The sequence below is a fragment of the Marmota marmota genome, unplaced genomic scaffold (assembly GCF_001458135.2).
Source record: "Marmota marmota marmota unplaced genomic scaffold, marMar, whole genome shotgun sequence".
Taxonomy (NCBI): Eukaryota; Metazoa; Chordata; class Mammalia; order Rodentia; family Sciuridae; genus Marmota; species Marmota marmota.
The window spans coordinates 5,159,420-5,229,233 of record NW_026000016.1 but is presented as its reverse complement, the minus strand read 5'-3'; the positions used below and the strand labels follow the sequence as shown (position 1 = coordinate 5,229,233).

General features: G+C 38.0%; 1 long non-coding RNA gene across 2 annotated transcripts; it reads left to right on the top strand.

Moving 5' to 3' along the window:
- The first annotated feature begins 9,201 nt into the window (after positions 1-9,201).
- LOC125618430 lies at positions 9,202-40,930 on the top strand. Of its 2 annotated transcripts, XR_007349691.1 has the most exons (4): positions 9,202-9,375; positions 11,837-11,951; positions 37,419-37,511; positions 39,555-40,930. It is a non-coding gene; the product is annotated as an uncharacterized LOC125618430 (long non-coding RNA). The 2 variants fall into 2 exon arrangements; XR_007349692.1 differs by lacking the exons at positions 37,419-37,511; positions 39,555-40,930 and adding an exon at positions 33,875-33,935.
- The last annotated feature ends 28,884 nt before the right edge of the window (positions 40,931-69,814 follow it).

Here is a 69,814-nt window from a genome sequence, read left to right as displayed (position 1 = left end):
ACCCCCGGTTCTGCTGCCTCTGGATAGCCCTCCCTCCATCAGATTTCCTGGTAGATTTTCACTCCTTTCTTTGTACTGTACTCAGTCTTGGAATTCAGGGACTAAATCAGAAAATCTGTTGAGACCATGTATATAAAACAACGGGGTCTCTTTTCACCATAAGTGAATTGTTATTTCATTTAACATCAGTTCTAGTTCTGATACTTCTGGAAAAAAAAAATGAGGCTCAAGTCAAGATTTTTTTTTGAAGAACCAGTAACTTATTACAAAATGATTGCCAAGATCATTTTTATTATTGTCTATATTAACTTCAATTTGACATTTTACCACAGTCACTTAAAAAGTGAGAGTGAGTTAGTCAGCTTTTTATTATTATGACAAAATACCTGAGATATATAATTTATAAGAAGGAAATGTTTATTTTGGTATATGGTGTCTGGAGTAGTTGGCTCCATTGATTTTTAGGCCTGCATTGAGCAACATATCATGGTGGGAACATAAGGTGGAAGAAATAGCTCACTTCTTGGCAGTGGGGAGGGAAAGAGAAACCGAGAGGAGGGTCCTGGACTCCAATAACCCATTCAAGGACACACCCCCAATGACCTAACTTCCTTCTATTAGACCCCACCTCCTGAAGCTTCTGCAACCTTCCAGTAGTTTCATAAGCTGGCACACAAGCCTTCAGCACATATGCCTTTGGGGAGCTAAACTTATGCAAATATATCAAAGAGTAACAAATCATTAAGTTATTAATCTTCACAGTGGCCAAGAGCCAGCTGGCCTAACTGCCCATGACCATGCACTATGGCCCACTGGTACCCCATCCTTCCTACAGTTGTGTACCTCCTCTCCCGTTCCCAGTATTGTCGAATCATTCACTTGCCTTTTCTCATCTTGCTTGTCACATTGAAGTAACTCTAGTTAGGGATCATCATTCTGTACAAAATTTATTGTAAAACTGGATGATAGTAAGGAAGTCCCATTCCACTTCAGTCTATGTTTCAGAAAATGGAGCAGAAAAGATTCCAAATTATGAAATACTTAAAATGAATAAAGCCCCCTGCTCCCCACCCCAGTTCTCCAATTAAACACATAAATAATCCAAGTGAGTATTATCAGGCAGTTTTAGTATCTGTTCTCTCACAGCAGTACTGAATCTAGGGAGAGCTGCATAATGCATTTACATAATTGCACAAATTAGAAATACCTTAAAATGCAAGGGTTCTTGCTGATTTTTCTCTGCCCTTTCATTTGCTGGTTACAAAATTATAAGCCCTCTCACACAGCTAGGAAGAGCCTCCTCTCCCTGGGCCTTGTCCAGTGAACAAGAGCCCTCCTCCTGTCTGGAAATAGCTATCAGGAGGTACCTGAACTGAAGGCCTTTCCAGGGAAAACAAGAGACCCCAGGAGAGGCCCTCAACTAGACCTTTGGTTCCGTGCACTCCCCCAGCCCAGGTGGCTTCAAGGGAGTAGACACAGGTGGTCCCCCCTTGCTCTGTGTATCTCTCCACACCTCCACCCTCAACTCCAGAGCCTGTAAAGTGAAGGCCAGAGATTAGGTGGAATCTTGGGCAATGTATTTATATTAGGTATCTTATCTTTCCCTAACTTTGTTTTAAATTGTCCTTTAAAAAGTTCTGAAAGGTTAACTGCTGCTGAAATGATTTGCAGAAAGTACCTTCTGCACTTTGAAAACAGTTAATTTTTGAAAGCTTTCCTTCAGGGTTAACTAATTGAAATTCTTTGTTTTAGTTTAAGGAAGAGTTTGTTTCTTCTTTTAGAATCATTTGTTTCTTCTTTTAGAATCACTGGTTTAGTGAAAAGACAACTAGAATAAGAGCCTGCAGACTTGGTGTTAGTTGCTGCCCTCCCGCTGACCCATTGTGTCTTCCTTCAAGTCTTGGCTCCCTAACTTGTTTTCCCATTTGTCAAATTGTAAAAATATAGTGTCTGCCCCAAAGCCATTATTAATGTTATTTTAGTATTTCAGGTAATTGCTGTTATAATCAAATAAGACAACTTTTTATTAATTATAAAAGAACTTTCTACTAATACAAAGATAGAAAGTATTCGTAGTTAAATTCAGCTGGCACTGAATTTAAGTGCCAGCTCTGGCCTATTCTAAGTGGTTGAATGCAGGTCAGTTCATCAGTATAATACAATTTTTATTTTAATTTTTAAAATGAAGGTATCAATAATATTTGCCTCACCATCCTCAGGTTGATGTTGTCAAGATCAGTTGGGACAGCTTAAGTACAAGTTCTTTGTGAAACTGCAGTGGTAGCAAATCACATACCAATCCTCACTAGGAGGCTGGAATTCTCCGAAGTGAACAATGTGTTCTTTAATGGCCTCATCCCATTTTCCAGTGAGCCTCAATTGAGGCTCAGAGAAGTGAAGCCACTCACTGATTCAGTGGAGTCAACATTTGATCACTATCTACAGAGCCATAGGCTGCTTGCTGTTTGATGCTATTTTCTCAGAGATGGGGGTTCTTCTGATGGACCTGTAATATTTCATTTAGCAAGAGATATTAAATAATTCCTCAAAAGGTCATGAGAAGAAGGGAGAGGGATTCCTTAAGTTTGATTCTGCCTCCTTGCAAATTAGATCCACTGCTTAAGTAGAATTGCTAATTCATTCTTATCAGATATGAGAATATGGTTCTGAATAAATTCTAAGTTGAGATATTTGGGAAATGAGTTCATCATTTTCACCATTCCTACATTAGGGTAGTAAAGGAAATCTGCTTTCTGTGGCTTTTGGTCAGTTGTAAAAAGAGGAGGAGAGCAAAGGGAAACAAATATATTATGCAAAGAGCTCTGGTAAAAGTTTTTGTCAAAGATGGCTGAATTTCCAAGTTGAACATAGGCTTTTATTACTTTTGTTTGTATTTACTCATTAATTTATTCTTTTGGGGTTTAACCTGTTCTCTTTCCTGTTATTACATGATAACTTTTAGAAGAGAAATTGGTCACTCCTCCTCCTGTTCTCATTGCACTTCCTCTGTCTGATAGCTTTTGTGGACAAGCAGTGGGTGGTTTTCTATTCAGAACAGACCTGATGATTCAACATAGAGAAAAATAAAGACCAGAAACTGGTAAGTTGGTGGTAAGAATGAAAATGATTTAAGAAAGAAGAGCAATGGTTCAATCCGTGGGTTCAATCCCCTGTACCCAAACAACAACAACAACAACAGAAAGGAAGAAGAGTTTTTATTCAGTAGAATTATATCTGGGGGTTGATCAGCCAACCAACCATTTATTGAATACTATCAGCAAAAAGTTCTTGGTTGGAGTTTCCTTCCTAGTGTAAAAATTATCTTGGATTGTGAGCAGGAAAAGGCTGAAGTGATATAAATTACTCCTTGGGGTCAGATAAAGACAAATGACAGTTAGGGGAGAATAGTGGAAACCTCTTGCACCAAAGAGATGTTTAGTTAAATTGTTTCAGACACTGGAAAATGGTGGTGGCCAGAGGTAGGAAATCAGTAAGATATCTTCCTACGGATGATAACTAACATCCTGTATTTATTATATCGGCTTAAGATTAATCTAACTTGAAGGTAGTTAATATCCTGACTTACAGTCACATCCTGTTATGCTTCGGATCTAACATGTCCCCAAAGGCTCATGTGTTGAATGAAGACTTAGTCTCTAATGCAGAAATGTTCAGAGGTGGGGCTTTTGGAAAGTGATTGGATTGTGATGACTCTGCTCTCATCATTGGATAAATCTATTGATAATTTCAGAGTTGAATGGGCCCAGATGGAGGAAGTAAGTTACTGGGCCATGCCTTTGAAGGTTGTATCTTGTCCCTGGCCCCTTTCTCTCTTAGCTCCATGCCCTTCTGCCATGATGCTCTGCCTCACCACAGACCCAAAGTGATGGAGGCAGTCAACCATGGACCGAAACCATGTGCCAAAATTAAATCTTTCCTTCTCTAAGTTGATTTTCTCAGGCATTTTGTCAGAATGATGGAAAACTGACTAATGCAATGCTTTCATGAAGAAAGTCAGACCAGAATAGATCACAGCTGTTATGGAACTTCTTTGAAAAAACCATACTTAGGGTGGGGTTTGGGCAAATGGGATGGTGGTTACAGGTGTGACAGCCACACAATGGTGCTACAAATATACTATTGAAGGCAGACAGCTCTGTTGCTTCCAGTCTTGGACCAATGAATGGGCCTTCTTTCAGCGGGTGTGCCTCTGACTTCCAAGAAGTGTTCTCACCTTACAATTAATATTAAACAATAGCTCTGTTCTGCTGTTCCTTGATAAGTCTGATTTTGGGAGAAAAGTGAAGAAATGCCAAACAATCTTCGGATTTGAGATCTTCCTTCTAATATTCTGCAGCTGCCTCTCAAGAATTGGGTTGTTTGTAGCAGAGAAAATACACCATCAGCTTGGATGCCAGACAGGGAGTTTCCCTTAGTCTTGGTTTAGGTCTGGTAGTTGGTTATGGCTTCATCCCATCTCAATTTATCAAGACAGTAAGGATTTTTCTCACAGCAAATGAAGGGAGTAGAATTTTCAGATTTAGCATTATTTATTAATGTATTTATTTATTGTTTACAGATATTTCTAGCTAGCAGTTTTCTTCTCACTTGATTTAACTTCAGCCTTGGGTGGGCATGATGACTGCTTTCTGAAGTTATGATCAGTCCCTCCTTAGGGTCCCACGATGAGGTATCTCCTGTGATCCCATGATGATATGTTCCCTTTAGTCTCATGAGCAGATTTCATCTGAGCTCCCCTTCTATAGCCCCTGACCCCATCATCTGGCAATCTCAAAAGCTTCCTCAAGTACTATATTCAAGCACTTCTTCCCAGCAAGCATCAGAATTAGAGGGGAACTGAAAGTGGGTTTTTTGGGGGGGATGTGTTATAATATATTCATATGTGCACACAATAAAACAGTATAATTTGAACAATTTTACTCCCCAGTACCTTCCCTTTCCCTCCCCTCCCACCCTGATCCCTTTCTTCTATTCTACTTGTCTCCCTTCTAATTTATTTTTATTAATTTGTTCTAATTAGTTATAGATGACAGTAGAATGCATTTTGACACATTGTACATAAATGGAGCACAACTTCTCATTCCTCTGGCTGTACATGATGTAGAGTCACACCAGTAGTGTGATCATACATATATAGAGAGTAATAATGTGTCTCATTCTACTGTCCTTCACTTCCCTCTGCACAATCCAAAGTTCCTTCCCTCCCCATCTGTCCCACTATGAATCAGCATCCACTCATCAGAGAAAACTTTTGGTTTCTTGGGATTGGCTTATTTCACTTAGTATGATGTTCTCTAATTCCATCCATTTACCTGCAAATGCCATGATTTCATTTTTCTTTAAGGCCAAGTAATATTCCATTGTGTATATGTATCACATTTTCTTTACCCATTCATCTGTTGAAGGACATCTAGGTGGGTTCCGTAGTTTAGCTATTGTGAGTTAGTCTGCTATAAACATTGATGTGGTTGTATCACTGTAGTATGCTGATTTTAAGTCCTTTGGGTATAAACTGAGGTGTGGGATAGCTGGGTCAAATGGTGGTTCTATTCCAAGTTTTCTGAGAAATATCCATACTGCTTTCCAAAGTGGTTGCACTAATTTGCAGTCCAACCCCAGAAATGTATGCATATACCTTTTTCCCCACATCCTTAACACTTATTATTGCTTGTATTCCTGATAATTGCTGTTCTAACTGGAGTGAGATGAAATCTTAGAGTAGTTTTGATTTGCATTTCTCTAATTGTTAGAGATGATGAACATTTTTCCATATGTTTGTTGATTGATTATATTTCTTCTTCTGTGAGTGTTTGTTCAATTCATTAGCCCATTTATTAATTGGGTTTTTTTTTTTGGTGTTGTTTTTTGAATTTTTTATATATCCTAGAGGTTACTGCTCTATCTGAGGTGTGTGTGGTAAAGATTTTTTTTTCCCATTCTGTAGGCTCTCTCTTCATGTTATTGATTGTTTCCTTTGCTGAGAAGAAACTTTTCAGTTTGAATCCATCCTGTTTATTGATTCTTGATTTTACTTCTTGTGCTTTAGGAGTCTTGTTAAGGAAGCCAGGTCCTAAACTGACATGATGAAGATTTGGGCCTACTTTTTATTCTATTAGGCACAGGGTCTCTGTTCTAGTGTCTAGATCTTTGATTCACTTTGCATTGATTTTTTGTGCAGGGTGAGAAATAGAGGTTTGATTTCATTTTGCTACATATGGATTTCCAGTTTTTCTAGCACAATTTGTTGAAGAGGCTATCTTTTCTCCAATGTATTTTCTTGTTGCCTTTATCCAGCATAAGTGTATTTGTGAAGGTTTGTCTCTGTGTCTTCTATTCTGTACCATTGGTCTACATGTCTATTTTGGTGCCAATACCATGCCATTTTTGTTACTATTGCTCTATAATTTATTTTAAGGTCTGGTATTGTGATGCCTCCTGCTTCACTAATCTTACTAAGGGTTGCTTTAGCTATTCTTGGTCTCTTATTTTTCAAAATGAATTTCATGATTGCTTTTTTTTTATTTCTATGAAGAATGACATTAGGATTTTAATAGGAATTGCATTAAATCTGTATAATAGTTTTGGTATTGTGGCCATTTTGACAATATTAAATCTGTTTACCCAAGAGCATGTGAGATTTTTCCATCTTCTAAGGTCTTCTTCAATTTCTTTCTTTAGTGTTCTGTATTTTTCATTGTAGAGATTTTTCACTTCTTTTGTTAGGTTGATTCCCAAGTATTTTTTTTGAAGCTATTGTAAATTGGGTAGTTTTCCTAATTGCTTTTGCAGTGGATTCATCACTTATGTATTGAAATGCATTTGATTTATGGATTTTGATTTTATGTATCCTGCTAGTTTGCTGAATTCATTTATTAGTTATAGAAGTTTTCTGGTAGAGTTTTTTTTTTTTTGGATCTTCTAAGTATAGAATCATATTGTAGGCAAATAGTGATAGTTTGAGTTCTTGTTTCCTATTTGTATCCCTTTAATTTTTTTCATCTGTCTGATTGCTCTGGCTAGAGTTTCAAGGACTATATTGAATAGAAGTGGTGAGAGAGGGCATCCCTGTCTTGTTCCAGTTTTTAGAGGGAATGCTTTCAATTTTTCTCCATTTAAAATGATATTGGCCTTGGACTTAGCGTAGAAGCTTTTACAATGTTGAGATGTTTTCCTACTATTCCTAGTTTTTCTAGTGCTTTGAACATGAAGTGGTGTTGTATTTTGTATTCTTATCTTTAAGTCTATTGTTGTGTTGAATTTTTCCATAGATGTTGAATAAAAGCAGTGAAGGAGGGCATCCTTGTCTTGTTCCAGTTTGTGGAGGTAAGGCTTTCAATTTTTCTCCATTTAGATTGGCCTTGGGTTTAGCATAGATAGCTTTTACAATGTTGAAGTATGTTCCTAGTATCCCTGGTTTTTCTAGTGTTTTGAACATGAAGAGGTGCTGTATTTTGTCAAATGCTTTTTCTGCAGGTATCGAAATAATCATATAATTCTTGTCTTTAAGTCTGTTGATGTGATGTATTACGTTTATTGATTTACGTATGTTGAACCAACCTTGCATCCATGTGAAAGTAGTTTTTCATCAGAATAAAAGTTGCTTTAACTGAAGGGAAGAAGCCAAAAAGGGACTAAAGCTCTTTGAAGGGCTCTTGGATTTCCCAGCTCTAGGATAGCTTACTTGGAGAAATAAATGCTGACAGCCACTGTCTCCATTTAAATATTGATTCAGAAAAGCAACCAATTTCAATTCTCACCCTTTCCATCCCTTCTTCTTTCTTCTTCTTCCCTCCACCTCTTTTTACCTATTCCATTTATTAAATGCATTTGATGCTCTCAGGGTGTCAGAGATGAGTACAATCATTTTTCTAATTTGTTCTCTGAAAAGCAGAGAACGTGCATTGTCATCAGTGCTTTTCTTCGCAAAACAAAAACTAATCACATATAATCCTGACATGTGTGTGTGTGTGGATTCATTTGTGTATTTCATTTTTTGAGCACACACAGTTGTCACTACATATCTATATTGGCTTTCTGTGGTTTCAGTTACCTGCATCAACCACAGTCTAAAAATATGTAGTATGATGAGATGAAAGAGAGAGAGAGCCAGAGAGGGTAAGAGAGAGCACATGCATTCACTTAACTTTGATCACAGTATATTATTATCATTGTTCTATTTTGTTATCATTTATCATTGTTGACCTTTTACCGTACCTAATTTATACAATAGAACTTTATCATAGGCATGTAGGAAAACAGTGTATGTAAGGTTTAGGTCGTTACTGGGCTTCTTGGAATGTATCCCCCCTTATCCATGGGGCACATATACTTTGTTCCAATCCTAGTGTTTCCATTTCAAAAGAATGAAAGAAATTATAACTAACAGCTATGGAATATTTCTATCGGTAGGCCCTATACTAGGGTTTAATATGCGAAATGTATTCACTAAATCAAAGTGATTTGATGATAGACTCCAGCCCTGCTCTGTGCTTACTCTTTGTAGTAGTGGTTTGCAAACGTTAGCCACATCAAAATTTCCTGGAGAGCATTTTAAAACATCCATTTCTAGGTCCAACTTCTCTTATGCATAAGCCTAAGAATTTGCATTTCGAACACCTTCTCAGATGATGATAATTCGCCCCACTTTGAGAACCACTGCTCTGGGCTACCCTGTCTTTCTAGCAGCTCTTCCCTCCGGTCTGGTTGCTTTAGGAAAGGTGAAATGTACTTTGCATGGGGCTCAAATTCATGCTGCCTGTGAGTGAAAGAGCCGGCTTTCCCAGGTGGGTCTTTGCAGGGCAGCCTTCTCCCATGTTGCATTGCAGCCGTGAAGTTGCTTTGCTATTCCTTCCTTGCTTCCCAAGAAAACAGTCTGGGAAGAAAACTCTTTTCAAATCGAGGTGCTGGTTGTATTTAGTGACTGAAGAAGATAAAAAATGTGTCCCAGTGTGCTGGTAATGGAAGTATTGCAAACAATGTAGACAGCTCAATAATCCCTGAATTCACTTCTGCCCAACCTATGAGGGTAGAGTTATTTGTTCTAGAACACCATCCTGAAGCTTGAAAACAGATAGCAAAAACAGCAGCTGTCCAGAGACTGTTTATTTATTTAATCCCTCATGTAAACACAGTGAAGACGATGAGAGATTGTCACTTGGCCTGTCAACATGACTGTGCTCAGCAGGGGCCTTGTCCTCATCTGAGCCCTCTGGCCTGTTTCCCATGTCTGCAAACAGTGGCAGAGCGGAAACAGAAGGGAAACAGGGGTGAGGAAATGGTGTTGAGTTGCAAAACATGGACAGAACAATTGGCATTTCAATTCCCAGGACAAGCAGGATCCACCGGATTGTGGAGGTACAAACTCTGGAGGGGGTGGTTCTGTTCTCTGGCACCAAAGGTATGCACTTTTTTGCAGCCTTGGATTCGTCCTGCCTCTGAGGAAGCTATTTACAGTTTTGCACAGTGGGATAGTTTTATGAGCCAACCCTCTCATTTTTATGAGGGTTCCCGGGGTAAAGCAGTTATACAATCTTACACCAGCACACCGACTTCAGTGAAGTACAAACAATATAAAGTAGGCCATCCAGACCCATAAAGCAGGCAATGCCAAGCAGTCGTGATTTAAGTTCAGTTCAGGGGTGACCTGGCTTATTACGATAAGATAGAGGAATGAATACAGCCTACGCAGGGAGAGTGAGCGAGTGGGAAATAAATAATTCATTGGGCTCTTTCCAGAAGCTGTAAGTTGAAGGAACAGAAATCTTGTTATGAGAAAAGGGACCAAAAATTCAATTGCTAAGATGTTCTCTCAAATTACTTCTCAGATTTGTTGGTTGAAGGAAATGACACCACCTTCAGCCAAATATTTGGTCAGCAATCCATCATCAATACAACAAGGCTTTCAGATCTTAACATGGCTTTCTGTGACAAACCAACTTTTCCCCAGTGAACCTGTTGAGAACAAGGTCTCTGGGTGTGCTTGTATTTACAAATGAGTTTACTAAACTTGGGCTTCCTAAGAAGACAGGGTTAATTATGAACTAAACTACAGATCTCAAATTTATCAGCAGGCTAAGTAGCTGGTGACTGCCCCAATCTGAGTCAGCTTCAAGGAAATGAAAACGGGACTTATTTACATTTAGAGTGATGCCCTGCTTCTTAATCACCTCAAAGCATTTAAAAATTAACTTCACTCCCAGCAGTTCAAGAGGCATAATGAACCCAGGGATGGCATTTTCTACTCTTTTTTTTTTTCTTCTTCTTGAGCTGCCTAGTCATTATTTCAGCCTGTGTTCTTTGCCTGTGCCTTTTTTGCTAAATCTTGGAAAGTTTCTTCTTGATTCAGTTCTGCTAAATAATCTGCAGTTTATTTAGAAAGCTTCCTGGTAAAGCACTTAGAATGGCTAATGGTCACCAAGATAGCTTAGTATGTATGCATGATAGGACACTGAAATAATTTTGGCAAACTTTCTTTGATATGAAGGCTTTAGGTAAAGTGATTAGTTAACACAGGGTTATTCTGGGTTGTTGTAGTTGGGATCATCAACATTCCCAAAGATCTAATGCTTTGAAGGTTTAATCTCTTGCCTTTGACACTATTGGGAGGTGATGAAACCTTTAGGAGGTGGGGCCTAGTGGGAGGAAGTTAGGTCGCAGGGGCTGTGCCCCTGCAGGGGATAGCGGGACCCTGGCCCCTTCCTCTTTCTCTCTTTCTTGGCTTTCCAGCTGCCATGAAGTGAACAGGCCTCCTCTAACACATGCTTCTGTTGTACTGTGCTGCCACAGGCCCAAAGCATCAGTGACCATGGGCTGAGAACTCTAAAACCATGAGCCAAAATAAACCTGTTTCCTTATTAAGTTAATTATCTCGGATATTTTATTGCAGTGATGGAAAGCTGACTTACACATGAGTGTAAGCTGACTTACACATGAGTTACACATGTTGGACAAGAGGGGTGACCCTAGACCTCAGGTTATTACTTCTTACATAACTATGGAATCACCTTAAGGTGAATGAATACTAGTAATGATTAGATTAGGTTTATACTAGAAATTTCTGGGCAGCCAATAAAAATGATGCATGTATAAATGGCACTTTCAGTTACATTTCTGTTTGGCAGAGTCTGCAATTTAAGTTAAAATTCTTATTATTTGGATCTGTGCTCTCTAATCATTTCAGAGTTTTTAAATTTAGCAGAGGATAGTCAAATTTGTTGGCTGGATATGAATGATAGTAATATCTTCCTTGCCTCACTCAAAAATATTGTTGTAAAGATTTATACTATTTTTGGTCAACTTAAAGGAGCTATACCAACATAAGATTTCTGGACTTTTAGTTATTTAAGATTTTAATAACAAATATTTTAATATGCATAATTTTAGTTTTAAATTCAAAGTATGTTAAATACCATAACTTTAAAATCATTATTTTTTCTCTTTATGCAAAAAGCTACCATGTAAATATTTTATTTCAAAGAAAATTGTTTTCTTTAGAAAGGATTAATGAAAATAATGGGCCTAGTTAAGGAATTATCAAGAGTAATTTTTTGGCTATAGAGGGATGAATGAAATATTTGCAATTAAAAGATTTGAGAGGTTTGTATTCAGAACCGTTATGGTATGAATTTTGTGTAGAAGGGAGTCCTGCCTCCTTGCTAAATCATAGCATCTGAGAGGCTAATGGTTGATTCTCAGGGTTTCAACTTTGTAGAAGCATGTTTACCTGCTATGGCAAAAGGTGTGACTCTTGGGTTCTAAGAACTCATTCTTGAAACATGGGCAAAAACCAGTGACTGGCTCTTTATTTTTATTGCAGGAAGAACATGCTGTGCTTTACAATTCATTTTGTGCCGAGTCTGCTGGAGGAAGATTGGCGGCTACACCTCTTGGGCTTTCCCATAACAAGACGTTCATCTCTTGAGGCTATCCTGGTGAGCCAAGCCTCACATAAATCCATTCTAATTAAATATGCTACTCTCTAGGGGGACATGCCTTCATTATAGGGACTTATTTCAGGGAAATATAGATATGTGCATATCTATATTTTAGTGATAGACACTAGTACCTGTTTGCAAGCAAGTGCATATACCATCCCCCCTTCACCACTCTCATCTTACAACTTGCTATCTAGAGACTCATACAAAACAAATCCCTTGGGATTGAACGTACTTTCAAATATGTGAAGCTAAACCTTTCGTAGACACAGGCATCTTTCCATTATAAGTACAGTGAGAAGCTTTCCACAACTTGAAATTTCAGGGTGCCATTTCTAATCCAAGCACCTGGCTCAATTAGGATTTAATGAGTGCTTTCTGATGATGAAGTTAATGAGTACTTATAGCCACAACCAAAATGCTTTACATATTTTTTAAAAAATATAGGCCAGAGAGGAAAAGCACATATAAGTGGTCAAAAATTATCTTCCTCATGCTTGTTTTTAAAATGAAAATTTATGATTATCTGAAGTTGGGTGTCAAATCTTACCAAAAAGTTAGGCTCAAACTCCAAATTGATTCATTAATCAGAGTATGCTAATGAAATAGAGGAACTATTTCTAGAAGATCCTAGAAACCACATTTTCATTGCCTATTCCTCCTGTCTTTCTGTACGAGGCTTCATCATGTGCAACAAATGGCAAGAATATTCAGGTCAGGGTTGTTTCCTTTTCACTTCCACTACACTGTAAGTAAAAAAGAGCAAAATATTGTTACTATACTTTTAGAAACCAATGTCACCCTCTAATTCAAGGATTTTGTTGGGATACATTCTAGCTATCTAGTAAGACAGAGATAGGAATCAAGTGTACACATTTTTAAAAACTCTACATCATACTTTTGATATTGAGAACAATTTACTTTAAAATTTGTCTTTTTAAGTCTTTATGCTTTTAAATAAATATGAATTATATTGGAAGAATTTATACTCAGCTGAGAAAAATTGATTTTATCTACATGACACCCAAGATGATTTTAACAAGTTGTCCACCTAAGAGAATATGAACCTGCAGTTATAGTATTTTTCTGTTTTTTGTGAAAGTTATAGTTGATTTATTTGCCTTGCCCTGATGATTTTCCTGCTCTTATATATTCAGATGATGTGTAAATTCTCTGAATTTTTTTCTGGAGATGGTACCTGGAAACTGTGGTTAAGTTGGACTTTACTCAGTGTTCTCATGTTGAGGTTTGCTTGGGCTCACTCATTAAGGGAATTTCCTTTTGATCAATTTGACAGATACTTCTGGGTCCTTGACAATAAGGATGCACAAAGTCTACTTGAAATTGGGCCAATGATCTTTTAGTTTCACATGTATCTTTACTTTGCTTCTCTTTTTTAAAAAACTTGTTCTTTGGCAATAATATGATTCTCCCTCAATTAAAACAGTATCTTACAATAATTTCTTTTTCTAAATAAGTAAGAAATGTCAAGACTCAAATAATCAGTGTGAAATGAGTTGGTGAATTAAGGGAATGAAGTTTTTACCAATACCTCATGGGAGTGTTAAATTTCTTTTAATTTTTTGATGGTGTATTAAAAACATTATACTATACCCTAACATTATAGTGGCCTTCTGCTCTATTTTTTTTTATGATATATAGTGTATTAAAGTCTGTCTTCAAAATCCACATTTGGGGCTGAGGATGTAGCTTCATGTTAGAGCACTTGCCTAGTATGCATGAGACCCTCAGCAACACAGACACACACATGCACACACAAAAACCACACCTCACATTTTTAATTTTTAGAGGGCATTTTTATGCCTCTGCTAAAATACTTGACCTAACACATTTACGTTGCATATTCTAAGATAAAGACTGCCATATTGTTAATGGTCAGGCATGGGTATGAGCATAATTGTGTTTTGAAAAACAATGATGATAATACTGAATATCATGAAGATTTGTTCAGAGGAAATATGGGAACAAGTTAATGATGGAGTCTTGTCCACAGCACACATATCCTTTATTGACCAGAGCAGGGACAGTGCAGGGCTCTGGTACTGATTCTAAGTTCAGGGGCCTCCGTGGTCCCTCTTTGACTAAGGGATGAAGTCTCTCCATGAGCATAAGTGTAGAAGCATCGTTAGATACTCTTTGGTTTCAGAAGGGACACATTTGTGTTGAAGCTTCAGCTGGATTTTTGGAAATGTTATAAAAAAAATTATTAAACAAAATTCCAACCCACAAACTGCAAGCCATACCCTGCCAGGTTAGGCAGATTAGGAACACTTTTTTAATTCAGTTGGAGGTTGAAAATTACCTTAGTGAAGCTTAGCAAAGAAGAAAATAATTTAAAACAGAAAAATGGTCCTTACCTTTGAGAATCCTTGGAGTCCAATGAGGAGGTGAAACAGCTTTGATTGAAGAGCATGGCCACATGATGTCAGTAAATAAAAATATATTTAATGAGAACCAAATAATTATAATGATTTTTTTTTCATGTAAAAAAAAAGAGACTGACTTCCCATTTTAGCAGAAGAAGTTTGTGTTCTACAATCACTGTGGTTCTGAAAGGAAGTTAGTTGAGTTTGGATCTGGAAGCCAGGCAGACTGGATACTAATCTGATCCTCACTTCTTGCTAGCTGGGTGTATTTTGGGAAATTTCTAGACTTTCTAAATCTTAGGAGTTAAAAAATATCTGTTAAACAATAGCCTAAAAACAAGACTCTTTTTCATAGGTTGTTGTACCTATTACAAACTAAAGCTGAGCATAGAGGATGCACACATTTGCTACCTCTCTGAGATTAACTGGAGGTGCCAGTTCTAGGCAGAGACCATCAGAGCCTCAAAGAGAATCAAGCAAACTGTCAGGCAATGAGTATTCATACCAGGTGCAAAAGGGAGGACTTCCGGGAGAACTGGGGGAAGCAGCCTTCAGGAAGCAACTGCCTCTCCTTGCAAGGACTTTATGCAGAGCATTTCCAGTCTCAGCTCAGCTGAGTGCACAGAAGAGGGGTTGTCAAAGCAAAAAAAAAAAAAAAAAAAAAAAAAAAAAAAAAATGCTGCCAGGCCCCAGAGCCCTCTATAGTCCAGGAAGTGGATAGGAATTGGTTCGGTTAAGATAACCAAAGGTGAGATACCAAAGAGAAGCCGCTGTCCCTAGGCCCATTGTGCCTCTCCTCCTGAATCCTCACTCCTCGTGTTCTACTAAGATGTTTGACCATGCGGGTAGAGAATATCACTGAGTTCTAGGATGGAACAACTTGAGAATCCTGAGTCAATGGTCTGGGTGGGACAAACCTAGGACTTAGGACAGAATTCCCACAAGCTTTTGCCATGGGCTAACCTCGGTGTGTACACGAATCCTTTCCTGAGCTCAAGTTGTGACTTTGGGTGTGGGCGCGACCCTTGCAGGGAAAGGCTTCAGGCAGCCTTCATCCCTGTGGTGTAGGTCATGGAGCACCTGCCAGCTCCTCCCAATCCTTGACTTGATTTTGCATTCCCCTGTCCTACACTGATCTTGAAACTCTGCTTATCTAAAACTTTCGTCTTGTGAGATCTTACCTGACATATACTCTTCTGTCTTCCACCTCCTTGATTTTAGATTTATTTAATAATTGTAAACAATACTTAGTTTAAAAAGCAGCATAGCTGAAAGTACTAATGTTACCCAATTGCCAGTAAAGGAGAAAAATGATAGAAAGCAGCATTGGCTTACTTTTGAATGTAGGGACGCAGACATACAAAAAGCCTGCTCTAACAAAAACGATGTGATCAAGATTTCCCTCGGGGGTGTAGAGTGCTCTCAAACCTGCCCTCGTCCCTGATTAAATAATAGGATGGGGGTAACAGATTGAAGGGAAACAGAGGCTGTGAGTTAGAATTGTGGATGACAAGCAAGGCTGCCTGAAGCAGGACCAGGATGCTGTTTCAGGGGGATGTTACAAATAGAGTGATAGCCTTATTTCAGGGAAAAAAAAATCCTTAAAGTTCACCCCAGAATAGTCTCCCTCCAAGAAGCAGCTGTCTGTGGGAGGCATCAGGATGCTGCACAGCGAAGACATCTGGCCCAGTTTTGCCATGGTCTAACCTCAGTGTGAGTCGTGCATCTTCTCCTACTGTTTGTTTCTTCTCTTGCTCACTCTGCTTAAATGATAAATCAACTTGGCAGGAACATTATGTTTCTATTCATTTGCTAGAGCGCCTGGCTCAACAGAGCATAGTTGATACATGCTAAACGATAACACTTGTGACAATAAGGCAAAGACTGGGAACCAGGGGTGGCATTTGGAAAACCAGTGGGAAGTAGGAATCTGAAAATATATACAAGCTTGGGCAAATCACTCACCTTTGCCATTAAGTGGTTCCCAAAATATACTGTATCCCATGACATATTTGAATGGGGGCATTATTCATAAGTCGTAAAGTATGTGCAAATTGTAGCGAAATCAAGCTGTGAGGACAGGAAATAGCATTCAGAGAAGCCTGGCAGTGTGGCAGCCAATGAGCAGCCTGATAGTGTGACAGATCCCAGAGGCAGCTCTGAAGCTGCCAGCATAATTATCCCTGGACCTCATCACCTTCATCACCTTGGCACCTGGGCCATGACTGCAGGTGGAGGATGGAAAGGGATCATACTGGATATTGTCATTTCAGAACTGCCTCTTGTCCTTTGTTTATTCTTTTCCTGGGATAAGGGATGGTGGGTTTTGTCAACCAAATCACAAGATAGGAAAATGTTGATTTTTAAAAGAGATCATTTTGATTATACTGTGAAAGCAGATTTACTGCCATTAAAAAATAATCAGTAATTTAAAAATGGTTGCTTGTATCCTCTAACAATACAATTTGGGTCCTTTGCCCTTGGGAATTTAAAAGCAACACATGGAGAACAACTGGTCCCCAACAAGTTGTAGTGAATGTGTCTAAAGGCCTGGTATGCATTCTCTTCAGGCTTCTCAGGACAGCACTCACCAGAAATGGCACACAGTGCTTTAGAAACTTTGGGATTGCTTGGCCATAAAACAGGAAAAAACAGGAGGGCTAACAAAGTGCCTGTGGTAGAGCCCAAACCCCTGGAATCCTACATATGTTACAAAGATCCCCCTTTCATCCTGCCTTCCTCAAAGAACTCCAGATTCCACAGTCTAGAGGGTCCCTTGTCAGGTACAAAGACTTGGAGGAATTTTGAGGAACTAAAAGGTAACTACAGTGACTGGTAGGTGAAAGGCTTTCTGGTTTATGGGGTAGATGAAGGTTTGCCTCCTCAAGACCTGCTGGGAGGGCTGCATGGTGGGGGTCCCAGAAGGATTGAAACATAGGGTCTTCCCTGGGGTGGGATGCCCCACCTGGTACCTGACTTCAGACCCTATGAACCCAGCTCTGACCTGGTTTCTTGGGCTGCCAATCATATCCATGAACAGAGGAACCACCGAATCACAAGTGACCTTCCAAAACCTGTGGAACTTGGGTTCTTTGACCTCTTACTCATAGCTGCCACGTTTTAGCTCAGCTTGCGGAAGATAATAATAGTCCCTTACATTTGAAGAGAGAGCATTTTAGAATTTTCAAAATCCCCTTACACAAGTTTTTTGATCTTTATGGCCAACTTGTATGGTAGCTATTATGTCTGTTTTAAAGATAAAGATACCAAGATAGGGAGAAGAGAGAGAACTTTGTGCATTTGATGTGGGCCAGTTGTGACTTGAAACTAGCCTGGCAACTGGCAGCCAGGATTGCTGCCTGAAAGGCCCTGGAAGCTGAGAGGCCTGTGTAATGCCCCTTGATGGCCAGGGCTTGGCTTTGCACTCAGGCTGTTCTGTGAGAGTCTCAACTCCACTACCGATTACCTGTTTGACTAGAACCAGTGTGTTCAGCCCTGTGCCTCATCCTCTTTATCTATAAAATGGGTCTAGTGCTCATTAACTGGTAATCACCTAACACATGCTGGTTAGTGCAAGTCAGTGTTTATAATAATAGACACTGCATTTTGGTGCTTATTGTGTAACTGGCACTGTGCTATGCACTTAATGGGCATTAATTCATTTAATCATCACAATAACCCTGAGAGGGGGTATGCTTATTCCCATTTTAGAGAGAAGAAGCGAAGGCACAGAGATAAAATAATTTCTTAGAAGTAGAAAGTCTAGAGGTCATCCTGTCAGCCACGTATCAGACTTCCTTTCAAAACAGAGCTTGGGTCCTTGTAAGTAGTCAAAAATGTTGGCCGCCACTGAGGATGTTATAAGCATGGGTGGTATGATGTCAGGGCCCCACCATTCAGATACCTCTCCTGAGAATTCCCTGTTGTTGGAAGACCATGGTCAGGACTTCAATTTGAATGAAGAATACTTTCAGCCCCTATTAAAAGGCAAAGACACCCTCTGATTTTATCAAAACTTCATTTGATTCTAAATCATTATGACAGTGATTTTGGGGGGTATTTCTAAGGTAAATTTGCTAGAGGAGAGAGATCTTGAGTCTGCAGCTTGGGGAATTAATGAGGGACATTGCTTCTGTGTAGATGTGGCAGAAAGAGGTAGAAAGTATGTAAAATAGGAATATGAGGACACATCTCTCTTATAAATTTTCCCAGTTGCTAACATTTTGATATCCCAGGACCTCAGTAGAGTTCATTTTCTGAGCACCCTTTTCATGAATTGTTTTAGTCTTGCTATGTGTTGGGAATTGCAAACTGATAGAGCTCCTTTGACAGATAAAGAATTCAAAGTATGGAGAGGTCACAGGACTTGACAGGACTGATCTAACACTAGCACCCTAGAATCCTGCCTCCCTGTATGAATACAATTTATTTTCCTCTTCTCTGATAAAATTTAAGAGGAGATATTAGACATGACCTTTGCAATGTACTTTAAGATCTCACTGTTGATTTTCTCCCTTGACCTTGGCTTAGGAATGAGGGTCAGGAGTTCTTCTTTGCTAGTTTTGACACCAACATGGAGCCTTTCCGGTGGAGGGCTTGTCATTCAACGTGTAGTTTCCAATCTCTTCTCCTGCAACCCAGGTTTAATGATGCTTCCCCGCCTTCTAGGTATGTAGTGAGGGTTAATTAGATAATGTTTGTGCAGGGCTTTGAAGATGAAAGCACCATATAATTGTTATTACATATCATCTCTTCCAGAAACCAGGAATGCTTCTACTTCAGGGAACACCTGAACATGTCTGCACTTGTATCGTTCACTTCAGTATAGAACCTGTCAGGCATCGGTGAACTAGTGATACTCTGTAGATCCCTGAGGATCAAATAGTCAAAATAAACAGCAAGCACTAAGAATTTCTTGGATCAGCAGAAAGCAACTGTCAGTGGGCCTGGTGATGGAAGGAGTCGACTTATTCCTTGAATTGAGAACAGCCAGGAAATCCTCCCAATAACTGAATCCCCAGCACAAGACAATATGGGTCATTAAGAGAATGTCATGGCACCATAGACTAGAAAGGGCTGCAACGGATGAGAGTGACAAAAAAGGATATTTTGGAAGAACTGAGGTGAGGGGCATGTCATAGTGGAAGAGGGAAGTTGAGTGAAAGACCTAACTATGACAGTTATTTTTAAGGGTCTTCTGATGGGCCTCTCTTCCTCTGGCGGGATTCCAGTACATTGATCTATGTTTCTCCCACTGTACTTTTCATAATCGCAAATCTGTGGCTTGTGAACCTTTAGGACCCTCCTCTTGCCTAGAAAATGAAGTCTAGCTTTTTTAAAACCTTACAATGCCCTTGAAGACCCTCAATTATATGCCTCTTGTTGATTTTTCTACTCTTTTTACATTTTTTTCCTGCATGGGAACTCTCCCCCAAAGGAACTCATATAACCCCATCCCACTTAGACTAAAGAGATCCTCCCTCTCCAGCACATTTTACTCACACCAATCTTTGGCAGTTAGCCCAGTTTCTGTTTTTTTTTTTTTTTTTCCTGATTCAGGTCCTAAGAAATTGCTTCCTTTAAATCACTTCTGTTGGCTATTCATTTACTTTTAGCACTTATCTGATTTTTTTTTATATTAGCATGTGTCTATTTAAATGAATATTTGCTATTTGGACAGCACAATCATGGAGACCAGGGCATTGCTGCCTACATTATCATAGAGCACTGGGTCAGCAAGGGGAAGGGTGTCTCTAATACCCATCCCAGCACCTGACATCTATGAGGCACTCATTCCAGTTGTCTGTTGCTGTGTGACAAATCACACCAACTCAATGATGTACAGTAACAACAATTATTTATTATTATTGTTATTGCAATTATTGTCTCACTTGGTTCTGGGGATTGACTTAGCTCAGCTAGGTGGCTCATGGTTGACATCTCTTGTGATTACAGTCACATGGTATCTAAGCTGCATTCATTTCAAACCTCTTCATTCACATGTCTTTGGCCTGGCTGGGAAGATTCAAACAACTGAAAGGGCAGAGATTCCTTATGCATGTATCTTTATCTCTATTTGGTTTCTCTATGTGGTCTCTCCAAAATGTCAGTTTCTGAGTAGGTGAACTTCTTAGATGGTGCCTCAAGGCTTCAAAGTCATATGTCCCAAGAGAACTCTGAAAAATAGTATGCCTTCTCTAATACTTCCTGAGTGTTGGGTATCCTCATTTCTACTGTATTGAGTTCATTCACAATATTATATGCCAGGCCCCATTTTAAGGGATGGAAACTAACCTAGGTGATGTGGAAAGTGTCAATGAATTAGTGGACAATGTTGAAACCATTTTTGAGATTCTTTGCTCCTCTTGTCTTATATAAATGAATGTGTTGCTTTTTACTCCGTATATGCTGGTTGGCTGATTGATTGAATGGATAGATGAGTGAACAGTCATTCTTTACTATTTTCAGTATGAGAGAAATACAATATAACAGTGGACTGAAACTTTCTTACTTCAGCATTCCAAAGCTACTTGTTTGTTTTTGAACATGTTCACAACTTCCCCATACTGGGGACACATGTATTTCTTTTGTCCTCATAAAACCAATTATGTTATTGACTTGAATTAATGGATGTGGACTTCATTTCTTGAGATTTCCTTCATTTCCTTCTGTGGTTGCTCCAGACATCTAATTGCATGAGCTTTGGTGTGCTCTTACTGCCAACGAAAAAGAAAGTATAATGGTCTAGTGTCCCTGGTACCTCTGATTTCTTATTCTTCTCATATTCATGTACCACTTTGCTGGGGCAGGCTAAACAAAGTTCAGAAACTTTATTAAAATTTCTAAATTGCTCTGAGATCCCTTTAAAGGTAAAGAAGTCAATAAAAGAATGACAAGTTTGATCTTGAGATGATACAAAGTCCTCTCCGATTGCATGTCACCTTCAATCTTCCGTGTCTCTTGCTTATACTGGTGTCCTTAACAAATCTCTTTGCTTCAGACATTATCCTTGATGACCAAGTAAAAGCTTCCTGAGCTTTCTAGGACCTTAAAACTATGAATTTTCTGTTTTGACAGCTAAGGTAGGAGTCAGTAGAACATGAGAATTTCCACTGATTCTTCCTGACTCCAAACTCAAGCTAGCCTTCCAGCTGTGTGATGGAAGGAACAGAGGATAGCTCTCTGGCATTCTTCATTGATCCAGTAGTATTTCTTATTTTACCTATTCTGTGCCAGGAGATATCATACCTGGAAGTTTTCATATAGAATAAAACACTGCTTAGAGTCAATTTTGTGGAAGGAGAGGTGGTTTTTAGCCCCCAAAGTGGTAGAGATTGATGGCTGGAATGCGTTACTCTAGGAGGAGGAAATGCCATGGCTGATTTTATCAGAATGTGATAGGACCTAAATTCATGTGAAGAGTGGTGCCTGAGAAAAGGAGCAAAGGGTATTGTTAATTTTTGTGTCTAGAATGTTCCCCAAAGGCTCAAGACTTGGTCCCCAGCTAGCAGTGGTGTTGTGAGGTGACAGAAACTTCAGGAGGTTGGGCCTAGTAGGAGGAAGTAGGTCATTGGGGGTGTGCCTTGGAAGGGTTTATGGAGACAAATCATTCCTGTAAACTTTCTTTCATGTAAAGTGTTTAAAATGACCATCTACCAAAGGGTTATTATGGGTTGCTGTAGTTTAGAGCTTGAATTGGATCTTTGAGGGAAAAAGCCCATGTATTGAAGGCGTGGTCCCCAGTCTGTGGTGGTGGAAACTTTAGGAAGTGGGTCCTCTTGGGAAGTGGTTAGGTCATTGAAGGTGTACCCTCATAGGGGACATTGGGGCCCTGGCTCCTTTCAATCTCTCTCACTTGCTTCCTGGCTGCCACAATATGAGCAGCTTTGCCCTACTAAGCTCTCTTTGCCATGATGTTCAACCTCGCCACAGGCCCAGAGTGGCAGGGCAATTTGACCATGGACTGAAACCTCTGAAACTGTGAGCTCAAATATATCTTTTCTCCATTTAAATTGCTTATCTCAGGCATTTTTTTTCACAGTGATGGAAAACTGACTAACAGGAATGGGAAGATAAAGACAGTAAATGAGACCAAGAAAGAGGCTGCAATCAGCCTCTGCAAGGTCTTTGATACACACTCAAGGCTTTGTTCTCTGTTCCTTAGGAAACAGGAAACCAAGTCAGATGGGAGGAATTTTAACAGGGAAATTATATAGATCACATTTGGGATTGAGAATTGTAATAGCAGCATGGAAGGACGGGAGATATCTGAAAGAGAAAACAGTGAAAGGTACCATTCAGAGGGCAGGTTAGTGGTCCACTAAAGACAGCAAGGCCTGAATCATGGCTGTAGCACTAAGAGACAGAAAACAGAAGAGATTGGGAAGGCTGCCTTGATGGCCCTGGGGGTCGGGTGTGGAGATGGGAAGGAGAAGATGGAGTTGAGAATAAATTTGCAGGATTTGGGTGGCTGCTGATGTCACTGGCATATCTAGACACAAGGGGAAAGGACCAGGACTAAGGGGGGAAATGAAGAGCTCAGGCTGCAGTAGATGAGTTCTCAGCACCTCCAGGACACACATCTTGCTGAGGTGGACTGTGCAGTTATTTACTTCCTGGTTTTCCCATCAATTAGTCCCAGTAAAGGAGTTTTGCTGCCTATTATCCCCTTCTGCTTGTTTCACCTGTTTTTAGCCTTGGCTGCTCAACTTTGAGGCCAGACTATCTTTGAGGCCCACACCTGTGAGGTGATACATTGCAGGCTCCACCCCTCCTCAGATCTGCAGAGTCAGAATCTGCATTTTAATTAACTCCAGGGTGATTTGAGTTCACCTTAAAGATTGAGAAACACCTCCTCAGAACTCTCTGGTTTCTTTCCTCCTCCACTTCCTTCGTTGCCCACATTTTAGTAGCTTGATTGAAATTTTGAGTGCAAAATAATATTCTGACACTCAGTTGAAGGTACTCAGTCCCAACAAAGCATTCTGAGTGGATATATGAATGCACTATTAAAATGGACCTGAGTTCCCTGGGGCCAACCCATCTACCATGGTCCTGGATGATTCAGGGAGGGGGGAAGGTCTGTGAAGGCAATGTGCTTAACAATCATTTCTTCTGATAAATGACACCCAAGGAGCAAGCCCTGGGGGCAGGAGACACTGCTCATTCTTAAGGAATCTTTTGCCCACTAGACCTATTTACTCCTAAGTGAATTTCTGTCTGTTCATCCAGATATAACTCGGGCAAAAGCTGCTACAAAGAATGCCCATCATTTATTGAATGCCTTGTGGCTTACAGAATGCCTTGCCTTTATTTTTATCTTCAACAGTGTGGGCTGAAACCTGCTAGGTTTGGTTGCTAGACAATATTATTCTTTATTCAGTTTGGTTTTTTGAGATTCTTTGCTCTTCTTGTCTTATATAAATGAATGTGTTGCTTTTTACTAAGGAGTTACTTCTTTTCACAGCATTGACCTGCAGACCAATGGGGTAAGAACAATTATTGTGACTTCTTAGGTAGGGGATCACTGGCTGCACTATGTTAGGTGGAGTTAAGACTATTAAATGTCATCCCTGAGGGCTACCTGGGAATGAATGCATTATAAGGTCTCCCTTCCTCCAGTACAGCTGAGAGTCAAACTGTTTGTTCTCATTCCAAATACCCACAAATATCTGGCTCTGATATTCTTTATATGCCAGTCACATTTTGGCTTGATTATTTTTATTCTGTAACATAGCTAGGAAGAAACTTTTAACTGGAATCCTAGCCACTTCTTTTACACAAAAAGTCAATAATATGGCAATTTCTCCCTTGGTTAAAAGGTTTGGATATAATAAATGATTTTACTGGTCTTCTTTCATCTTACCAAATATTTTATCCTGTATCCTTGCAAGGAGCAAAAATCTGGAGTTTATGTTATTTTTGGAAAAATTTAAAAATATATAATGACAAATTTTGGGTGCAAGTTATGTTATGCTTTTTAATAACATGCTTTTCTTTGGAAGAAGTTGGGTTGCCTAAAAAATTAAACAACATAATTCTAATTTGCTCAGTATAACTCAATTCAAATTACATTTCAAACCACTTCTCCTTTTATGACATGTCTAGCTATTAGAATTTCATGATTGCTTCTTAAAGCAATGGCTTAGGATCATTAGGCAAACAACATTAAAAAATAGTTTAAAACTTGAAAAAGACTAAAAAAAATTTAACTGATCATTGCCACACCACAGAAAAATGAACACACTCACACACCTACACACACACACATACACACACACATACACACACACACATACACACACAGGCACAAGCACTGTAACTCTCACTCCCACTATCATGCACAAAGTTTAATTTCATGACTGGCAAATGAGCTGTGTAGTGATTTAGCATACAGTCCTACTTCTTACATCTGTTTGGACCTAGCTCATTTCCCTGGTGCTTAAGCTGTTAGCTTGCATGCAAATGCCTCCTTCTCCAGGCACGGAGGCCTGTGCTGCTTTGGGCCTAAATTGATTGCTGAAGTTACAGGACTGAAATGCCTCAGGTAAAAAATTCAGTCAAAAGAAAAACATTAAGTCGACAGCTATGTAAAGCATGCTGCCTGACAGCCAGGGATGCTCGGGGGATGGAGGAGCTACTGCAAATAAGGTCAGTGGAATTAACACTCAATTACCCCTTGACTATGAAAGGGCTATCAGAGGGGCTTGCCACTTATCCCAAATACACTTCTGACTTCAGTGAATTTTAGGTTAACCCCTTTCTTTACTTTCACTGTCTATAAATTAAAAATAGGTGATTTACTTTTTCTATCCTCACTCCAACTCAGAAATGTTCTCTTTATTATTTATAACTGCTTTGGCATTTAAGTGTAGAAAATTGTATTAATATGACCAATGCTCCTCCTTGGTTCGTGCCACATTAAAGGAATAATTCTAGTCTCAGATCCTTTTATTTCCCTTCCCCTTGTCTTCCAACCTCATTACCAATAGTCTGGCTCCCCATAGGGTGTTTATTCCCATCTGCTTGGTGAGCATCTACCTCCTACATATGAATGTCTATGAAAAATAGACAATGTTGTTTTTCTATATGTTCTGAACTTGATCTCAACATTATTGTTAACTGTACAAGGTTCAACTGCTTATTTATGTTTTCCTCAACAATTTTTTTTTACTGTTTTTCATTGTCCTTGGTAATTTATTATCTTTTGACCCTTGTATAATAAACTATTATATGCATAAATCACACTTAAAATATTTTCCTCTTTGCTATTATAACATCTTTATATATGTTTGTATTTATTCAGAAACTCCTGTTATAGATCATGTACTTAAATGATTATATTATATATTGCTGGATTGCTCAGTAATGTGGCTGTACAAATATTTGCAAAGTCACCTGCACTTGTGAGAATTTGTATTTCCCCACATGCTTGCCAATCGTGGCTAGTATTTTAATTCATATATTTTTATTTTTATCAGTGTAGCTATAAATTAATGTCTCTAATTTGGAAGCCTCTGATTACCCATCAATGAGGACACACATCTGTCCACATCAACTACTCAGATTCTACTTCAGCTATTGAAACATTCATACCCTTTGTCCAGTGTTTTATTGGGTTGCCTCTCTCTCATTTGTACTGATCTGTAAGAGTTTTAAATTATTATGGGTATTAAATCTTTCTTGGTTATATACATTGGAACTATCTTCTCTCCATCTGTCACTTGTCTTTTAGCATTGTCTGCAGTATGTTTGGTGGAGCAGGAATCTTTGATGTTAGTGTAATCAGACCCTTCCTTTTCTCCCTTTACTGGTATTGTTTTTTTCTGACATATTTAAAAAATCCTACCTGACACAGAGTCATCAAGCAACTCTCCCCCTCCCCCAGCCAACCCCAATATCGTATTTTACACTTATTTTAAATTTATTTTTATTTATTTTTGTTTATAGGGTGAGGTAGGAATATAACTAGAACTTCTCATTATGATGAGCAAATTTTCCCAACACCATTAATTAAGTGATCCATTTATTTTTCTCTGCTTATTTGTGATGTTGCTTCTTGCCGCAGTCTGGCTGGGCACAAAATCACGAGCCACTCAAGCAGGAACAAAGTTTATTTTTTGAAACTGCCACCAATGTCCGGTACCGCCCGGGCAGATTTTTTCCACCCACGAGGCCTCCTCCCGGACCGCAGAGAGAGCTCCTCCCCCGGAACTCCCTCCTACTGTACTTCCCCAACCAATGGGAACTCTCCAGGAGTCCCGTAGCCAGCCTAGGTGAACAGCAGGAGTCCAATATCCATATGAATGCAAATCTTAACATAATCATATCATCTCAATGGCTAGCTGGCGTCACCTTTGGAACAAAAATGCCATGCATCATATACTTGGCTCTTAGCAGCTTCTATTATACTTCACTTTTTATGTGAATTTGGATTTGCTATTAGACTCTCCATTTTGTTTCATTGCTCATTGGTCTGTAACTGGACCAGAAATGTGATATTTTAACCAGTATGACATTAGCCATATCTTAATATGTGACTCTTGTTTTTCACAATCTATTTGGGATTTTAACTGGAACTATAATGGTTTAATATAATCCTGGATAGCTTTTTGGCTTCTCTTCACATGGAGAATTCTGTCTTCAAATAGCATTTAAACTTAGCAAAGTTAATTTTTAAAAAATTTCTAAAAAATTAATGAATTTTTGTGCTAGATCAAGTTTTCAAATTCTTGTATACTTTGGATGAAGGTTTTGAGCAGCTTCCTTCTTGAGTCCTCATTCATTCATATATGAACTTTCCTACTTCAAAAGCAACAATTGAGCATCTGTTGTATATAAAATGTAATACTAAGTGCTGTCAATAAACATTTTCAAGTTTTAAATGAACCATCACTCACATGTTTTAGATGAAGCATCTATACCCCTTTGTCCTTTGTAGACTTTATTGCTTGAAAAATGAGGCCTTGAGGAATCCATACTTTATATTAAAAAGGTCCTTTGTGTTGTTCAGGAAATAATGCTAACACTATGTATCAGTTTTTTTGTTGCTGTGACCAAGATACCTGTCAATAACAACCTAGAAGAGGAAAAGTGTTATTTTGGCTTACTGTTTCAGAGGTCTCAGCTCATGATCAGCTGACTCCATTGGTCTGGGCCTGAGGTAAAGCCAAACATCAGGGAAGAAGGCGTGGCAGAGGAAAGCTGCTTAGCTCATTCATGGAAGCAGGAAGCAGGAAGAGCAGGCAGCCAGGGGGACCAGATAGAATTCTGAAGTGTATGCCCTCAGTTACCTACTTCCTCTAGCTACATCCTACCCACCTATAATTATCACTTGGTATTCCATTCAAATTATTAACCTATCAGATGGATTATCCACTGATTAAATATTACCCTGTAATTGTTTGACTTCTTACATTAACCCAGGAGCTTTTGGGACATACCTTGTGACCAAACCATAACACACTATCACAGGTTAATGTCAGATTTGGATAATGCTGGAAACATTTTCTGGACAACTGGTCTTTAGTCTCCATTCTGCCACCAAACAGTGGGTCAGTTAAATGCTCTGAACCTCCATCCTTCACTTATAAAATAAAGATGTTAGGGATAGGTGGTTTCCATAGTCCCTTTCTGCTCTGAAATGATGTTATGGTTCTTGACCAGGTATGGTGTGGAAGATCTTTGATTATATATGCAAGGGCCCTGTGGGTGTTGATAGCAAAGTGACCGACCAGCATTGAATAAGTTAATTTCCTGAGGGAGGGAGATACCTAGCAGAACTTTAAAGGAGAGGAGGAATGTGGGTTATTGAAGGAATATAAGGCAGGGGTTACGCTGAAAATCGGTGAGAGTTCAGAGTGTGGTTGTTGGTAAATCTTAAAAGAATTAATAACACCACTATTATTAATAATATCATTATTTGCAATAGCAATGATATTAATAACAAGTACTATTTGCCTACTTATACAATATAAAGCAAATCATATATTATCCATTTAATATTAAGAATCCCATCCTTACACATATTAAGTATTCTTAGTTTTATTTTGCACATGAGTAAACTGACGCACAGAAATTCAAATAGCCTACTAACTTGTCATTGTGGGGCCACATGTCTTCTGACTCTAAAAGATTGATTGGTAGTTTTCACCTCACCACAGTGCATAGAACAGAGTGTTGATTTGATGAGCTAAGCATAACTGAAAGGGCCTATGGCTATTTCTATATCCAGGGACTGAGAATGAACCATCTTAAACCTTGTGGGTTTCTTTGGCTTTCTTAAGCAACCAGTGCTCTGACAGAAGCCCCATTGATTAAGTAGGAATTACCTCTGCCCTTGATTTAAAAAAAAAAAAAAATCCAATTTGATACCTGTTTTTCAGAGAGATCCTGCCATCCCCAGGGCTTTTCAGACTCCTGTCTGACCTCTCCAGATCAGATAGTTAGTGTGAAGTGCAGCAGAGGGAAAACAAGCCCTGGATTCTTTTCTTCATATTTGTGTTCCTGAACTTCGCAGCTTCCTGATTTCATAGCATAGAAGAGTTCAATTAGTCAGCATATAATTGACACATTTTAGAGTTGAATGGCCAACGATGGGCTCCTATTCTTAAAATAGCATTTAAAAAATAGACAGGGATGACCTCTGATCCTACAAAGTCTATCTCAGCGTCTGGAAAGCCCTCATTGTTAGGCAGGGCCTCTCTGGGAGCTGGAGGTCACACACCTTGTAGCCTTTATGCTGGGGCTTAGGGCTTGTCTCCTGATGTACTGAGGATGATTTTGATAGCGCTTTCCTAGACCTAGCAGGGATTCTGTCTGTATTCATCAGAACTTGAGATGCCTTGAGTATAGTTTTGATTTATTTTAAAGATTTCATTTTCTCTTCTCTTAATTCAAGCTCTTTTCTTTTTTTTAAACACATTTTCAATATCTTAACAAATAATTTCCCAAGGAAGGGAAAGTAAAAAATAAGAAAGGTTCCATAATTTTCAGCTTTAAATTCCCCCAAATTTGTTAAATTGATTATAATCACTATTTTACTTATTTTTATGATGTCAGAATCCCACAGATATCTAAAGAGAGAGAAAATTGTGTGACTTTTGATTTCTGATATGATTTATTATACAGCAAAAGTGCAATTATATGATTTGGTTACATGAAAAGCTAGACTTTTTTGTAATATGATAGGGTTTTGAAGTTATTGATGCCCATCAGCAGAAATTTTGATATATTGTTATTGGAATACATTAGGTGACCAGGATTGAGAGCCATTGATGCCTGGACCATTCCCAACCTAAAGATGCTCATTTTTTTTTTTTTTAGGAGCCAGTTTTGAGATGTAGCCAGGTTTAAGCAGGGCATTTTTGATTATTAACAAATTAATATGACTCCAGCTGATTTCAGTGACAAAGAATTCCCTGCAACTTTAGAGTCTGAGACAGAAAAATCACTTGAACCCAGACCTCACGGCGAATATAGTCTGACCCTGTCTCAAAAACAACAACAATAACAATAACCTCCCCCAAGCCCCCAAACATATTTGACTTATAAAATATGACTCGTATTTTATGTTTTAATTAGTGGAACAGTTTTAGATTTACAGAAATATTGAGCAGCTAGTATACAGAATTCTCATGTAACCAGCTCTGCGTAGTCTCTTTTATTAACATTTTATAGTAATATGATAGATTCATTAGAATTAATGAACCAATATTGATACATTACTATTAACTAAAAATCATAGTTTACTTAGATTTCCTGAGTTTTCTGTTTCAGAGTCCCATCCAGGATACCATGTTACCTTTAGGCATCACGTCTCTCTCCACTCCTCTTGGCTGTGACAGTTATTCAGATTTCCCTTGTGTTTGATAATCTTGACAGTTTTGAGGAATGCTGGCCAGGTACATTGCAGGATGCCCCCTATTGGGTTTTGTCTGATGTTCTGTCTTATGGTTAGACTGGGAATAGGGAGTTGGTGAAAGAAGAACAGAGGTAAACTATCATTTTAACCACATGATATCAAGAGGACTTGATATCAATTGTAGGTATTGACCTTGATCCCTTGGTGGAAGTAGCCTTCCTCAGTTTCTCTTGTTAGAGTTTATTCTGCCCCTTTCCCCTTTCTGACCTATATTCTGTGGAAGGAGGTCATGAGGGAAGATTGAAGAAGTGGAGAGTTAAGTTCCTCCATCTTTAGGAAAAAGTATTTATTTAGGAATTTTATACATATAAGACTTGTCTTTATTTCTCTATTTATTAAAATATTGCTATTTATTTATATTAACATTGACTTAAAGATATTTATTTTATACTTTGAATTATAACTCAATGCTACTTTATTTATTTTGTTGTTCAATTTTTTTTTAACTCTGACCATAGGAAATTCTCTGAGTTGGCTTCTATCCCTTTGATATACCCCTATTATTATGGGACTTTTTTTCTAAAAAATATTGAAATTATGTCTAACTTAGGCTGGTCTGCTAACACATTGTTTGGGATAACTGAAAATTTTTATTAACTTGGATTAACACATCCTCATCACATTTTAGAGAAGAATTATCTTAAATTTATTGAAATATGAATTCTAATACTTGTTTGTGAATGACATGACCTCAAACATGTTCAACAGTGAAAATAAGTTTAGCTGAGGTCAGTTTTATGAAAGGCTACTATATTATTTATTTTCAGCTTCTTCATCCATACAAATAATGCACATTATTGTCCTACCTTTCTCCCTCCCCCAACTATGACAATTTAACCATGATACCAAATAAAAGGGAATGACATGAAATTATGAGATGTTTGTGCTAAAAAGCCCACAATTTGTGGTACTATTTTTGACATTCAACCCTATACTTTAATAAAAAGAGAAATCATGTTAGTGTAACATGTTAGTGCTCAATGTTTGATCATAGCTCTGAAATTTATGCTGAGAACTTGAAGAAAACATACAAACAAGCTAAGAGGGTAAATTGGTTTCCAAGGATAAATATAAAAGAGAATTTTCTTCTTTCCATTTTTATTATTTTTCAAATTTAAAAAGAAGTGAGACTAAAATATTTATATGAGAATAAAATATCCTCTTTTACTTTTAAAAACGTACATGGGAGTAATGTTGGCCCTCCTGATGTCCTGGCAACGCCTATCTCACTCTGCCTTCAGTAACCACATAGAACTCCACAGGGCTGGGGAACTGATGATTAACTTCAATTTTCTCAGTATAATGTTGCATTTTCAAGTGGAATATTTCAAATGAATTATTGACTAACTGGTCGAATGTAGAAAGAAAACTCATGTTTTAGCTGGGAGTCCATGCCCTTTGCTATTCCCAGACCCATATCTAGAGTTTATGCCAGATGCTGTCATTGACCCCCTTTGACCTTGAACAAATAATTTAATCTCTGAGCCTTTGTTTCCACACTTTGAAAAATTAAAAGGTTGAACTTAATAGGTCTTGAAAATCATTCCCATATTTAACATGATGTAGATTTTTTTTAACATCATTACTAAATTTCATGACTATTATAAGACAATTTGGGGTGAATATTTTTTTTCTTTATCTTTGACATCCTTTCCTGTGTGTGTGTGTGTGTGTGTGTGTGTGTGTGTGAGAGAGAGAGAGAGAGAGAGAGAGATTGGGGATTGAACCCAGGGCCTCAAACATGCTAGGCAAGTGTTCAACCACTGAGTTACGTACCTAGTCCCCTTTTTCTAAATTTTTTATGAAATATTTCTCACGATTAATTTGTCCCTCGCCAAACAATATACAATTTTAGGCTTTGATTAAAGGTAAAACCACATATTTACTTTTACTTTTTTAAATTATGGACTTGCTCACTTGTCCATTTTTAGAGAATAAATGCCTCTTGTTAAGACAAAGAAATGGTCTTTTGTCTTCCTTAGATAGAAGTTTTTAAAAGATTTTTGCTTCGAGGACCTACTGTTGCCATTAAAGACTCAAGAGAGGCAACTCATGAGATATATGTGATTCAGAAAATGGCAAGCTTCTAGTGAGTTGAAGTGAGATGATAACTACTTGATAAGCTATTATTTTATACCAAGAAAACCTGAAGGACTTTATCATTTAGCAATTAATAATAAAAAATGACTTGACAGATGAGAACTTAAAGCTATTATCTAATCTTCTTGTGATGAGGAAATTGAAGATGCAATTTTCTCATATATAACATTGTAGAATTGTTGTAAGATCATAGAGTTGGTTAATAGTGGAATTCCTGCAATCTAGCTACTTCTAGTGGAAATTATACCACAAAATCTAATAACCAGTTTATAATGGACCCTGAGTAGGGATTACATGTCATTGTTATCACTATGTCCCCATTGCTTAGGATATTATTTAGCCATGCTATAAAGATATCAAGTAAGAATTTGTTAGATGATTGGCCCTGAACAATGACCCATAGATCATTCTGAATGTCTAGGATTTAGCAAATTCATCTTCGTAACACAGCATCCAATGTTCATTCTGTTAGTATTATGGACCATCCAATACACGTCAAACATTGTGCTAACTTCTAGATCTAAAGATAGGAACAAAAGTGACACTGTCTCAGCTTTTGTGGAATTTGGAGACTCATTGGGGAGACAGAAGAATCACAAAAAATACAGGTGGAATTACAAATGAGATAAATGCTATGAAGTAGAGGAATATCTCTGAGGACCCATATAGAGGGATATGATTGGTCATTGAGGCCAGTGAAAGCTTCTCTGAGGAGGGGGCCTCTGCCCTTAAATATCAGTGTGGAGGAAGCACAGACTAGGTGAAGAGAGGAAGGTGCTTATTTTTCTCTTGTTTCTGCTAGGAATGAAGATAGCATTGAAGGGTTTTGGGAATGTGTGCATGCACACAAGTGACATGACCAAAACTGATTTTAAAAAGAATCTACAGAATCCTTTCTCATCTAGTAGGGTGAGTAGTTTTGGGAAAATTATAGAGTGGATTAGATCTGCAAAGGTGGTGAAGTAGACATTCAAACATGGATAATCGAGTTAGAGGTATTTGGGAGGTCCAGGTATAGATGAGAGTTAGGTAGTGGATGACAGAAGAAGGTATTGAGGATTCCTCCTTATTTCTGGCTTGACTCAAAAGATAAATTATGATGCTTTTTCTTATCCAAGGCCAAAAACCTGGGTAGGGATCAGAGTGAGGAGGTACACATTGAAGACCATAAAAATGATGCATTTAAGATTTTCTTGAAAAGTTACTTAGCTTGCTCTAAAATATTTTAGAGTTGACCTTAAGGTATTTTGAGACATTTTGCAGAGCTACACATAAATTCCTTATATTTGCACCAAGGCCATTGAGTACAATTGCAGTGTGAGACATGTGGGAGACAAGAGAATACCCTCTTTATTTTAGAGTTGAGAAAACCAAGGTCCTCAGGGACCTCAGTGAATTAGTGAGAGAATTGAAAGCAGAACCCCAATCTATTTCCTCTCAGTACAGGATCTTTTCACTGCCTCAACTACCTTTTTTTTTTTTTAATTTTTTTTAATATTTATTTTTTTCAGTTATTGGCTGACACAACATCTTTCTTTGTATGTGGTGCTGAGGATCGAACCCGGGCCGCACGCATGCCAGGCGAGCGCGCTACCACTTGAGCCACATCTCCAGCCCCCTCAACTACCTTTTAATCTCCTGGTTCCTTGTCACTGAATAAAATCTAAATTTTTACCATTAAGTATTTGGGTTGAGTTCAGGTTTGGGAAAATCCTATGAAAAAAGAGAGAAAAAAAGAATCTTACACTGTTCATTTTTATTGAACATACTTAAGCCTCCCTGGGGTATCTGGAAGTGGATGAGAATCTTTTTAGGCCAATATATCAGCTCTGTCTGGGGCCACAAGACTTTAATTGGAATCTAGTATTTTATCTTGTATTTCATATCCATACTCCAGAAATGTATCATGTCAGCATGTGGTCTCTCGGCAGAGACTCTGTAAAATATTACTTAACCATGGAGGAGTACCTAGAAATGTTCTATTTTGCTAGCATTGTGAAAATACATCTACATTCTAGAATTAAAAAAAAATTCTTATGGCATTTCTATTGTTTACTTAGTAAAATCAGTCTGCTTAAAAAGACATACTTATTTTTTCTCTTTGGCCCTGTGTGAATTGGCAGAGTAGGGACAAATAGAGAGGTCAGGCAGTTATCTGGGTAATTCAGAGGAAAATGTATTTTATTTACTCAAAGTTGAAACATTTCATATTTACCAAAAAATGAATATGAAAACATTTTTTTTCATTAGTAGTATATATTAAACCCAAAAAAATCTTTTATAATATGGTTGATCTAATTACTTTAAAATGGATTGACCCAATTCAATTATTCACATAATGGAATTTTTAAAAAAAAATCACTCAGATAGAAGATTTCATTATGTTTGTGCTTTAGCCAAAAGGAGAAGGTCCAGTATAATAGTTACAGATTTCATTTGAAATATGTGGAACTATAATTGTTCCTTGAGGATTCTCAATCTGAGCCAAGGTCAGGCAGGGGCAGTGTGCACATGTTCTACAGGGTCAATTGCACTGTAGGCTGAACAAGTTGTTGTCTAGTGAGGTGAACTGAGGGGTATGGGGGTGTCCCAGACCTCAAATATCGTCCTCATTTTCAGTCTCCATGATGGCACTATTTGTGTGTTGTTTCTTTGTGTGTTGATCTTTAAATAGAAGCTAGTGGATTGAAATTGCCTGCCTTTATCAGAAAAAAAGGAAGGCAGCATCTATACTAAAGAATAGCAAGAACTAATGATTGCTGTGTGGGTTCCATAGGTGGTAATGGGTGTTAATACCCTGGTAAGGCAGCAAAATATAAATTTTCACCTGGATAAAGACAGGCAAAATCAAAGTATTCTTCCTACTGCCATATACCACTTAACAATTCTAGTATCAGATGTATGGGAATGGTTTCCCCACATACCAACTAAGCAGTTCTTTAGCAGACACCAGCTAGGTATCCTAAAATTCAATTCTGATACTATCTACCTGGAGATAGTGTCAGATACCATGGGATAAAAGTTCAGTTCCACAAAACTGCCCCCACTTCAGATGCCAGTCATAGGAGTGGACTTCCAAAACTTTTGATCATGGACATAAATTAGAGGTGCCTGTGACTCCCTCCTCAGGTTTGATTAACTTGTCAAAGCAGCTCACAGAACTCAGGGAAACACTCATGTTTAGTATTTGGCTGATTAAGGGATTATTCTGAAGGATATCAATGAATAGCCTGAAAAAGAAATATTTAAGATGAGATCTGGAAGGGAATTCAGCACAGGTGGTTTTGTCCCTGTGGAGTTGGGGCGTGCCACTTTTCCAGCACATGACTGTGTTCACCAGTCCAGAACCTCCCAAACCCAGTCCTTTGGGGTTTTTAATGGCAGCTTCATTGTGTAGGTATGCTTGATTAAATCACTGGTCCTTATGATCACCTCAAACCTCAACACTTCTCATTTCTTTGGAAGTGGGGTGGGGGTGGAATTGAAAGTCCTAACCCTCTAATTGTGCTTTGGTCTTTCATCTAGTGACCACTCCCATCACCAAGTTATCTAGAAGCTGACATCCACCAGTCAGATCATTTCATTACCATGCCAAAGATAGTCATCTCTCTGGAGAATTTGAGGATTTTAGCTATGTGCCAGGAAGCATAGGTCAAATATCAAATATTACAACAAAAAAATTCTCCTAGCACACCTATATATAAGGGGTTTAGGAGCTCTGGTGTCAGGAACAGGGGATTAGAGATCAAATACAAATTGCTTATTATACCATAAGATCATATCCTGCCTCATAGGTTTTCCTAGCATGGGTAAACTAACCCTACAACTTTAATGCTTGAATTTGTGCATCCATATTGGTATGATATTACAATCATGGAAAAATGCTTATTTTTTACTGGGGGATTTGAAAATACTTGGTAAATACGTTTGTTATTGCAGGTTCCAAGGAAAGCTGGGGGAGATTGTCAATTCCATTATGATTACAGGGTCCTAAAACTTTTTCAATCATTCTCAACCTTTTTTCTTATCTCATCACTTTCAGAATACCTCACTTTATGTCATAGTTACAATGAACACACAGATTTTTAACATCAAAATGGGACATATTGTTTAATAATTGGTCTCATAAGAGAACAGTATATTTGAAATACCTTAGAACAAAATGTGTTTAGATGTGAGGAACAGAATAGTCAACTCAAATGATTTAACAATAAGGAAAAGTTATTACTTCTCATAAGAAGGTTGCAGAGCAGGTCCAAAAGAATTAGTTTAGCAACTCAATAGCACTATCAATGGCCAAATTTCCCTCATCTTTCCTGTCTGCTACCCTCAATATGGTGTCTTTTTTTCTCAGATTTGCTACTTCATAGTTGTAAATGGCAGCTTCCAGTGACCTGTCCTCATATAACGTTGTCCAAGGGCTAAAGGAAAAAGAAAGATAGCACATTGCTTTTCATGTCCAATTTTAAAAGAGATGAAATATCCCGGAAGAACTGCCAGTAGTCTTCTGTCTCATGGGCCAGAATTGCAAGTTATGCCTTTTTTTGACCTGTCATTGGCTTATTGAAGACCTATCTTCTCTGAAGTACTCAGAGAAGTACTGAGCTAAACTGGGGTTCTAGAGTGAAGAGTAAGTGGAGCAAAGATTGTTTGGTGGGCAACCAAGGGTTGCCTGCATGTTCTTCCAGGCCTGATGGACTTGAGAATTTCACATTCTGGTTAAGTTTTCATGTGATGCATAAATGCCAAGAGTTACCACTTTGCTGTATAAGCCAATTAGGGACAGAATAAGGAATCAGAGAGGGGACCTGGTGGCTGTTTATGAAGTCCAGTCTCAGTTTCCTTAGGTCTCATTTTCTTTCTTTTTTTTCTTTTTTTTTTTTTTTTACAAAATGAGGGTCTGGGTACATGAGCTTTGACATTTCTTCCTGGACTTTCTTGAGTCTTCCTTCTAATTTCAATTGTGCAATTGATTAAAACAAAACAAAACAAAAAACTCTCATAGAGGGACCTCCTTCTGGATCAACATGATGCTGGTGGCCTGTTTTCATCTAGGTGCTGCTATACGTGATGGAGCTCATTTTACAGAACCAAGTTTTATGGCTCATTCTTCCATACTGCATTAGTTTCACAAGTTGACCTTCTTTGGTGAGTCTGAAGTGATTAATATTGAAGGCCTGATAGTGATTTGTGAGATGTGCATGAAAATCTTTTTGAATTTAGTTTCATAAAGGGAAGACTTATAGGGCAAAAAGTTATGCTCACTCTGGCTAATAGGTTAAAGAATTCAAGTAACTCTGGAATATGTGCGTTTGAAAGATCAGAACACAAACTATTATGAAATAATAAGTGGATTTGGAGTTTTAGGAGATAAATGGATTGAATTCTTAATATTTAAATGGAATCAAGATATAAATATGTGAAAATTTCATATTCTTTCATCAGTTTTTTTTTCCTGAGAAAAATAAGTGTAAAAAGTAGAAATAGGAAAAAGAGAAAAGAACCCTGCTGTACCCATAAAGGAAATGTGCAACAAGTAGTTACAGAAATGCCTATAAAATTTTTAAACTTTGCAGGGTAATGGCTCAAATTCCCAGACACATTACTTAATAATGATTATTTTGGATAGAGTCAGGTTTTTCTTGTCACCATTTGCTTCTTTCCAGGGCATCTGGGGGAAATGTTTTAAATGGCATCTTTTACTTCCTAAAAATACTAAACAGATTTTTGTATCCCTTTTAGGTTTTGATAGTAAGCAAATACATATCCTTACATTGCGTCTGCCATTGGACTAGTGTTACATCTCTACATGGAAGTGTCTTTAAAAATAAGTATTTGACAAAATCTATTTACTAAGTATTTGAGCCTTTAGTAAGATGTAGTGCAAACATTTAATTACATACTCCAAATTTTCAGCTTTCTCTGGGAGCTTGACATTGTAAAAAGTGTCAATATCTATATGAAATATTAGATTGTAACAATGGAAGTGATTCTTAGCATAAGTCTAGTCCTGCATGAACCAGTCACTTAATGAGTGAATAACAGGCTTTGATGAGGCTTATCCAAAGAAAGATAAGCCTCATCAAAGTTTTCCTGAATATGTGGCACTTTAATTGTTTAAGTCTAATCATTAGACTGTTGGCTCAAGTTTGGAAGAAAATGTGCAACCGCTTTGAACCACTAAATTCTAGGTAAAAGAGGACATGACTGTTATTCTGTGGACAAGGATCCTGCTCTATGTGTGAAGGTTGCTATGGCTGCAAGCCCTTTTGCCACTCTAAGATTTTAGATGGACTCTCATAATCACCCAGATATTTTTGCATAAGAGTTATATAGCAAAAACCAAAACCATATCAAAATTATGACTAGAACACACAATGAGCAAACATTGCCTTTATGTGTTGTCAATATCATAGTGATTTTGTTATTATAGTGCTAGGGAGTGGGATTCCAAGTTTTGTAACATTCATTCATTCTAAACCAACAAATGGACAATGCTTTTTTAAATTTCTTATTCAATAAGTAACAGATGAATTTCTACTAGGCAAAAATCAAGAACTGACCAAGATGCTCTTATTATTAGGAATAAAAATATGACTTTTGTTCAAAAACCCTTTATTAATCTTTTCTAGGACATTTTATAACTTGCTAAATCACAGAGTTGAAAAGTAAAAGACAATCAAATAATGTCTTTGTTTATATAAGACATTATTTTCCTTGAAATAATTGTTTTGATGTCACGAGCAACAAGATAGAAAAGAAAAACTAATATTTTAGAGTCTATTACAAATCAGCCACTTTCAAATGCATTCTCTAGGGTATATAATGTTATCCTTATTGTAAAAATGAGGAAGGTTAAGCTCAGTGTGGTTTGCCTAAATTCTCACCATTAACAAGTAGCGGTCTTGGGATTTGAACCCTCACTTGCCAAACTCTAAAGCCTAACTCTTTTGACATGCTCTGTAGACAAAGCAGGGCCTGAGTTCAACCCTGGTACTGTAAAAGGCCAAAAAAAGAAAGAGAAAAGAAAAAATCCGGGAGGTGGGGGAAGGCTGAGAAATGCCTCCTTTATCGCCTGTGCTCTGAAAGAAATTCAACTATAAGCTACTGTGTAGCACTTTTCTTCCAGGAATCTCAAGTTACAGATGAACAATCTGGTGTGATTGTTACTATCTCATGCTTATTAAACAGAGTCGCACAGACTTCGGGCCAGTCAAGAGAGGAACAATGCAGAGCCCAAGCACATGACCACAGAACATTAAAGACATTCCCAGAAGCAAGTTGAAAGGAAGATCATGCAGCATCCCTACTTCTCAGCAGTAGAGGTACAATTTCTAGCTCTGAGAGTCGCCCCTTTCAGGCTTTTCTGAAGTTGTGTTTTCTTCCAAAATATGAAAAATTATATAATGCAGTGAGAAGTAGTTTAATCTTTCTTTATGGACTGTGAAAGTTTCTTTTCAAAGCATGATGGGGTCTGACAGGGCAATGCCCCAGCTGTCTCATTTTAGCGCATGAGAAAGTGTAGAGAAATAACAAAGACAACGTGTTTTTAATGTGTAGATTAAGCCACAAAGTGTGATAAGGCTAATGTGAGATGTGTGAATCCGTCTTCTTTGTGTTTGTATGGATTGGATGCATTGTGAATAAATTTACCAATCTCACACTTGTAATTCTTCATCCTTGAACATTTCAGCCATCTTCTCTAGCTATTACTGTGTGTTTTTGTGTATGAGTGTATGTGTGTGTATGTGTATATGTAGTAGGTATATATATTTATTGTGTACATGTGACTTTTGTAGTAAAAGTATCAAATGATAAATTATTAATTATTTCTTTAATACAAGTTATTAGCAAAATATGGCAACTCTTATAAAATATGAATTAGAGGATCATTTGAAGACAACATGGTGAAGATATTTTTGCTGAACAATGTTCATTGGAATCTATTTTTCCAAGATTTATATGAATGGTGAAGGTATTTTTTAAGATCTTAAATTCTTCACAGAAAAATAAAAGTCACATTGAGATTGGCTCAGAGGCAATAAACCATTTTTAGCATGTCCTATCTCTGACATACAGGTTAAATAAAGCAATAACTTGAAGTTATCTAAAACTTCAAACTTTAAAAAATGACCTTGTTATATAGGTACTCTAAAACTATTTAGACTAAAATTTGATAAATTTTTGAGTAATTAGCTTTAGATATACTATGTAAGAAATTTTTATACCACAGTTGTCTAATAGTTTAGGTGTACATTTTGTTCCAATTTTACAGATAATAGAGTTGATAAAATGAAATCTAAATGATGCTGCTTGTTTGGGCTACTAAAAATCTGAGTACCTGATTAAAAACCTCAATTGGTACCATAGTTATGTTTTATTATTAATTTTGTTCATATTTTCTTACCTGTATTATTTCTTAAACTACTGTGTGTGTCTCTGTAAATCACTAAAGTTCATTGATTTTTTTTATCTTTTTAAAATTTTCTTTTAGAGGAGAAAAGCTTAATTAATGATTAAATGATCTACAGGTTGAGTATCCCTAATCCAAAAGTCCAAAACCTGTAATGCACCAAAATTAAAATTCTTGAATATGATGTCAAAAAGAAAGTTTCACATCTGACTTCATGTAATGGGTCAAAGTCAAACTGCAGCCCAGGAAAAATATTATATAAACTTATTTTCAGTCCATGCATATAAGTTACATATGAAACAGAAAATTTAGTTTTGTGTTTAGACTTGGGTCATATCCTCGAAACATCTTGTTGTATGCATGCACATATTAAAAAAAAATTCCAAGTCTGAAAACTTCTGGTCCAAAGTATTTCAGATAAGGGATTCTCTACCTGTATAATGCCTAGCTATAGTATTATTGCTAATCAGAGTGAGTACTAGAACCCAAGTTATCTTGCTTACCTTCTTAGAGGACTAGATTCTCAATAATCACCAAAGTATCAATTGGAATTACTACTTTTAAAAACTACAACTCCACTCTCAAACAATTCAATGACTGGTTGGTGAGAAAAAGAAAAATTAAAACAGAAAATAAGCATAGTAATAGACCAAGAAACCATTCAGATAACAACAAGAGCTAAGAGGAAAGCATCCCAGGCTCATTTTCTTTCCTTCCCTCTCCTGTCAAGTCCCTTGAAGTTTGTAGCCTTGAAGTTGAACCAGACCTGACTTAAATGGAGTTAAAGGAGAGAAGGCAAGTCTGGCCAGGCAAGTCTCCAAATCATAGGGAGTTTCTTTTAAATGGGGTGATTTGGTTAACAAGTGGCACTTTTCTAGACATCAAAAGGCAGACACACGGAAGTAAATGCCAAGTGGACCTCACCAACCTCCTTGAACATGTTTTGTAAACAACACACAATTGTGATGCCTTCTGCTGTAGACACCAGCTATGTCAGGAAGCAACTTAGCTAAGGCAGCTGTACCCTCAGAATGTGTGAAGATTGAAATAGTGAGATGGATTCCGAGAGCCACACCATGGATCCAGTGTCACCGTTTGCTGCCACTTTTCTGTAATTTGCACATACGTGTTTCTGCAACTCTACCTATAGTAGACAAAATTATTTTCAGTTTATTGACATTCTCCAAAGTTATAAAACAGAAATGATTTAAAGAGTGACTTCCACCCAGGTGTTTATTGATTGTGAAATACAGAAATAAGCCAATGAATGAAAAATCATGAAGCAAATGAAATTATACCTGATGTAAGAATGTTGTACAATTGTTGCTTGAGAGAGAGAATCCTAATTTGGTTAGGGGCACTACTGACCCTTTTAACACGGAAGTGCTGTATAAAGACCTTTAGGGATGTAGAAAGTCGGAAAGCTATGACCTTTTCTGTTATTTTTTGCTAGAGTTAATCAACATGATATGGAAAAAATTATAATACTGAGAATATTGGCAAATAATCATGAGCTCTGCACCTCAAACTCAGACAAAGCAAAACTTACTTAATAATCAGAGGAAATTCAGAGCAGGAAACATACAGGAAAGGTTGAATGGTGTTGCCTGAAAAGCGGTAGAAAGAAAAAGAAGTGTGTGTCATTAAACAGTAGCATCTGAATGGAGCATTCAAGAGAAGAATGACAAGAGGGTGTTATGAGAAGAACATTTTAGGGTCATGGCAGGGGCAAAATTAAAGGAGAGTCTCTGGGGAAATAATATAAACTAAATAATAGAGGAAGTAGGATAAAATCAAATTGTAGTGGCACTATTATGTTTTGCTGCAATGCCATAGACAATTTGAGAATTGCAGGCACGGTGGAAGGCAAAGACCTTAATAGTGCCACAGCTGTGTCTTTGTTATTTTAGTAACATGAAACTGAGAAAGAAGTCAAGGAATGGAGATCTCTACTCCTGATTTTTAAACACAATTTTTCTTCCATGTTGACAAATTTTCTAAAGTATAATAAAATTGATGGGGTTAAACATCATTCTTTTGTCCATCTCTCCTTAATAAGGAAATAAAAAAGCCCAGAAATTCTAGTGTGGAGGTCTTGGAGGAGGGCTGGAGACATCCGCAAGATTGGGAACTGGAGAAATAAGGTGAATTAGAGGACATTCCCAGTTACTCATAATCATCAATCATCAAAATCATCAAACTTAATATTAATTTCTCCTTTGTTGACTCAACAGATACTTATTTTACTTTAACCATAGGGATACACTGCTCTGATATCTACTAAGGATATTACAATGAATAAAGGAGGAACTTCCAAGGGTGGTAGGAGTTGTGGGGCAATTGAGATAAATTTGCTTATTTTTTCAGGATTACACAATTGCTTACTGAGTAGAATACAGAAACTTTTTAGGTGAATTGACCAGCCTTGGCAAGCAAGTTAATCGAGGGAAAATGTTGAGTGATTTTCACTCTTATAGGGCCAGAAAATTCAGACTTTACTTCCTTCTAAACTCCCACTAGACTTCCCCTCCCCCACTAATGGCAGGGCAATGTACCACCCACCACCTTCTCTTTTGTTGTCCTGGTTGTTGATTTTAGAAGAAAGAGTAATGAAGACTTTGAAGAGCTTATCATAGTGGGCAACAGGAACTACTCAATTTAATCTGTTGTCCTTTCCCTTAATTTTGAAATTATAATTCTTCCACTTCAAATGGACTTTGATCTTTTTTTCTAGTCTTTGCAGAAGTACAGTCTGGATAATTTGTGTCTAGTGTATATCCTATTGATACAAATGTCAGGTGTACATACACCCACTTATTGGGTTAGCCCAATTTATCATTACCGGATTTTCATGTCTAGCCTAGGGCTGGGTTGTAAAAGAGACAAAGTACTTCCACATTTTCTTCTGCATGCCAAAAAAAATTTCTCTTGAGTTATATTATGTTGAGTCTTTGATATTTTTTTTCCAAATCTTTTTTAACTTTGTGAGCTGAATTCTTTTGGTATGTTTATATTTATTTTGTTCCGAAAGATATTTTAGAAAGTAGCCTGAATTTATTTAGGGTTTGCAAATTTATTTAATGCAGTGATTTTCAATCATTACAGTTTTTTCCCTTGTGTAATAGGAAAACAGTTTATTTTCAAAAGAAAGAAAATAACAGCCCATTGTATTTACTGGTAAACTCTGTTCACATCATCATGATCATTAAGAAGATGAAGATCATAGAGAGAAATCCTGGTCCATCTTATGGTCTAGGAAATGGCTGTAGGGATATCTTGTGACCTGCTCTGGGTCATGGAGCTTGCTAAGCTGAGTTGGACTAAAGCTCTGGGTTTACCTGTTAGGTGATGCTGTCTAGTGACACAAACTTCCCATCCTGGGAATATGTGTCCTTCTTGTCCCTCAATTCCCCAATGAGACATTAGGCTGATACATTTTTAGGGAACAGAAAAAGGAAGATTCTAGAACCCAAGAAGGAGGCAAGTGTGGACTTGCTGTTCCCTGAATTGTATTGGCCTCAGGTAAATGGCCAATGGTTAATTGCAAATCTGATTTATATCCTGACTGAGGCTGAAAAAGTTGGGGTTTTTCCAGAACTGTGAGTTATGCTTTGTGTGTTTGTCTCCCCAGCGGGACTGACTTTCCTGACTTGATATTTTTTGTCTTGACTCTATCTTTACTCATCAAGTGGTGACCTTGCAGTCACCCAGACTCGCCCTTGTGATGCAAGACCTTTCTGTCTTTCTCACCCTGGGGAATAGCATTGCTTTGGCTCCATCCACAGTGTTTTATCCTTATGGCTTCATGTCAAATTCCTCATTATTTCTGTAATTAAACGATCTAGATTTTTTTTAAGAATATAAAAATATACAATTTTAATAGAAATAAATCTTATAAAGCCCTGTTTTTTAAAACAAAACAAAATATCAGTAACAATTTTATTTTTTGTGTGTGTCGTTGTCTTGTTCCTGAGGTTTCTTTCAACCAAATTATGGATATGTAATAAACTAAATTTATCTTACAAATACTTATTTGATAAACACATGTTTTAAAAATATATATATGGGGGCTGGGGTTGTGGCTCAGCGGTAGAGCACTTGCCTTGCATGCATGAGGCCCTGGGTTCGATCCTCAACACCACATAAAAAAATAAATAAATAAAAAGTGAAGATATTTAAAAAAAACTCTAAAAATATCTATCTATATATGTAAATACATATAATGCATATATGTATAATTTATTTACTGAGAATTGATGTAGCGTGTAGACCTCTATGTGTATCCTTTGCAGTTGACCTATTTCTATAATCTCTGTTGGGATTTTTTTTGTGTACCATGATGGGATGTAAGGATATGGTTTTTGTAGCTGTCATCTAGCTCTTCCTTGGCTGGTGGCAGTTCTTATTGTGAACATAGAGATGCTTGAAAAATTTGCTAGTGATTGTAATGAGTTTTCTAGAATAATTCTGGCCCAAAGATTCCCAAATAAGGTGTGAATACTGAAAGAACATGGCACCTTACGTGATGATGCTGTAGTCCATTCAGGGGATCACAGAAGACAGAAGGGTATTCTGAATTTCAAGTGCCCTATTTATTATGAGATCATTCCTTTGCACAATTTAGTGTTCTGTGTGCCAGTTTAGCATGTATACATGTTTACTTATATTCAGGGATGGATTTATGGGTGTGTGATAAGTGTAGTTGCATGGCATTCTCTATTTAGATGGGGCCCATGCTTGGTTTGATACTCTACTGTTACCTTCATGAAATTTTTAATATTTTTTTAAAACACAAGTCTTTATATTTTCATTTTACAATGGGCCCCACAACTTATGTAGCCAGTCCCACTTATATTCATTCTGTCATTCAACTTATCTTTTTTGAAAGCTTACTAACTGCCAAGCTAGTGCTGGGATACTTTAGTGAACAAAGAAATAAAGGCTCTTATATTCTGGTTAAGTGGAGAAGACGTCATAAACAAGTTGCAATGTATAATGTCAGCAAGTGATAAGTATTATGGGAAGCCAGGTAAGGTAGATCAGGAGTTTTTAAAGAGGGAGTTCAATTTAAATAAGAGCGTGAGCTGCAAGATAAATGACTTTTTCCATGCTGTTATCAGCATGATTAATATTGTAACTAGATGGTTTCACAAAGCCACAAGAGATAAACATGCAGAACCCAACTGGATGTCTTATTACTGTATTTAAGAATTGTAGCTTTTAGAAAAACTTACTGTTGAATATAATCTACCCAAATCAGATGAAAGAAATTCATTAGAGTCTGAAGGATCAAATGAGATGCCATTAAAAGGGTCTTCAGAGTTAGACAGAAAGACATTAAAATGTTATGGCAGGGTAACAAAACAAAACAAACAAAAATCAGGGAAGGGCATTAACTGTGTTAGAAAAGGAAAAAGGGCTCAAATCAGGAAAGAACTAAATAACATGCAATGTCAACCTAGGGAAGTAGGCTGGGAGGTCCACGGTTCTGTATTATGGATCCACTGTTAAAATGTCTGAGTGAGAGTCAGCAAGTCCCATCAGTTTCTTAGACGAGAATGGATCCTAAACTTCAGCTCAAATTTTTCTCACTCATAATATTTAATATTGGTCCAAGAATTTGGAAACCCTCACTTGCTTGGTATAATAGAAGCATCTTTTAACCCTGATAAGTTACAGAAAGTTAAAGAAATGATGAGGTATATCTGACCCATAATATTCTATTTAGGAATTATATGTATATGTTTGAGCAATTTAGTAGCAATTTAAATACCTGAAAAGACAGGATATCTAACAAAATGGGCTTCATGGTTCAAATTTTAAATATGGTTATTATTGGGCTTTTAAATCAAAAGTTTTGAGAAGCTTAATAAGTGTGTAAACATTATTAAAATATTAATGAAACTTAAAATTTGTCAAATTTATGCCTTTAACTTGTTTGATTTACAAAAATTTGTATTTTAAAAAGATTCTTGTTCTTAGAAGCAATTGAGGTATGTAAAACAAATCAGATACTCTAAATTTATGCATGCAGTTTAAGGCACTTAAGGGAATTAACTAAGTTTATAGAAGACCCCTTATAAATTATTATTAAATTTATTAGATTATAAATAATTAAGGTATGTAAGATAATGAATCTTTTAAAATCTTTATAAAATTATGAATTAAATTTAGAAGCTTAGGTAAACAGAATTGTGAATTAGTAACTTCAATAAGTCATACTAATTTTAAAATACAAAGTAACTATAAATAATTTTCCTGTACTTAAAACCCACTCTCAAGGATGCCTAAATTAATTTTGCCATTGATGACAGATAGTGATAGAAGTTAACAGTTTGGGAACCCAGCTAGCCACTTTCATAAAAAGGGCCTAACTTTCTCTTTGTTAATTGCAAAACAAACAGAACTAAAATGGTGCAGTTACCCTTCTTCTTTCAAGAAGCATGTTTTATAGAATGGTTATGAAGGATTTTTCAGAAAACAGAAGATTGATTTTTATCCAAAGAAGTAAGAGTCACCAATGCTTGATATCTCCATAACTAAAAATGCATTCATTGAACACTGGTTATCGATTTCTAAGGAATAAAATGACAGTCTCCATGTCCTAACAGATTTCATAGTCTTGTTGGGGAAGGAGGTATAATCATGACTAAGAAATAGTGCAGAATAGGATAAATTCTGGAAGAAAAAAAAATCTATGGGAAATTGAGAGCAGAATTCTATGTGGGAAGAGGAAGGGGAAGAGTTCCCCAGAAGGACAAATGTGAGAGGGTCATAGATTACCCCTACTTGAGATGGGTTGAGGGCAGCCATCTAGTCAGATTGGTTGACCAGAGCTATGGAGACTGCAGTATGCAAGGTATGAGTGGGGAATTTTGAAAGAAGGTGATGGAGCTAGATCATCATAAGAATAGAAATGAGGAGGGAAAATGAGATTGGATGATTTTTCTTGTCATTATTCCCTAAACAATGCTTCGTAGAACAACTATTTACAGAATGTTCACATTATATTAGGTAATCTAGAGATCCTCTGAAGTATACAGAAATACGTGCATAATTCATATGTAAAAACTGTGCTATTCAATATAAGGGACTTGAGCAACCATGGATTTTAGTATCCATAGTGGGGTCCTGGAACTGTCCTTTTTATTTCTGCCATGAAACCTTACACATAAATCGGGATGATGATTCATACTTTGTTCCCTCTTTGGTTTATTCACTATTTATTCTTTCAACAAACATTTACTGGTTGTCCATCATCTTCTCTGTTGATAGATGCTTTTCTGTATAAGCCTACATGATATATTAGGATTTTAATACAGAAATGTTAAGTAAATCACAAATTTGTTGACCGAATGTTAAGGAATTCTGACTTTATCCCATAGGAGAGTAATCACAGGGAAATAACATAGTTCAACGTTTTCTTCTTCCCACTCCCCATAGAGACCAGGCTTAAAATGCAATAGAAACAAAGGTCATGTTGACTTAACTGCATATTTATGTGTAAATAACTGACCCTTCCCTTCACTCAGGATTTTCAAGGACTAGAAAGAAGATGCCACAAGGTAAGTCTAAGGAATGGGTGGAGTGATGGTGGATACAGAAAGAGTAGGTACACAATCAGGTAAGCACTCTTCACCAGAGAATGGTGGAACACTTACATTAGGAAGTGACAAAATGGCCTTCCCCATATCTGCCCTTTGGCATTTCCTTATCTCTCTAGAGCATGCCCAAAATCATGGTGAAGAAACAAAAATGCCATTACTGATATTTACCCTTCTTTTTTCTTTAAGGTTACCAATTCTGTCAGAATGTTCATCTGGAACAGGCTGGCTCTTCTGACAGATGGCCCCGCTACATTGAGAGCCTTAAATTTATTGTATTACCATAGGGATCATGACACCTGATACTTGACAGGAAAGCCATAACCTGGAAGGCTCACATCATTGGATTTATTTACAACAGAGGAATGCAACATGTCAAATAGTTGCCTTATAGATTAATGGAGCCAGTGAGGAGGGAAAATCTTTTTTTTTTTTTTTTTTTCCTGTTCCTGGGAAAATCTTAGCCCTGCTGGGTTATGCCTGGGAAAAGTTTCCTATTCAGACTCCCTGCTGCTAGGAGGGTTGGGCTAACCCAAGACAGAATTCAGCTCAGGGTATATGGGATCAGTGCACACAGACCGGATAAGACAGTGTCTGTGGGACTCCGCCCCAAATCTGGAGTCACATACTCATGCTGGGGGCGGGGGGAGGAGGGGAAGAAAAGAAAAAAAGCAAATGCTCTTTTTCACCAGAGGCATTTCATGTAATCAAAACCAAAGGCTTTGTGGTTCTGCTCAGAATGGTGTGCTACTTGTCACGATGTGTTTGCAAAGTCAGAAGAAGCTTGAATGAACATGTGTGTGTGTTTAATTCCCTGGCCAAGTCCGGGCTCCACAGCAGGGGCTGAAGCTCAGTGTGATATTGGTTTTCACCAGCTGTTTGGGGAGCGAGACACATGACAGGTGGTTCAGGCTGGCAGACTCAACAGAGTGCCTTCTGATTGCCAAGAAGTAAGATGGGTTAGCTACATATGGGCTGTTCAGAGGAGCTGGATGCCTTTTGCACAGCGAAGAAAGTATGGCCACCCTGATACGGAAAGACACCAATATATCCTCAGTACACTTGGGTGGTCCTGATTTCAACTATTCTCCTCAGTGTTAGACCATGTGACAGATCATACTCTGTCCCTGTACATCAGGGAAAATGTAGAAGTTGATTAACAGGCAACAAGCAACACCTGTTTCCTCCAAATTGCACTCAGTTGTCACAGGGTCTGAAATTCCATCATTAAGAATTCAGTACTTGGGTCTTGAAGCCTTTTGTAATATTTTCAGGAGTCCTCATTAAAACAGCTGACTTTATAAGTAGTGACTAACTAAAAGTAAAGCTCTTGTTACTGGGTGAGTAGATATCAGGAGAAGAAGCCATGGAAGCTTGGACAATGGAAGAGAAACTCAATCTCACTCAGAGGCTGCTTTGTGTCTACACATCACACAGCGTCCTTCAAATTTATTTGTCGACCTCACCGAAATCCATGGAGTATAAAAATGTTGTTACTGAGGTCATGCAAGATTTTGTTCTGTTCTGTTAAAAACATTGTATATTTTGTTTAAAAATGTTAGACCATCCATGGTACTTTTTACATTAGAAAACAAAAGAGGTTAATCTCTAGGGCTCTCTGTAGTCAACATAATGATTATAAGAAAATTTCTGGGTCCTTAGAAGAGACTTAAGAACTAAAGATAGGCTGACTGATTGGGAGGATATAATTAAATGTCTTACCATACTTGATTTCTGCCATTACTTATTTTCTGTTTTTTTTTTTTTTTCCCTTGTCACAAGGCAAAAGGAACTACATTAGAATCAGAGGGCTCAGACAATGGATAGACTTTCACTCTGTTAAAAATGGATAGGGCTGGGGATGTAGCTCAGCAGTAAAGTACTTGTCTGGTACGTACAAGGCCCTGGGTTTGACCCCAAGTACCTGGCGAAAAAAGTGGTTAGGTGTGGTGTCTTAGACATGCACAATCAAGGGCTAAGTGGAAGCTCTCTGAAAGAAGAAAAAAAAAAAAAAAAGGCAAGCACATCTCACCATCATTGAATATACTTCAAAGCCAGGGTAAATGCAGATCAAAATGGAATGTCACCATTTTTAAAATTAATAAGAAACTTATCTGGTTGTGCCTATGTATTCTTAAAAGTCCTTTTCTTTTTTTTAATTTTTTTTTTTTTGTAGATGGACACAATATCTTTATTTTTATTTGTTTATTTTTATGTGGTGCTAGGGACCGAACCCAGGGCCTCATGCATGCAAGGCAAGCACTTTACCACTGAGCTACTACAATTCCAGCCCCCTTAAAAGTCCTTTTCTAAGTGAATTCTTTATAAAATTTCAATATTCTTTATAGAATCATTTTTTAAAAGACTGTGACCTGCATTTTCTGAGTTAGATAACTAGGAGGAGAACTGCTTCGCTAATGGGAAAGCATTGTTGATGGCACTTATGTTGACATGACATGAAGAACTCAGGGAAAATGGAGAAGACCTACACGTGCACTAACCCCTAATTATTGCCATGTCACCAATACTGTCCTTGCTAAGATGTCTACTGTCTATACCTGCCAAATCAAGAGGAAGAATTTCAGTCCCTTTTCCTATTGACTTTTCTGTGACCTTGGGCTCCTGGAGTTCCTTCCTTGATGCTACCTCCTCCAGTTCTGCATCTGCTTAAATATGTCTCTGCCTTATGCTTACCTTTAGTGTAGCCCTTATGCTGAATGCAATTATAAGCTAAGATAAAAAACTGTATCTTGCTCATTTTTATATATGGTCACTACCAGCAACTATATTGACAAATTAAGAAACTGTCATAACAGAATGCATAAAAGTCAATCCTCACATGCAAGCATGGCTGTAAGGTTCACAGTTGGTCTGACTTTTTTTTTTTTTCTCTCATACCTACACATTTCAAGTACAGTATTGTGTTGACCGAATTATTACTTGTGAAGCCAGACAATTGATTTCAGGTGAAGAGAGAAGGAGGGAAGGGGTTGTCCTCCCTGTTCATTTTGTGAATTGGAGAAAATCAGATTGTTCTGTCTCATCACACTTCACTGAAAGCATACAGGCTGTCATTTAACGTATCCTGCATGCTTAATCTAAATAAAATCTACTGGCCCCCAAAACTTCAGTTTTTCTCAACTGATTACACATTTTACTTTCCAAGAAAAATATATACCTATTTTCAGAAATACAGTGTTAGCTCCCTCCCTGCCCAATCTTCCATCTCAAAGTTATTTATCATATCATCTATCTTTTTTCTTTTCTTTTGTGTTGGGAAAAAGAAGTGGAACCTTTTCCTTTTATGCCTTCTCACTTTCTCCTTCTCATTCTTCTCTTTCTTTTTTCTTCCACTTCTCCTCTTCTTTCTTACCATCTGAACTCATATTTTGGCTTCTTTCTGGCTCTCTGATTGCCCCTTCCTTTCTTTTGCTCCATCAGTGTTCAGTATGATCTTATCTGTTCCTTTCCTTTTCTTGGTTTCAAATATGTCCAACTCTTCCATCCTAAAAACATTCCCCTCAAATGTGCCTCACCTTCAAGGCATTAGCCTAAAGCCCACTTCAGAACTGCTTCGCTTTTGGAAATTGGAGTCTACACTTAACTGCTTCCTCAACTTCCAGTCAGTCTTTGTCTGGTGGCAGTCTGCTTTGTGCTTTATCATTGTGTTGATGCTAGTCTTGCTTAGATCACTCAGCAATTACCCTCTTTTCTGGGTCTCATCATCTTTGATCTCCCTACAGAATCAGACCCTGTGGACTGCCCTTCCCTCATTGTTTTGGTGTACCTTCTTTCCTTTTTAAATTTTCTACTTAACTTATCTTACTTACTTTTTATTTTTGGTTTTGGGTATGGAGCCCAGGGCTTTGCACATGCTAAGCATGTGTTCTACCTCTGAGCTACAGGCCATCCCCAATCATTTCCTCATGTTTTTAATCTCTGATTTTTCTGCCATTTCACCTTAAGTTATGTAATAGTTTCCTAGGGCTTCCATAATGAAGCCCTAGGCTTAACAACAGAAATTTATTTCCTCAGATTTCTGTAGGCTGGAAGTGCAAAGTCAAAGGGTTAACCTGGTTGGTTCCTTCTGAGGCCTGTCCTTGGCTTCTTCTGGTGTCGTCATGTGCATATATGTCCAAATTTCTGCAACTCATAGGGATATCAGTCATATTGACCCATGCATATAACCTTGTTTTATCCTAATTATCTCTTTAAAGGCCCTGTCTCCAAGTACAATCACATTTTGAGGTATTAGGAGTGAAGATTTCAACAAACCAATTTTGGAAGAACCCAGTTCAGTCCACAACAGTTTCTATTGTTGAATTCTTCTTCTCTGCCTCTTTTATCTCTTTTATCTCAGTCTTATCTCCACGTTCTGTCTAGGTTAGTTTCTCAAACTATGATTCTTCTGGTTACAAATACTCATCCCTTACACACATCCCTGACCACTCAAATCGGAATCTCTGGGAACAGGTCCAAGGAGTGTGCCTTTTAGTAGCCTTCTTAGATGATTCTTTTTCTCTTCAAAGTTTAAGAATTACTCTATATGATGCCTGGCCAGCTTATTCACTGCCATGGCTTCTGCTCCCATCTCTTTATTGATTTCTTCAAGTTTAGGGCTCTGTACCTGATTTTAAACTTTCAAATCCATATTTCCAACCATCATGTGGATACATCCATCTTGCTTTCTTGTTGACATCCGGCTTTCTGCATGTCTGAAATGTTGGACCTCAGCTAATGGCATTCCGCTCTTGATACACTTCACTGAAAATTCAGTGTTTTTCTTTCTCTTCTTTATTTACCTCACCTTCCTCCTCACAAAATTCTAATGCTTGTTCCATAGAAGTACTCCTGTACTCTGACCCTTCTCCACAGACTCACACCCTGGTTCAGACCCTGAGCACTGCTGTCTTTCATACTTAGGTCACCTCAATAGCTGGCTAGGGACATTTTTTCATTTTCTCCTCACTATCCCTCTGCTCCATCCTGCTGCAAGGGCTACTTTCCCAAAATCTAAATGCAAACACATCACTTTCCTTACTTTTGACTCTTCTGGGAACTCCTCTGTTAGATTATGGCAGTGCTTCCCAATGTGGCTGGTCATCAGAGGAACCAGGGTAGTTTTTAACAGCTCAGACTCCCAGGCTCCAAGGCTCTCCTGATTCATCAGTCTGGGCTGACATCCCGGTTATTCTGAGGAGCAGCCAAGTCTGAGAACACCTACCAGCTGGATTCCAGCCTGCAGGATAAAATATGAACCCTTCAGCCTAGGTGCTTCCTCATAGGATTCAAGCATGCACCCCAGCCTGATCTCAGTCCCTCCCTTCATGTACATATAAAATAGGATTTAGGCTTTTATAAATATGACCAGGCTTCCTATCATAACTTTACATATTCTTTCACCGAAAGTCCTTTCTGTACCATTATCAGCTGGCAAACTCCTATTTATCCTTAAAATTCCAATTTAAATTACCCGCTTTTGGTCAAGTTTTCCCTAGATCCTGGTAGTGTTCAGCTAATTGTTCATATTTCTGTAGCACAATTATTACATTACAATGCAATTTATCTGTGGACAAATCTGTTTTCTCAAAAGACCAGGAACTTCTCAAGTATCTACTGACAAATAGCACAAGCCTGGTAAACATTTGTTGGATGAATTATTTCTTAACATCTAGGTGTACTGATCTTATGAATAATGATGGAAACCACCAGACATTTTTGCCATGCCTGGAATGTACTTCTGTTTGGAATAGGAACTGGGTAGGATCTAGATATACAACTATTCTCTAAGGGACAGGGGATCGCCAACTGGAACCCACCAGGTTTTGATTCAGGGCAGAACTACGGACCCAGTAGAGTAACCAGTGTCCATCATAAGGCGAATTAAATATCACAAGTTGAAGGATGTGGATATACATAGCAGAGGGTATCACCTCACAATGTGGTGTATTTAAAATGTTCACAAATCTTTGACGCTCCTCCCACTAAGAGATGAAGTCTGTTTTCTCACAACTTGAATTTGGTTTGACCTTTTAAACTTTCTTTGCATAATAGCACACATTGGATGTTACACTGCCTGATTCTGGAGCAAAGCCTCAAGAACACTGTAGCTTCTGCTCTGCTCTCTTGTAATGCTTCTGCCATCCTGAAAAAGATGCCTCTGTCTAGCCTACTGGAAAAGTAGAGGCCAAACCAAAGAGAAACAAGGTGACTTAATCACCTGTCCCAGGTAGCTATTAGTCATGTGAATGAAACCACCAAGTTGTACCAACCCCCAGGTGACCTGCTAACAGATTGTGACTACAGAAAGAAGCCCACCCAATGCCAGATGAGCAGAGACCAACTGTCCCTGTTGTACCTCATCCTCACTGCTAATCCCCAGAATAGCGACCAGATAAATGTATGGTTATTCTGCACCAGTTTTGAAGTGCTCTGTTATATATATAGCAGTGATAACTGATTTGTGGGTTGGTAGGCACAGCAGTGGTATTTTGGAATGTTAATTACTAAACTAAGACATTTTTCTAAACCTCCAGGAGATGGGGGAAGTTCTGATGTTCTATAAGGCTTGAGAGGATTGGCTTAGGGACTGGGTGGAGTTGAACCTGAAACTGACAACTAGACTTTATTCTTGGCAGCCCAGAGTCGCTGGGGGAAACGGCCTGGCAGGAAAGGAGCGCCAAAAGTGAGCACTGTAAAATCACATGGCCAGGTTTGCAACGAACACCTTTTGCCTGAACATGTGATGTGCAGAAATGGATGTTGTCACTGTCAGATACTCAAAAACATAACTGGAACTGCAGTAGATTCTTAAAATATGACTTTTCTGGAGAACTCTTTAAAAATCATATGCTTTTCCAAGTGGTCTTGTATTAATTTCTCAGTGTGCTGTTCCAAACAGCTTCCTAATGCTGCACAGACCCTGAATCATGTATGGCAATGATCTCTATTTGTAGCCTCATCTCTCTGAAAGAGTGTTCCTCTGAAATGTCAGTTCTGTGTCTCCACAGCTGACAACCATGACCTGCTGACTGGTGGTTAAACACAGTGACTTGATCCGGAAAGGTGTGGTGGTGTTTGGCACGAAGTGCCTCATGCTTTCCAGGACCCTGCTCTTGGACAGGTGTGGTGTAATACCCACAGCGATTAACCCTTGTGATGGCTTTTGTCTGTCATCGTATCTTAGTGCCTTTCAGAATCCAGCTTCTCTTGTAATTTTTTCACTCTTCTCTTTATAAGATTTCATGACATTTTCCATGTTTTAATCCAAACAGCCCAGTGCCAAAAAGAAAGAAAGAAAGAAAAAAAAAAAAAAGTACAGCTGTGGTGAGTCATTAAAGTGACTCTTCCAGCTGTTTAACTATTATGTCTGGCCCCACAGCAGCCTCCGAAAGGCTAAGAAAACGTTCTGCTTCGACTTTCTAGTGCTGAGAGTTTACAGATCTCTGATTTTTCTTACATTAATAAACCCTCACTACCAACCTCTTGGAGCATTGGGAGGAAACAAAGGCTAAAAATGTTTTAGTATAGTAATAAAAATCTCAGACTCTGGAGTGGACAGACCTGGGTTTACATTAGGGTCCAGCTGTTGATTGGCTCAGGACACTGATCAAGTTATTTAACCTCTCTGTGTCTTCCAGGAATGTAAGGATATTGTCTAAGTTATAGAGTCATTCAGAAGAGTAAATAAATTGATAATTAAAAAACAAAAAAAAAGAAACTCAGAGCCAGGCTTGGTGACTGCATCCCTGATATCCCAGCTATTTGGAAGGATGAGGCGGGAGGTTTGCTTGAGCCCAAGAGTTTGAGGCCTGCTTGGGCAACATAGTGAGATCCTGTTTCAAAAGGAAAAAAAAAAAAAAAAAGCAGAAAAGAACCCACTCAGGCAGTCACTGCCGCACAATCAATGTCTCAGCACCGTGGCTGTGATTATTTTGCTGGTCTAGAGGCCTCGCCTGCTGCCCCGGCTTGTCCTTCCTGTGGAGGCATGGGCTTTGCATTGTGTTTTCCCCAGTAGTTGGGGTGTCAAGGAGGAGCTCACAGCAGGCTGCAGACTTAAGCCAGATGGCCCAGGTGTATTGCTTTCATGAAATTTACAACACAGGGGTATTTACACCTGTCACAGCTGTCACTCATTACAGACAGATCAGACAGTGTTCCCTGAGAGCTGAACATGGATTTGTCAGAATCTAGCTATGCAGAAAAGTCTGCTTCTCTTTCCTGCCACCTTGCAGAGCTGGGAATCAGCTTTCCCACCTTCCTAATCAGCAGTTATACCAATTGGGAAGTAGGGCCCTGATTTGCACTGTAGCTCCCTATTCCCTGCATCCTTGGGGATTTAGGTGTGGGGTGGAGGAGGTTCTTCCTTTATGAGGTTGCCAGCCACGTAAGAAAATAACCCAGGAGTTGGAAGATGGGGCACAGCTAGGGAAGGTCTGGAATTGGAATCTGGAGCTAGAGTTGTGATTGGATTGATGGTTAGTGATAGCTGGCTCTGCAAACAGGTCATTTAACTTCTTCCTATATCTTAGGAAAGGATATATTACAGAAATATATTACAAAGAATGCAAGGTTCCCAAGAATTCTTGACCAATCATACAGATTTGAAGAAGTCCAAGGAAGTTCCCCAATCACCTAAGTAGTTGTATGTTATTGGGGATTCTGACTAGGAGAAAAGAGCTAATTCTAATGATGGATAGGGATGTTATTTAGTATTATATTTTATATCAGACGTTAGGAAAGAGGCGAAAGATAAATTTCCATATTAATCATTAGAGAAATGGTTGAAGCCTAGAAGTTGTAGTTTAGGCTGTAGTTTAAATGCCATCTGAGCTCATGAATAGAAGGAAGCATAACAATGTGGGGGACACATAAAACTCATATTTATCAATACCCAGATAAAATGATATCTCCAGCACCCTTTAGCCCCTAATGTTCCTAGTGTCCTATGGTGCTGGTACCAGACATCAGCTGGTAAGGTCGTTTAAATAGGGTGGCTGTGATGTCATTTCAGAAATCAGCCTGAGGCTTGGCCATGAAACTGTAGTAACATCCCCTGGGTCCTGGCAGGATGCCAAAAGATCACATATTTCTTCTGGTCCCTTTGCAGCAGCTTTAGGGATACATTATGACTTAGAGGATCTTGTAAAACATCCCTTCTTCATCCTGGAGAAACTTTTCATCTAATACAAGAATAGCTCAGCTCTCATGTCTACTTCTTTCATTTGGGGGTTGGCATTGAGTAAAGTAATTAATATCCTAATACATTTGGTGTATTTCTATTATTGTATCCCTAGGTTTTCTATAAAATAAGGTTCATACTATTGTGATCAATGGAGAAATAAAGGAGACTTCTAGTTAGTGATGATTGTTGTAAACTAATGCATACTTGTCATGGAAAAGTATACTAATGGCAATTGCTGCTTTGGGGACAAAGCCTTCAGCACACGAGCATTTGGGGATATTCCAGATTCAAACCATAACAACCAGTTTAAATACTCAAAAATATTTCTAGGCATTTCCAAATTGTAGTGTCAGAGACTTTGTAGTGTTTAGAAAAATATTTTTTAAAACATGCATTTTTTTTTGGTCAGCACCATCATGAAAGTAAGGCATTGCTTTTAAATATTCAGATTTTGTCACTGAAACTTACTACTCTCCTGCTCTAAAACCCCAAACATTGGATGTTTATCAGTCCAGAAAACTAAGACTCATCTTGTCAAATCCCTGGGTTTTCCCACTTGTTTATTGGTTTTTTTTTTTTTTTATATCTTTAATTTTAAATATTATTAATGTTGTCAAAGTCAGTTTCACAGCCCTGCCCTTTATTTCAATTGATTGCTTCACATCCCTGAAGATAGTGTAACCCGGTAGAATTAACTTCATCCTAACCACAGAGACTCTCAGTTGTGTTTTAGGCCCTGTCTGATGAAGATCATGCAAGAGCTTTAGAAACCTACTTCAGAAACCTACTGTTTCTATGTACTTCTGACTTTTGTATAAGGAAGAGCTCATCCTAAGTTGCTGAATCACAACATTAGAGTAAAAAACAAGAATGGAGGTCTCAGTGATACATTGATCATTTGGCTTTGGGGGAAACCCACAAACAGCTCGGAAGTATTTCTAGATCTTGACTCTGTTTTGAAGAGTTAAAGTGATTGGTAATAAACTTTTGGGTCAGAAAAGCTGACTGGTCAGAGCTGACTGGTGCTTTGAATTGTAAGAGATTCTCTTGATTCCAAATTTCTAATAACCCTTTAATATAGGGGTATCTACCAATTTTCACATGGGTGTTTCCAGGATCAGCAGCTAACCATGTGATGGACCCTGTCTTGCTATACCCATCAGGCTCCACCTTTAGACTTCCCCTTTTAAAACATCTTCACCATTTGACAGGCTATTCTCTCTTCTAGGGTTGCCTTCTCACTGTTTTGCATAGAAAACTCCTTATATTTCAAGCCAAACTCATTTCTCACTTTCTCTGTGAAATATCTCTAAGAAATGTCAACCTCCTCTTCCTCTGACTGCTTACAGCCCTTACGCTCCTTCCACATCTTATTTACTCTTTTTGTTTCTTTGCAAAATTCTCTCCCTAGCAGGTTGGACACTCCTAGCAGCCAGGGATTTCATCTTTTTCATACTGGGTGACTGTAACACTTTGTGACTGCTCCCTGTATGAGACTGTCCTCACAGTATACACACAGCTGGCTTTAACTGCTTGCCAAATTTACCTATTTTTGCTATTCAGGGCAGGGCAGGGTCTTCACAGTGATCCATTTCTTCACTCCTGAAGGAAAATTTCCATGTTTGGCAATTTGTACAGTGGTCCCAATAACTACTTTCATACTGTTTGATTAAAATAGAGGTAACAGTCTTCTTCCAGACCATTTTGGAGATTCCATGAAAAAAATTCCAGAATGACTGTAAGCACTGTTAGCAGAGGTGAACCAGACCCTCACGTTCTGTTAGTCATAGTGATGGAAAGACAACGTCTTGTGATCTACGTGTTGGTGCAAGCACAATGAAGCCTGGGAGCAGACAGGAGCTTGATTCTTTTTGCAATTTATTTGCTTTTGAAGACAATTGGAGAGAGCAGATCTGGAAATAAATCTAGGCAAAAAAGAAAATATGAATAATGAATAAAAGTAAATAAAATAAAAGCTACATTGTAGTATAACCATTGATCTTAACCCTAAAGGGGAACATTTGAAATGCTGGAAGATGCAGACATCTCTGTTCACGAAATATGGAGTTATAGCCACTGACCAAGAGTGTGAAGGAGACAGAGTGACAAATACTGAAATACATACCTGAGTTGTTCTCTCGGAGACTTTAACTTTTTGACTTCGCTGATTTTAATTGCTCTGTAGCTTTGGCTCCTGGCTTATAGGGAGGAGGAAACTTTGGGGATATTGGAAAGTTGGGTAAAAACTGACAACTAAGCAGCTTGCAGGCTTCAGACTTCTCCTTTTGTCTTTCTTCCCCAAAGGGAGTCCTGGAAAAGGAATGTGCTATGACTGGGGAAACCCAGGCCAGGTCTGACCTGCTTCTCCTTGTAATTTCAAAGGGCACTTCTCTCACTGTGGCCTCACCCTAAGGCCAGCCTTGGACCTAGTTTGCTGTGAGTCTGTGTCAGGAATGGAACTGTCACAACACTGGAGAATGGCTGTTTTCTTATTAGTTGAAGTAAAAATGCTCACATTTTCTCATTGTACAGGTACCTTAGTGAGTCTTAATGCTAAATGATCTGACTCACTCTTAAAATTTCAGGGGATGGTTAAGAATCAGGAATTTGGAGGTGCTTTATAGCCCAGTATAGAGACCATGGGCCAAGTTATTTTGAATGAAAATACAAGTGTTTATTTTTCTCATAGTTTACTCTTTCTCTACCACATCGTCCTGTTGAATTGAGCCATCTGTGACCTTATACCTTACATTCAGTTCTCCTTAATGAACAGAGTAAAAAAGCACTAGTCATGGATACAAAAAGAAACAAAAATCACCCTCTACCTTGCCTCCCACTTCATTCAACAGTGTAATTTTTAGAAACATGGTTCCCCAAAATGGTACCAACTGCAATATAAGCAAGTATAAAACAGTTAAGTAAAATTGATGGATAGTTCACAGAGAAAAACTGAGAAGCTCATTGAGGATATATAGTTGACTGCTAAAGAGAATCATGCTTCACCCAAATCTTCTCCCAAGAACAGTAGAGATAGACTGTGCAGTTGAACTCATTCTGAGCTTAGAACAGCCTTGTTCTTCTCTTGTCCTTAGGTTATTTCCTACATGTTGGCTTTTGAGATCAAGTTGTTCTGGGCACATGAGGGGTCTTCTGCATTTCCTGGCTTAGAAAAGAAGTTGATCACTAGGTTGATTGGAGTCCACGCTTCATCCCCACTAGCTCTCAAAGCATCCTGTGCCTCCTAAACTTTGGTGCACATCACAGCTTATCCCAAATGCCTGAATGATTGTCTCTGTCCATCACTACACAGGGAGCTCCCTGAGGCAGAAGCATGATCTTTCTTGTTAACAATTAAATTATGGACAAGTTTTAAGACCTAAGAGTTGCTCAACAAAATTTGTAAAATGAATGACTAACTTGAAAACAAATTTCCTTGTTGCCTTGAAGCTGCTATAAGCTGTTTTAGGGATTGTGCCTGAATTTGGTACATGGACTGAAGGTGTTACACTGTTAGGACACTTTCATAGGTATTAGTTCACATCAAGGACTGACCTTCAGTTTAACAGATTGTCAAATTATCTTTTAGTGGCATGTTTAAGTTGATATGCTCTAATCTCCAAGTCGCACACAGATTTCAATGTTCACAAAAGGTTAGGGAATCTGTATAGGAAATTGAGTGGTCTCCGGAGGCTATATGAGGACTTTATACCACCAACCCATTTTTCCTTCATCTGTCTCTTCCAAGCAACCTATAGACCAAGAACAGATGCGTAACACAGCAGAACTGTCTCTCCTTTGCCTAATTTTGTTATCTATTTTTGCTTTTTCCCTCAAAAAGTAACTTTCAAGACTTAAAAGAATTGCCCCAGTGGATGGTGATGTGAAGGCATGGGTGTGTTTAGAAATTGCCAGTAATAGTGGCTCCATTTGAAGTGCTTCAAATGTAAACTGAGATTAGAACACATAGGGTTTGCTAATTTGGGTAATCTCCTTTCCCACCCCCTGCCCCAAATGAAAGGGGATTATTAGAGGCAATACTTTGCCTTAAAGAAAGAGTGACTGTTGTTCAGTGTATTTCTATCAAGCACATAATACACACACACACACACACACACACACACACACACACACACTTGCAGAGGCTAAGCAAGTCCTGAATACCATCTCTCAACTGTTTGATTCAATGATTGTTATTAAGCAGTAAGATCTACACAACCGTGTAGTTATTGTGCTTCTAAAAAAATGTAAATGTCACTTTTTTGGTCTTATAAAAATTATTAAGCAGAAAGAAAGATAGCAATTTCCAGTGTTTGCTTGGATGGTAAGATGCTGGAGAATTAGCATTACTCTTGAGAGCTGCCATTGGTTAGCTGGAGGGAAAAAGGATATCAATTATACATAATCTAAGAAGCCTCTGCATAATAATCAGGCCCAGTAGGGGCTTTGGGGCAGCTTCGTTATTCTCTTGTAAACACAAGAGCCCAGATAGACATGTCAGTCAGGAGTAGCGGCAGCAATTCTTCCTTTTTAACACCTTCACATTCTATTGCTTCAATATGCAAACAAGGCTGTTTAGCTGAGGGTAGAGCCAGTGCTAATGAGCTCCCTGCACTAACCCTGAAGTAAAAAGGTTCTGTTTCACAGCTGCTCAGAGACAGCTCCTCTGGGCATGCTCAGGTATTGGAAAATAATGCCTTTTAAACAGAGAAATGCCAATCAGGATTTTGTGCATGCTTTCCCTTTTCTCTATGTGCTAATGCAATTACCTCATAACTTGTGAACTTCTAGTGCATTTGTCTGGTACTTTCTCTCCAAATGATATATTTGGAATGTGGATGTGGAAAGAGAATGTGTGGAAAATGCAGGAACGTAAAAATATGCACTCTCCTTCATTCCTAGAGGATGCTACCTCAAAGCCAAAGCTCACATTTCTGTCTGAAAGGTGGACTGTTCTTTGATCTCTTGGGGTTTTCCCCCCAAATATTATTATTCCTCTTTTTTCCTAGGGTCACTTTAATGACCTGAATGGACAATGCAGATCAGGACAGGCTTCTCAAGCCGGAGGGTTTGTGCCCCAACCTCTGTGGTTTGGGAGCTGTCGTGGGTCCCGGGCTCCGGGCATCACTAAAACGAGGCAACTCCATAATTGGCTGAGCAAAGACACACAGGACCAAGGAGAGGGGGCTGGGAGGGAGGGGGCTTCACATATCCGTTGACAGTTTCAAATCAAGATACAATACATGATGGTTTTTCAATATCCAATTATTCTCATGAATAAAGAAATCTTTTGCACAGAAATATTCTTCCAATCCCCACTGGGTTAATTTACCATCTACAGAAACCACTCAGCTTTGCTGGCTAAATAGCAGAGTATGTGATTTCTTGTGTAATTATAGGACAACCTCCTTTCTCACCATTAATTCAATCTCAGGGCCATGCCTGCTAGGTGCCTGACACGGGAGACAGGGCCTGTCCATTGTGCCCGATAAATGGATGTTAAGTACAAGCCCTAATATCCTCAACTCTTAACCAGTATTTTAACTCTTTCCCATAAAAAGACATGCAGTTTTCCCATCCCCTACTTAACCAGTCAGTAGGCAGGTGCCTACCACTGTCTCCATTTATGACAGTACAGTCAGGTACTACACAGTCAGCAGGAAGGCATTTCTGCTGCAATATTTCAGAATTTAAATTATTTATTACGTTAGCTTTACGGCATATCACAACCTATTTGAGACAGGTAGAGTGAACTCCCTTCTGCCACATGGAAGCTCATTAAATGGCCATCATGACTGGTCAGACTTAATTGCTTTACATTTGATACTTCTCTGTCATGATTTAAATCCCTAGCAAAGCAGCTGACCCCAATTCTCAGGGTGATTTGATTCACCCCTAACTTGGAAAATGAGAGAAGGCTAAGAGTTTGCTTGTGCATTTTAGCATCTGGTTGAAAATGTGCAAGCTGGTAAGTTGCTGTCGGAAATAAGTCATTGGTAATTGTACATGAAAAAGGTTAATTGAAACTTCTAGTCATTATTTATTTTTGTTAATTTGGTTAAACTATCAGAATTACTCAAATTGTTTTGAAGGAGACACATGCTTATAAAACAGTTATGTAATACACGTTTACAAACTCAGTTGCTTGTGTTTGGAACACAACATGAAAAACCAGATTAACAATGCCATTATATTCAAATTCTAGTGCCAAATCCTCTTGGATATGATTGCTTATACATCTGACTAATATTTTAAGGCCATGCTACTCATTCTGGTGAAATACTAAAGATGTTATACCAGGTGAATTTTATATTTCTGGATTTTATATTACCTTGACATAGTGTTTAGTTTTGTCTTTTGCTTATTCTGAGAAACAGCATAGCATATGGATGAGAATGTAGACTTTTGAGCCACACTTTCATTTATAAAATTAGTGTAATAATATTGCCTACCTCATGAGGCGACTAGAAAGAATAAATTTCTGAGTATATAAAACTCTTATAATTCAATACATGTTAGCCATTGTCATCAATGTTTTTGCTCATTGCTTTGGTATGCAATGGCCGTATGGCCATTTGTATGGTGTTAACATCTAGGTATGTGTTCTCTTGTGACTATCACCAAATAGTAGTCTGTACTTACAATACGCTGATCAAATGTCAAATCAGCAGTTTGTTCTTCTGGAATAATTGATTCAATTTTATTGTGTTTGATATTAATACTTTCAAATCTGGACTGTATTAAAGTTTGTGCCCAGATGAAGCATCTGCTGATAGATTTGTGATGGCTAGAAGAATCACAAACTTTTTCTATATTCTTCATATTTAGATTATTCATAAACCTGAAATAGTGCTAGATAGACCCTATAATACACTCTTGATATAATTAAACAAAGAATAGTAGTGCTTTTCAATGACTTAATTTCCCCATTGTACTATAAAGTCAATTTACCCTCCGATCACATGTTCTGATTAGAAGACACTATTAGCAGAATAGTAATTAAAGCAATATACAAAAAAAACCCCAAACTAACAAAAACAAACAAACAAAACCCCTTAAGTCTGCTTTAAAGAAAGTAAGCAATTTTTAAAGACAATGCAATTTGAATGAGTTGTGGCTTTACCTGCATTTACCATTTCCTGGGCATGAATAAGATGTAGAGATCTTGAGTTAAAATTGTTGTTAAAAAGTTATCCTCATTTTTCATAAAGCTGCCACTTGCTCTATAATTTGAGGGGTTGTTAAGCTCATACTGAATTTGGGGAGTTCAACAACCATCTCCATCAAGGGAACCCTCTGTCAGTCTTATAATTAATTGGATGGTAAAGTAACAGTGTGCTTTATTCCAACTACCAAAGGGATGGAGGGAGGGATGGAAAGAAAAAGATGGAAACACTTCTTTTTTGCATTTTAATCAGCTCAGAGAACTTTCCTTTAATTAGAGGGTAGATATAGCAGGAGGTTTGTACAAATGATTATTTTTTTTTGTTTATTCATTTTTATGTTTTTATTAGTAGCTATACATAATTATTTATAGCTATACATAATATTGGATTCATTTTGACATAGTCATACATGCATGGAATGTAACTTGCTCTTCTTCAGCCCCCAGTGCTTCCTCTTTCCCTGTTTCTCTCCTGGCCTCCCTTCCTCCTGCTCCTCTTTCTCTAGCCTACAGGTCTTCCTTCTATTCATGTATAGTTTTTTTTTTTTTTTTAAATTGGTGTTTAATAGATATACATAATGGTGAAATTCACTGTGATGTATTCAAATATATACATAGCATAATTTGGTCAATTTCATTCTGCTCTTCTTCCCTTTGAAAGATGTCTTCAACACTAAAGCAGTTGTACTGAATAATTTGGAGATCTTTTTTTTTAAATCTGTAAATTAATCATATGTGAAATTCCACAGGTTGATTCCTTAGGTGTTCTCTTCTAATGGGTACTGTTGTAAAGATTGTCTTCTAGCATATTTGCAACCAGGGCTGACTTCATAAGTATGCAATCTATGTAGCTGCAACTTGTGAAGACACAGTAGGCTCTTGCGTGTGGCCAAATGATCTCCCTCACTGTCCTAAACTTCTCAACAATGTTTGAACAAGGCAGGTCTCACATTCATTTTGCACTGAGCTTCACAAATGATTAAGCCACATTGGGTTACAATCACCTTTCTTAAATGCAGTGTCAATTGCATTTATTGCACACATTTTTTTTCTCAATTGGCAGAAATATTATTTTGAAATTGGTGCTGATTTATGTTCTGTTATATTTAAGCCAATTTCTCTCCTTATAACTTTTCTTTCAGGAAGGATGTGTCATGAGACACGATTTGGATAGGAAGAGAGCTAAAAGAAAGCCTGTCACTTCAGTGGGTGGTGGATTGTGGGGACAGTAAAGTGGGTAGCACTTTTAGAAACATTTGCATAAGTAGGAAGTTTCCCTAGAGTACTCAGTGAGTGGATATTGTGTGGGGAAGGTTGAGAACACCGAAGAAGACGTTAGCCTTTGAGTCTGGTGTGAAATTGAAGTGTAGAAGTGGAATAGCACTATTGGCTCCCCTGGCATGTACACAGTATACAGAGAATTCAGAATGTGTAACACTGAGGGGATGGTAAGTTTCTGAGGGGGCTACTCCTTTAGTGGAGGATGGAGGTCAGAATGAAGGAGACATGTGTGTGAGGGACTCTGAGATTAGAGGCTGAGGACTGGGAAAATGGACTTTATCCATAGGAGCCATGATGCTACTCTGCAAAGGCAGATGGTACATGTTCACACAACTTAGTGATCAGATGAGTAGACAGGGATCTGACTGGAGCAGGATTAGGGTTAGGGCCAGAAAGGCCACCACTGATCCAATAATAGGTGTTTGGATTCCACACCATCATCTCCTCCATGATTCTTGAGGATCTTATGATCATCCTTGATAATCTTATCCTTGAGGATAGGACATTTAGAAGTGACCTTGACAGAGAGATAGCTACCAGAAGGAATCTTTTTGCATACTGAATCATTTTGAATGTGTCTGATTTGTCTAAGAAGATCCTAGTTTGTCTACTGATTGTCTAGGTAGATCCTAGTTTGACATCTCTCTTCAGCATAGAGACTTATGTGGAAGATTAGATTTGTCATAGAAAATAAATAAACAATCAGTCAATAAAGAAGCTATATTTTTTTCTGTATACTTTGTGAGCAACTGTGAGATTCTGAGGTATTTATTGTAGTTAATGTTAAAATAATGATTTCCAGTCTCTACTAGGTGTGTCTGGCAGATCTCTTACAATATGTTGTGTTATCCCTTCTCCTTTTCTCTTTCTTTCTTCTCCATCCTCTCCCTTTGTCCTCCAATGCTCTCAGTGCTGGGAATTACTCTTGATATAAGAAGAAAACTCATAATCTTTACTTACTCCTCATTTTTGAAGGAAAATCAACTTCATTGTATTTGTTTGCAGGTGGAATATTGTAGGGGAAAGATTTACATATATGATTGTTTTGATTTCTTCCAGTTATACCCTCAGGTATGCCTGCACTATTTCCCCCTGTACACCTGGGGCAATAGATGTATGGAATTTCACAGAACCACTAGTTCTCAAACTGCTGCACATGAGAATCACCTGGGGAGCCCTTACAAGTACAGATGTCCAGGCCTTGTTCCATTTCAATTAAATCAGATCATGGGGTGGGGAACAGGCACAGGCAACAAGGCTTTTAAAAACTTTCCAAGAGATCCCAATGTGCAGCTGAGCTGAGAACAAGAGTTCAAGTGAGCGTTGCTTTCCAAGCTCACTTGATTATAAGAATTAACCACGGTCTTTTTAACCAAACAAAATACCTGGCCTCTTCCATAGAAATTTAGATTCACAGGGTCTAGGTTTGGGCCTAAGATCACATATTTTTAACAAATACGCAGAAAGAACTGAAGCAAGAGTTTGTCTAGTATGAACAAGAGAGCTTTAGGGGGTGGGTAGAATTTCTAGAGTTTTTTTCTTCTTTTTTAATGGGGAGGCTAGGTAACTAAAAGAAGACAGAGAAATATAATAACTGCAGTAATAAGTCTTGAGTTTGGATTCCCTTCTTATATCCTGAGAAAAATGTAACTGAAGGATTGGAATTATTTTACAATATTTTGTGGAGTTAGACTGTTTTACAGAATAAGACATCTCTCTCAAATTGGACTGTGGACAAATGGATCTCTATATTCAACTGCAATTATTAAAAAAATATGCAGCCAAATGTTTCACTAAATGAAGAGTCTAGGAAGGTGATTGAGAACTTGAGGAATTCCAGAAAAATTTGAAGTAGCTTGCATGGAGAATGGGGGAATCTCACCATAGACCAGGAATAGGGCTGCTCAGTTGGGTGAGACAATAGTGACTAAGATTTTATGCCATATGTTTCCAGTTGCCACAATAATGCTGCATCATCCACTACCACAATCCCCAACTATAAGAATCAGCAAGCTTTTGTCATTCATGAGTCTGGGAAATGGGTTAGTGGTTCTGCTAGTCTTGCCTGAGGTTGTTCAATGTCTACAACTTGCCAGCGGCCCTCGTGTTTCCTCAGCTGGGATGACAGTATCAAAGGGAGAGGGAAAAACAAGGCTACATGGCAAAGAGTGTGAACACAGGACAGGTGAAGCATTGGTGCCACGTTTGTAGTCTATCAAATGAATTTTTAGCATCCATTGAATTACCAAGGGAATAAATGCTTTGTACATATAAGACAAAAATATGTGGAAAATCATTCAGATTTTTTTTTCTTTAAAATGCTTGGTATTACTATTATTACTAATGAATAGAAACTCAAATCTCATAAATCACTGATCGACTTAAATCAAGAAATATTAATTTTTTATTATTTCTTTTTTTTGGTAATTTTGTGGCCCACATCTGTACCTATATATTTTACTGATCTCAATCAGAATTCATTAAGCATTTTCAAGTTATAAAATGTGAAAGCCAAAATTAAATTCTGCCTCTATAAAATTATTCCTAGCAGTAAGTTTCCTTCAGGACATTCCTTTTTAAAGAATTAGTTAAGACATGCAAAAGGACTTTGTACTTTGTCTTCACTATAAAAGTGCCTGCAACGAACATTTTCTCAACTCAAGCTAAATTGTTGATAAGTTCAAGGTATATCAGAGATGTGATCTTGGAATTTTTGGTGAGCAAACATTTATTAAAACAATACTCATTGGACTTGATTAGATTTATAGAGGTAGGACAGGCATGTTAGGTTAATTTTAATGTGTCATCAAGATTAACATTAAAGAATTTGGTAATTCTTTGGTGTCTTGGCACCAAATTATTCTTCTTGCAGGTCATACTTGACAAAAATGCCAATGCCCCTTTTATCAGAATTACTAAAAGTGTACTGTCTCATCTTAAGACATGTTATTTGCCACCTTTATATGCACATTTAACTTCTCTACAATTGACATTTTTTTTTTTCAGGAATCCTGTTATATGACTTCCTAAGCCTTACCCTTTTTCTACTATAGAAATTGCTTGTAACTTTCTGTGTGGTGATAGGACTCATTTTCTTCCTTTGCTGGATAAAGAGATCCATGTGGGCAGAGTTCTGCAAGTTTTGCTTGCTGTCACTGATGTCCCAGCAGCCTGCACCGAGTAGGTGCTCAGTATATATTGTTGCAGGATCCAGTACCCTGAGGCAGTCCTCTGCAAGAACAAAGTAGGTAACTTCCTCCTCGAGTGATTTAAAGTGGTCTAGGACATGCTTTGATTCTTCTAAATATTTCTATGGTCAGATCCCAACAAAGACATCTGTAACATTAAGCTCTGAGACAATTTGAGAAGAGACTAGTTGCTCAGTATTTCTGAAAGAAAAGCAAAATCTCTCCCCTGGCCTCAGGTACTCAACTTAGTCTATCCTCCCATCTTTCATTTCTTTTTGCCTTACTGAAATGGAAACTGGAAACCCTATTGAATTTTTGTTGCTACTTCTTATCTCTAAGGGTAGATCTCAACAAACTATTCCCCTTCTCAGTTTGTAGTTCTGAAGAGCCCATCAGAATACACAGAAATAATTGGCTTCTCTAAGATCTTGTAACCTGGGTGCATTCCATTTATGAAACTTTCACTTCAAGGGTGTATGGTTCCCTTGCAGGGTGCCCTCTGAGTCCCTACCCAGCTTCAGGCGGGATGGCTCTGCTTACTGGGGCCCTAGGGATATTCATGTGATCAACACTGCCTGAGTTCTGTGATAAAACACAGAGTGTCAGGGGTTTTATTTTG